This window comes from Bidens hawaiensis, unplaced genomic scaffold, assembly GCF_021521415.1.
Source record: "Bidens hawaiensis isolate Kalapana, Puna unplaced genomic scaffold, B.hawaiensis_p1.1 tig00419374_1, whole genome shotgun sequence".
NCBI lineage: Eukaryota > Viridiplantae > Streptophyta > Magnoliopsida > Asterales > Asteraceae > Bidens > Bidens hawaiensis.
The window spans coordinates 341,365-413,453 of NW_027504839.1; the positions used below are offsets into that span (position 1 = coordinate 341,365).

At 38.6% G+C, this 72,089-nt stretch overlaps 1 long non-coding RNA gene across 1 annotated transcript; it reads left to right on the forward strand.

Annotated features, from left to right (window-relative positions):
• Window positions 1-8,804: 8,804 nt before the first annotated feature.
• LOC143608463 (uncharacterized) lies at window positions 8,805-51,841 on the forward strand. Its single transcript, XR_013149261.1, has 3 exons — window positions 8,805-9,176; window positions 9,312-9,443; window positions 51,317-51,841. It is a non-coding gene; the product is annotated as an uncharacterized LOC143608463 (long non-coding RNA).
• Window positions 51,842-72,089: the final 20,248 nt, after the last annotated feature.

Here is a 72,089-nt window from a genome sequence, read left to right on the forward strand (position 1 = left end):
AACTCACCTACTATTTGTATCATGAAGAACCCTGTGCACCACTCTCAGACGAAACATATCAAAATTCGATATCACTTTATCCGTGACTGTTTTGAAAAGAAATTAATCAATCTAGAGAAGGTGCACACGAATTTTCAGAAAACTGATATGTTTACCAAAGCTTTTGACAAAACTCGCTTTAACTTTTTGCTTGGTTTAAATGGTTTGAAAACTCTTGCTAATATCCATAACCTCGGATAATCAACTTTTAGTTTGTACAAATTTTATTTTATTTTAATTATTTTAGTACTTTGGTTTTGGAGAAAAAAAGGAAAACTACAAAAATATTACGTTTTCTGTTTGTATAGAGAAAAACCAAAAACATCCAAATATTTCAAAAATACAAACACATTAAAAAATGCACCTAAAAATGAGTTTTGAAGTAAAAAATAAAAGATGATAGTACATTGATCATCTAGTCCCATATCCAGAAAGAAATAAGCTAAAAAGACTGTGTGCTTAGCTGTATTAGTGCATTTGTAGGTCTTAAACAAACCATTAGAGTAAATTTTTTGATATAAACATAAAGAATTGCCAATTTGAAAGAGGTGTTAATCTCTTCCAAAAATCTCGGTAATGAAGGCTGAAATGTAATAACTTGTCATACTCAAGCCTTATGTCTGTTTGATCACCAAAAACAAAAAGTTCTTAATAAAAGCATCTGGTTTATGGTTTACACTTCAACGGTGTATGGTCTTATGGCCTCAAATATTGTATCGATGGGATGCATCCGGTTTTTTGACACTTAGAGTCTTTATGCGGTTTATTGTCTGGATATTCATAATCTGAATATTTCAAAAGATTTTAGAGCAAACCTAAAGTCAATAAACTTGAACACTACTATACTTCGTACAAACTCATTACTGACTTGATAAATATCCGCTCCGAGTCATACATTGTTCCTCCCTTGCATGCGTCTTAATACCATTAAGAAACAGACCCCAGGGGATACAACGTTTGTAAGCCTACAGATGAACTCGTGCATACTTAATCATTGTAATGGAAGCTTGGTGTATTGCTTGATAACAGGGGTATACCTTGTAGTGGGGATTATAGGCTTAGATTGCTTATTCAAATTAATATATCATAAATTTTTGACCTTCAGGCATAATGGTTCAAGTCAAGATGGGGTGACATGGTAAAAGTCAAATTAAGCATGAATCGAAATTAGAGGCTGATAGTTTCTAATAATTTGTGTTTTAATAGAACCTAAATCATATCACAAAAATGCTTGAAAGTTTGTTCTAAGATTTAAGTGGACAACAATATCAATGACCGACTTAATGCTAGTCACAATAACACTGAAATATAAAACTGAGATGAAAGGGCGATTTGGTCAATATGATTCTCTTCTCAACTCACAAAAATATATACCGCTTTCATAGAATAGATTTCTAATTGTCTTAGTTTTAATTTTTTTTATGTTGTAAATATACAAAATACAAAAATATTGTGATTTTATTTTGATTTTTGCTTTATTTTTGATTTTCGAGCAAAAGGGTACTATTTTGAAATAGGAAATACCAAAAGATTTTCCCACATTTTTAATTAATTCATTTATTTAGTTATTTTAAGATAATCGGTTTTTTAAGTTAATTCGTTTAACTTATGTGTTTTGAACACAAAATACGTTAAGGTATTTCAATTTACCCAGAGTAGTATGTTCGTAAGGTAAAGTTAATCGGGACACGGGTTTCGATACATTATTTAATTAATGGATATTGAAAATGAAAATTTTCATTTTTAATTGATTATTAAATTCTTATTCGTCATGATTGGTTATAATGAATAGTTTCCATTCGCTTTACACTGATAACGTATGAACTCATTCATCATTGACAGTGATAACGAATGATGAACGAATCTTTGTTGATTCGTTACCGGTTTTAAATTATGATTGATTCGTTAACTTTTGTTAACGAATTTGAACCATTCGCTAAGTTTGAATTAACGAATGGATTTATTCGTTTGTCTAGGGTTGTCTGCAAATCTGTCCTTTATAATGAACAGTGGTTGAACGAATCACTCATTCGTTCACATTCGATTATCACCTTCACCTTAACAAAACTCTACCAAAATTTACTAAAAATTTTTACCTTAACGGGATCACCTTTTGTTGATTAATTAAGATACCTTAGCAATAGCTGATGAGATAATTCAAGTTTTCCCAGTTGTTGATCTACAAACTGATGCACAACAAGAACAACCTCCAGCACAGCAACAACAAGCTCAAGTTGTTCCTGATTTAGAATTTGACAAGAAGCACAATATTTGCTCGTTTGTACAGGATAGCTTTGCCGATGAAGACATTTTTGGAGATATTATGGCATTCTTACGCCGATGTCGGATATACAACGCTATAACCCCTAATGTACCTATACATTTTAGAGTGATCCGTCTTTTATGGGATTCGGCTAAGTATGTGGAGTCGGAAAACCACATCGTTGCGGAGATTAAAAACACGACTATCACGATCACACCTGGTGTGATACGTCGGGTGCTGAGGTTTACTAATAACATGGACTTCCATGTGAATTCGATAAGGCGTTTATCCGTGTATAATTTCAAAGACTATTCTATATGGGATTCATGGATCGTTCCCAATATAACAAGGCGTACTTGTGTGCTCCATACAAGTAATTATTACATTTTTTGATCCATTGCCTTGGGGGATGAAAAGTTGGTTATGATGAATGTCAGATAATGCTTTAATCCGCATTTGTTGCTCTTATATTGAACAAACCGTTCAATTTCTTCGAGCTCATATTCTACCATTTGAAGGATAATCTTCTGGTTAAGAATCGCTGCATCAAGTTTTTGATGTGCCCACGATTCGTGAAGCTATTTATACAACATTTGATTCCTGATATTGTAGGCGATCAAACATTGAAGGATGATATATTGAAGCTTGTTCACATGACGGACGATACAATGAAAAGGATGAAGACTTATCGGCAACAGTCACCTGAGGATCGTCCATGGACCAAACGTCTAATTGGTCATCCGGAATCCTTATTATGTATGTCCTTCTAATGATCGTTGAATCCATGACGATTCGGATCCTGAACGGGAAGTGGTAACATGGGTGGGAACATGATTGGAATGATGGAGATGTTGGAAATGTCAGTGATGGAAGACGTGCTAAAGTTGAGGTTGCTAGCTCATATGCTGCTCAACGAAAACGCAAGGGCAAGGAGAAGCTAATAGACCAACCGCCTAAGGGTCGGATAAGGCATGGTACGGGTGTCGCTTACTGTTAGCACCGCGGAAATCACGCTTACGATGACGACGTCATCAGCTCCGAGATTTGCGTCGATTCCCCAATTGGTGCTATCTCCTCTACCTACACCTCAAGTGATATTAATGGTAACGTCTCCTACTACTAGAACGATACCGATACAACCTTCGGTGTTATCATTTATGAGAATTAGCCGACCACAAAGTCCTGTGCATCTTGTACCATCTTCATTTCATACCTTGTCACCTACACAGTAGATGGATATCCTTATTAGCTTGATTCATTTATACAAGAGTCAGATGGCAACTGATCGTCAACAACATGATTAGAGGTTGATGAATCAACATCGACTGACGAGTTATATCTCGTACTGCCATAAGGAGACGAATGAGCTGCGTGATATTTTTTTGTCTCAGAGTGAGAGGATCAAAGAACAAGAGGACCTTATTCTTCAATTAACTTGTAAATACGTATTTATGAAATTGAAGAATGATGATGAAGATAAGGATCCTGATGCTGCTTGTGCAAGTGGCAGTGAGCCGAAACAAACTCACGGTTCATCTGCTGCAGGTACTAGTAGTGGTAGTGGTGCGGGTGATGATCGAAAAATGGTAGTATATCAATATACTACCAATGTCATGCCAATCGAGTCGATCAAAGCCAACACCATACTATTTATGGATTATAAGGTTGCTATAGTGATGAGTACTCCCAATGCTGATGAGATCAAGCAGGGTGAGTTCGTTGATCATGCTCTATCTCGTAATCAAATTTCTATGTGGTTGGGTTTAAACGATGAAGAAATGGAAGCGATGGAGGTTGAGGAAGATGTTGAAGTAATTAACGATGAGGAAGTCCTGCTTGATACGAATATTCCACATGGGAATACGTCGGTTATTTATGAGGACAAGGATATTGAGATTGAGTATGTGATGGCAGAGGAGTACCCTGATCTTTATACACGCACAAAATGTTGATCAGGGTGTTCCATAATTTACTGAAGAACACGTCAAGGCTGTCGAGGATCATCTTGAGAAGACGACATAGAAGAAAGATAAAGTATTAGCTAAGGGGTCAAGTTCGTTGGATCCTGATGCTGAAGGTTGGTTAGGGGATCACAACAAATTCCTAACTTTGAAGATCATTGAAGATTATAGGTATGTTTATCAAGAGCACAAGCTGGATGTCAGTGCATGCGCCAAAGGAAATCAAAAGACTACGTTCAAGACCGTGCAAACAGTCAAAGGTGACATCGTCTCTTGGTTATATGATTCAGAGTTGACGGTGTGTATTATGAAGTGGTAGAACAACGTTCAGTACTTTCAAAATATTACTGACGTTCCTCTCACTGACGAGGTGGGAAATGCGGACACTCGCCAATCGGCCTTTCATTAATCGTGGTGGAATTTAATTAGCAGGATGGTTTCACTAACATCTTTTCTTTGAGGTCAACCACGGGTTTAAGTTCTTTAAGTTGCGGGTGCCAACCAGGAAATATATTGATGAAATTGATCCTCAATCTGGTTGGAGAAAGCTCGTGTTGATGTTCAAGCCACCAAAGACAATGAAATGAGTACCGATGAAGACCTTTCCGCAAGATCTTCATCTATCATTCAATCGTTGGTACTACGACAACAGAACGGGTGAGGCGATTATTGTTTTGGGAAAAGGAGTGAAGACTAACTTTATACGAGTTATTGACCCTATGTAGCTCGTTAATTTATCTGAGACAGACAATGAGGTGCTTTTCGAGAACAATATTTTGTTTGCAAGACGATAAGACTATGACCCCGCTATGCAATACCAACGTGTTGTTTGTGTTTGTCACGCATTTGGGGTTCATAGTTGTGCTGATTAGAAGTCAAAGTGGTTTAAGTAATGTAAAGACAAAGAGCACGAGACGAGGGGGTGTTTCTTAGTGCACGTTTTGGTCGCTTCGACTCTTTGTAATCGTTTGTAATTTATTATTATTATTATTAATATAATGTAAGGATATTTTGGTAATTACAATCCCATTCGTTAATTAGGTTTGTTCATTCAATAATCATGTTTAACAAATGAGAGTTTAATTTGCTATACATGTCTATTCGTTAAGGATGTTTAACGAATGGACCTTAATCGTTATTGATACGTTTCCATTCGTCATGGAATGTAGACGAATGGGGTATAGCGAATAGTCATTCGCTATAACATTGTGTTATTTATTGTAATGAAGACGAATGCAGGCCATTCATTACGACATGTGTAACGAATGGCATTCGTCTTCTACGTAAATGTTGTTCATGCCTTTATAATTTAAGTGTGTTTAACGTATTTTCTAAAGCCGTTACTCTGCCGGATTGATCACTTGCAGACTTTGTTCTTAATCTATTATATACATACACATATCATATAACTGGATAAAGTTAATATACAAAGGACAACAAAAACGAAAAGGGCGAGAAGGAATCACATCCATTGATCTTATATTTAAATGGTTAAGATTAATTTAACAAATAAAAATTTATGGGAAGGGCATGAAGGTAGTAAGTCACCTGTGTTGACTTTCTCTCCCCATATGCAAGACACATATCAATTATCCCATCATTTTAAAACGTCCATAAATTTTTCATACGACATTTTTTTTAAAAATACCATAATAACAAGCATTTTTTTATCTTTATATGAGTATCATATTGTTATATAAATAAAAAAATAATGGGTTTTTTAATTGTGTTTTTTTATCAAAAAAAAAATTGTGTCTTTTAATTGAATTTTCATATGCATTGTATTATAGATTTTGATCATTGTGTTTTTCAATTGGTACTCATATTAAAGACAAAAAATAAAACAAAGATTAAATCATTGTGTCTTTTTGTTCGTAACTATGTTTTAGTCATTGTGTAATACGTTCATTGTCGTTTATTCGGATTGACATATGGCGTTCACTTAATTTGAGAAAAATAGTATTACGTTCATTGTATATTACGTTCAAGTGATTGTGTAATATGTTGTATCCATTGTGTTTTACGTTTCAAGTAATTGTGTTATATGTATTCATCGTTGTGTCTTACGTTTTAGGTCATTGTGTTATACGCATTCACCATTTTGTTTTACGTTTCAAGTTATTGTGTAACATGTATTCATCCTTGTGTTTTATATATTTGAAAATATTATTTTATTTATCATTATTTTTACATATTATTATTACCCAACGGTGTTATGGTATTTAAAAAAAATCATAATGATGAGTTGAAAGATACAATGATGAAAAAAGACACAATGATAAGGGAAAATAAACAATGACGTGCGAAAATGCACAATGACGTAATTTTTGTTTTAAATTTTATATAACAAAATCATACTCATATTAAAGATAAAAAACGTTTATTATTGTGATGAAATTTTTTTTAAAAAAAATATCATACGAAAAAGTTATAGACGTTCTAATATGATGGGGGTATTAACATGTGACTTGCATGTGGAGAGAGAAAATATGTACTATTACTTTTATATCATTTTTCTTTTAGTCCCCCACTTGACACATGTCAATTATTTATGGTTTCTTACTCTTCTCATTTTTGTTAGCCTTTATAGAATAACTTGACCCTCATATAACTAGATCCGATTGATTAGATCACTATGAATTGATCAATTAATCTATTGAAGCTCAATAGAATCGTGTTTCTACAGACTTAATCACAACTTACATCTAATTATTGTTAGTTTAGTCAAGTCCTTTGTTTTCTTGATCAATGCCACATTCAAATCCCAACTTTGAGAAAGGGAATTCAACAACTTTAGGTTGGCCACAAGAAGGGTTAGCTCAATCTTAGCATATCTCATATTGGTCACGATGTTGGTAAATCTTTGTAGTTGAGCAAAAAGAGATTCACCCAAGACATGGTTGAACATATTGAACTCTAGCTTCAGCAGATGTCGTCTACTCTGCTGTATACCCTCATTCCCGTCAACAGTATCTATTATGGTTTCCCATAGCTCTTTAGACGACTTTGCATCTCGAAGATCAATAGAAATATCATGGGATAGTAATAGAGTGAGAGTAGAAAAGGCTCTCTCATCATCTACTACCAGAGCAAAAGCTTCATCAGTGAATTTATTTTATGGTTTGGGAGCCACAATCCTCTCATCATCGTCCAACGTATAGGTCACCGCAGCTGGACCTCTCATAATGCTTCTTCAACCTTTGGAGTCTTTTACCTTCATGTATCTTTCAAACCTGTACTTCCACTCGTTGTACCCATTAGCAAAATAACAGAAAAGGAACACGAATGGTGGTTACCATCACGGAATCAAGATCCTGATGAATGTTGGTGCCAAATGTGTCATCCTTTGATTCCATCTTAACCGAGAATCCACTTTTTAGCCGAAAACACGCCTTTTAGCTAAAAGCACAGTGAGACGAGAAGATATGGTAGAGAAACCTTAACCGAGAACTAATAACACATAGAAACATTGAATTTAACTGAAAACCCAGACCCAAGACGAAAACACAATGCTAAACCGAGAACTTAATCCGAGATCCTTTGTCGCCGAGAACTATGTTTTACCAAGAACCCAGTTTGACTTGACCAATAATCAAAATTTTGATAAACAAAGGAGTTTGATATCTTTGAATTTTTTGAAAAGATTTGAGCAAATTTTTTTCATAATTCCAATTGAAAATCCTAATAGCACGATGAATTTAGTTCTTCATGTTCTACGGTTTCCAGCATACTTCAACGATCAACCAAGCAAAAACAGCACAAAACTTTGTTTTAACACCTTGAAAAGTCCAAAAATTCGTTTCTTGAATTCGTTGATATCGCAACCGAGCCTAGAATAGGTCTATAGTCTCTGATACCACTTGTAAGTCCCGAATATGGATCACTACAATGCAATATAAAATAAACACATGATTGGGCGAAATCCAAGCACGTGATGACTCAAGAAATAGATGAAAGGAACATAAACAAAAGATTTAAAGCACACGTATATAAACGTCGGGTACTTAATCCCACAATACAAAATCGATTACACTTTAAGAGAGAATAACAAAATAAGTGTTGAACCTAACAAATGATAAAACCTGTTGGGACTTATATTTTAGACCGACGCATCGAATTAATATGTGGGTGAAAAATATATTTTTTGGTCTCAACCCAGGGTGGATGGCTTGAAGACCAAGACATGCTAGACTAGTATTAATAGATGCTTTATTCATTTGTCTAGTATGAGTGAGTGTATTGTGTATGTGTGAGATTTAGGGTTTTATCCCTTTGAGAGAGTCTCCTCCTCCAGGATGAGCTCTCCTGGTGGTGGCTGATATTTCTTAATCGATTGTATGTATGAGTGTATGTATGTATGAGTTATTCATCTTTATGAGAATCATTCGACTAATATTATCATACTACCATTTCTATCTTGTTTGTGTTTTGATTACAATTGTTCATCCTATTATTGATTGTTAATCAAATCAGGCTCTCTCCCAATACACCTCATCCATCCAAACATCTTTCAAGAGTGAATAGTGAATACGATTCGATCCTAGCCCTAGATCCGAGCTCCACCGTTAATACCGATTATTCACGCTTCCGCACCGGGGCTACGGTTTTCACAATTGGTATCAGAGCGGGGTTACCGAATCGTTCAGACTAACCGCTGAACTGATTCATTTCGCTCTTGAATCCACCATGGACGTTAAATGATGAAGTTCGTTGAACTTATTTTTGGAGTTTTTGAAATTATTTGATGATTTGGAGAAAAGTATATGGATTGATGTTTGGGTTGATGACTCGTTTGGAGATCCAACATCAATTTCATGTTTATTTGGTCAGAATGGTCCAGATCTGATGTAACAGTGTTATTTGGCTCGTTTTGGGGCAACTCTGTTCATTTGATGATTTCCAGATCTGAAAAGGTTGTGGATATGATTGAAGATATATTTCTTTTATTTAGTTCGAGATGACCTGGATATTGCTCATCGATTCTTTTCAGATTTCGGAACTACTTTTTCGATCTGAAAGAATTAGGGTTTTGTTTGCTGCACAAACAGGATATGGTATGTTGGAAAACGTTGTTGTTGGTACAAACTGGTATGAAGAAGGTACTAGTCAAGAATGAACATGTACTAAAGGCAATATTATCATTGTTTGTTGTAGCAAATGCAAAGTGAATATTCAAGCAGGTTTGTTTGATCCCGGAATACCAATCAATAACAATAACATATCTTAGATCTGTGAATATCCGATTAGTACTAGATCTAGCTCATGATTACAATTGATTAGGTGTTATGTATGTATATCTATTATCAATATATTAGTAGTAGTGTTTGTATAATATTAGAGTGAAGCTTGAGAGAGAGATTGGACAGCAATTCGTTAATTAATCTCCAAACTTCTCTAAAAAAACGTGAACAGGAGTTCACTATATATAGAAGGTGATCTGGTTCGCTAACATCCCCTAGCGAACCAACCTCTCCTTCGTTTCATACATTAACATAGCAAAACACCCCCTGATTCGTTAACATCCCCTAACGAATCAGGAGGGAATACATTTAATGTCTAGTTCGCTAATATCCCCTAGCGAACTAGACTATAACTTAACGAACTAACTATTAAATAAATTAATTATTACATTAATTAATAAACAAAAACGTTAACGATAAATACAAAGACTCTAGACGCAAAACCGTGCACTAACAGACACCCCCTCGTCTTGAGCTCTTTGTCTTTAACTTATTTGAAGCACTTTGACTACCAGTCTCTGCAACTATGAATTCCATGTTCATGACACACACGAACGACTCGTTGGAATTGCATAGGCAGGTCGTAATCTTCTTGGCGCTCGACCAAAATCTGCTTCCTGTGTAGCACATCATTGTCTGTCTCTGATAAATTAACCAACCACATCGGGTCGATTATCTTAATGAGTTCAGTCTTCAGTCCACTTCCAAGAACAATGACGGCCTCGCCAGTACGATTGTCATAGTACCAGCGGTTGAAAGAGAGATGCATATGTTGAGGCATCGTCTTCATAGGAACCTTTTTCATCATCTTTGGCGGCTTCACATTCAAGACAAGTTTCTTCCAGCCGGTCCTTGGATCAATCTCGTTAATGCGCTTATGTCTTGGGACCTGGGGCTTGAAGAATTTGAAGCCATGATTGACCTCGAACAGTAAGTGTTGGTGAAACCACTCAGCTGTTCGGTAACCCCCACGATTGATAAATGGACGTCTCGCGAGGGTACGAACATCCCACCGCGGCAATGATAGAACATCCATTATCTTCTCATAATACTGGACATCCTTTTCCCACTTGACTATACATACTTCAAGGTCAGAATCATAGAGCCAGGAGACAATATCACCATGTACCTTAGAAACGGTCTTGAAGGTAGTCACCTGATTAGCCTTAACCCAAGCAGCAGCAGTATATTTTCTTTCTTGATCTACATAACAATAAGCACTGATAATTTTACCCACTTTATGATGTTTGAACCATCTTTCTACGTCCTCATCAGTCACTTCTTTGAGTGAGGGTACTGTTCGCTGCATAACCTTTTCCAATTCATCCTCAGTCTTTTTAAATACTTCTACATGAAATACCGGAGCACCTTGATCAACGTTCGTGTGTTGATACAAGTCCGGGAACTCATCAGCAGTCACATCCTCCATTTCTACATCCTCGTTCTCATAAATAAAGTCCGTATTCATCTGAAGTGACGGATCAACCTCCAAACCTTCCTCATTCTCCACCTCAACATCGGGCTCAGCTTCTAAAGCATTTAGCTGATCATCATTCAGCCCAAGTAGTATTGAAATCTGCTCCCGTGTCAAGGATCTTTCTATAAACTCACCAACCTGTATCTCGTCCGTATTCACCACACTCTTCACCACCCCAGATCCATCAACAAATATCACTGTGTTAGCTGCAATCATTTCAATTGGCTTGGCAGCTGTTGGATCTTGATAAATAATAATTTGTTTGCTCGAATCATCACCGCCACTAACACCTGCACCAGAGGATGAACCATGCGATTTTTTAGGCTCACCTCCTGCACCAGATTCGTCAGGATCATCGTCGTCATTCTTGAGTTTCTTGAGGGCATCTTCTTTACAAGTTAATTGTAAAATCAACTCTTCTTATTCTTTTAACTTCACCCCCTAAGACTCAACAATCGCACGCAACGATTTAGTCTTCTTCTGACAGAAAGAAATATAACTCATCATTCGGCGTTGATTCTCCATGAGTTGTTCTTGATTTTGACGGTCAACTGCTGTAGGACCGATTCGGGACTCGTTTTCCCAACGATTCACGGGGCAACGTGTTAGAGTGCGGAATCCTCTAACACGGCGATTCGGTGGTGATCAACGGGCACGTAGGTACGATTCCTAAAGGGGTTTGACGCCTAGGATTGGAGGAAATGACCAAGAACACGAAGACCAATAGAGAGTTTCTGTAGGCTGCTGGTTCGTGAGTGTGTATTATGTTCTCGCTACATGTGAAATTCCCCAAGTAACGTTTATATATCGAAGACTCATTCGATCGAATGAGATACTCATTCGATCTAATGAGATCTGGTTCGATCGAATGAGATCTGGTTCGATCGAATCAGTCACTGATTCGATCGAATCAGCTTCGTTTGACATTTTCAGTACGTTAACTTGGTTTCACGATCGTTGGTTTCATGTTCAACCAACCTGATAGAACTGGGGACATACATGTGACATTTCATGTCCTAACAAACTCCCCCTTGGAGCCAGTTCTATTTGCTTGAACCAATCGAGTTCTCTTGCTCGACCGTAACTCCCCCTTGGAGTTATCTCACTCTCTCTTTTGTCAAAACTAGTGGTGCATACGTTGCATCCACAAACTCCTTTCTTCATGGAGTTCTCTCTTGATCAAATGGTACAGTCAGTCAGACTTTCCATAGGTTCCGCATATCCCGAGACGCTGTCAATTGGAATTTTGGATTAACATTTAAGCACAATTGTATTAGATTTGTAAAATTGACATTAAAGCATAATCTATCACAATATTCCAAATCATATTTCATTCAATTCAAAACAATTACAACCAGAAGATTTAACTTTGAATTACAACAAGAAACAAGATAAACGATAAACATGACAATTAATCTTCAGTTTCTTGGGCATACTTCTTCTGTTGTTCTTTCCAATTTGATCCTGCATGTATGTCATAGGCAAAGAAAATCCTAATGACATTTCTGTACGTTAACGCTTGCTCTATATCTTCGGGAGCGTAAAGAATCTCTGTCTTGTACAACGTATAGACATCCTCCCGTGACAAATTTGTGAGCCACATTGGATCAAAGATACGAATTGTGCTCCAATTTCCATAGTCATTGAGCACAATAACTGCCTCATGCAGTCTTCCATCATAGTACCAATGCCTGAATGATTTGTAGAAGTCCTGCTTCATCTTTCTAAGAGGAATCTTCTTCATTGTGAGTGGTGGCATGTACTTCAAAATAACTTTTGGCCTGTTGGTGATCGGATCGATCTCCTTTTTGCTTAGATATCTTTTCGGCCTTTGTGGTGTGATCATCTTCCATTTTGTGTTGTACTCTTTTCGCAACACATTCTGATAATACGTGGCAAATGGAGATGAGTTGGCGTATAGCAGATCAAGATAATTCAGACGGTTCAGGTCATGAGTAGGAAGGGTCTTCAAATCAGTAATACGTTGAAAGTATTCAACCCCCCCTTTCTCTCTTGACAGCTACGCAGTTAAGATCCTTCAGACATGCCCAAGCGATAATTTCTCCTGAAGTTCTGCGACCCTTCATCTTATATGAAGTTGTATGAGGAATGGTCGGCTTCGCTTGTCGTCTGGATCTTATCTTCTCAAGAATAGCATTGAATGCTTTCTTGCATTCCTCGGTTTTCTCTAAAAATTCGGCTTGATCTGCTTCAGAAGGCTGTTCCATATTGTTTGACCTTTCTTCAGCCTTTTTCTGTATTTCCTCCTCTGTTACATTTTGGAAGAAACTTGCAGAGTTAGGAAGATCGTCATTTTGAGACGTATAGTATTCAGGATACTCTTCCTTTGACAAGTCTTCCATTTCAACGTCATCAAATTGAGAGGGATCGACGTGTGAGGGATCAGTGGCCGTAGATGATGATGAATCAGGTGTAGCAGCAGAAGAAGACGTTTGTTCTGTTGGAGGCAAAGCCAGATACTTGCCTGTTTCTACGTTGGATAACTCAAACATTTGTTCCAATTCTTCTTCTGTGAAGTTATGAGAAATTTCACCTTCTTCCAATTGTCCACTTGCAAAGTTTCGCTGCTCATTTGGATTCTCCAGTAGAAACGTGAAAAATTCTGCTGCTGTTTTTGATTGCAGCGCTTGGACATTAAACGGATCATCATCACCTGTTTGATTAAACAAACACAATGTAACAACAATGTTAAGTAAACATATGTAATATCATAAACATTAAATACAATATCATTACATATGAAACTGAGTTTATACAAAAATCATCATTTAACAAGATTTAACATTTAAATCCTCACTACATTCACTAAACTCACTCTTTAGTACCTTCACCTCCATCATCTGAAGAGTCAAGTTCGTCTGTGTCCACATCAACATTTGTTGGACATTCCAAACGTAGAACATCTCCTTTCAATTCTGTTACTTTCGCCTCAAGGCTTAGATTCGACTCTCGTAGTTCCTTGATAGAAGAGCCCTGTTCGGCGACAATCGCATTCAGCTGAGTGTTTTCAATTCTGTGCATGTCGTTTTCGGCTTGAAGTTTGGCAATCTGCTCATCTTTCAGTCGATTTTGTTCTTCTTGCCGTCTATTCAGCTCTTCTTGCTCAGTCTTGAACATGAACATCTTCATCATAGCCTTGTGAAGATCAGCTAATTCTGTTGCAACCTGAGGAGGTATTGACATTTCTGGTTGAGGTTGAGTAGTCGGTTGTGGTGCTGATTGCGGTGTTGGTTGCTGTGTTGGTGGCGGTGCTTGTTGAACGGGAGGAGCAGCAGACGAAGTCCCAACTGATTGTAACGTTGGAGGTCGTGGGAGATCAGAAAATAAACTCCGATACTTCCTAGTAACCTTCTTCTTTTGCCTCTTCGCAGGCCTTTCTTCGCCCGCAACATCCTCGGCCCTAACCTCACCAGCAAAGTGCACATCTGATGCACTTGCTTCATCACCAGCATCCAGAACCTCAACGTTAAAGAATGAATCAGCCTCTTTTTCGGCATCTGTTCTGGTGTCTGCCGGTACCTCTTCCTCCTCAGTGTCAGATTCGTCGCTGGTTTTCTGATAAGGTAAGTTCTCGACGTCTGAATCACTGGCGGCATTCCTCCACTTCCTCTTCGGAGGAGCCTTGTAAGACGGATTTGCCACGTGCCCAAAACACCGTTTGTGTGGTGGTCTTGTGGGGCGGTCCTTGTAAGATTTTAAACGGTTGAGGGTTTCGTTCTTCATGTGGTCCAGTTTCACCACATCACCCTCATTTTCTTTCAGTAGACCCGGAGCTTGACTATCGACGATCATTTGCACAAATCTCGGGTACTGTAGAAACTTCTCGCCCGCCCCTTGTTTTATTGTCAGATTTTCCAGCATATGGCTGAAGGTCATCTGCGAGAAGTTGTAGGGGCGGTTCATCACTAATGCAGCCATTGTGAACTGCATGCTTTCCCTCAATTTGTCAAAACTTGTTCTTTGAGGCCCTAAGCAGTGCATCACCACGTGTGCCAGATATTTGAACTCTGGACATAGATTGGCTTTATGGAGTAGACCGGCATTCAGGTCACCGTCGTACTTCATTCTTGCAAAACATCCTCTGGTTCCAGCAGGATGTAACCCAGTAGGATCTGAATCAGCATCAACAAACCCACAGACTTCCCTGAGGATTTGGGCAGATACAATAATTTCGTGCCCTCTAACCGTGGAGCGAATTACCGACGGCACAACAGTTTTGTCGTGCGAGGCATTCCTCCAGAATTCCTGTTGAACTGACATGATGGGTTCTACTACCCTTGAGATAGGTCCGTGAATCCTGGACCGTTTCAGGAATTTGATCATTGTTGCAAAGTCTTTCCCATGGCTTAATTTTTCGTCGAGAAAGGCTACAATGTTGTGCTTGATTGATGTTTTGAAGGGAACGAAAACTTCTGCAACTTCAGCCATTTTATCTGCAAACATAAACGTGTTAGAACGAACAGATATCGAAAAGACTGAATGCGTTTAACATTTTCAAACTTTCTGGACTGGTTCAATCGAATGAGCAATGATTCGATCGAATGAGCTACTCATTCGATCGAGTGAGCTACTCATTCGATCGAGTGAGATCTAGTTCGATCACAGACAGTCGAATGAGATAGATATCATCTTTGACCTCTGATTCGATCGAACTACTGATCGAATAAGTCTCATTCGATCGAACAAGAGACTCGTTCGACCGAATAGACTGATTCGACTCATTCAAACATCAGCCCAGAATGTGCAGAATCCAGATCGACCTTTTCGATCGTTTAAAGATACCCAACATATAGATAAAATCGGTTGAGGTTTATGAACATGTATCAACATAAAACTACAAGACTTAAACGGTTAAAAACAGTTTAATATGTGTTTCGTTATAATTTCCGATTCCGAGAACAAAAACGACCAAAAACTTGATCAAAACACGGTTAAAATCCAAAAAATCTTACATTTTAGTGATGTACGTGAAAAATCGAATAAGATGAATGGATCAAAACGAGGGGTTCGCGAAAACAATTTTGAGAGAAAATTTCTGTAAAATTTTTCGAATAATTCTGACCGATCGAATGAGTCTGAGTATTTATACTATTTCTGGATTCATTCGATCGAATGGACTTGTTCGATTGGACCAATCGATCGAATGAGAGTCTATTCGATCGAATAAGTCGCTCGCAACACCTCTCATTCTCACAACAACTGACTCGATCGAATCGGCTCATTCGATCGACTTACTCGATCGAATAGCCACATATTCGATCGAATGAGGGAAAAACATTGAAAAAAATAAACTTTTAAACTTTTTATTCCCTGCCATCGATCGTGGTGCCTTTGAACCTGCAAGAAAACATAAACTTTTGATACTTGGTTAGTTTTCTTAGACATTTTCCGATAATGAGAGCTTAGTTCCTACAGAACATATAGATCATAAGACATTAGTAAACACACGGAAAAATATCAGGCACAACCATCTTTGGGTTTTCTTGTCACTTCTTCTTTCTTTCATGCACAGTCGGTTGCGCAGATAAGCATTTAGCAACCTGCATGAAGTTTTCTTTCATTCCTACACACTGGATAAACATTTAGTAGGAATAGACAGGGATCAGACTACCTGTCACGATGATTTCTCATCGATTTTCAAACAAACAGAACTAAATAAAATGAAAAAATAAATAGAAATAAAATCCTTTTTTTTTTTTTTTTTTTTTTTTTTTTAAGTATTTACAGGGAGGGACAGGGATCAGACTACCTGTCACCGGATGATTTCTCATCAACAATAAAGCAGAATAAAAATAAAAATAACTCAGAATAAAAATCTTTTTTTTTTTTTTTTTTTATAATATTCAAACTGAAATAAGCAACTGTACAAAATTTAAAGTACAATATTTTTGGTTGAGAAGGATCTATAATAAGAAATCATACAGACTTATTTGACTATCCACTGAGACTTTTCGAGATTTTTCACATGTTTTTGATTTTTCTTAATAAGAGAGTATATAATATTAAACTTGACATAATGAGCATTCCTTTTGTGAGAAAGATCCGAACATGGGATCAGTACTGACATTGTAGCACTCAGTAAGTTCAATATAATTTCTTTTTGGTCGATACATATTACCGATGCGATTATGGGTATATTTGTCCATTTAAACTTAAACAAACATCCTCTCGTCTGTCAATGACCATTTGATAATTGCTTGTGATCACAGCTATGTATCCCACCATATTTTGGTTGACTCATGTAGGACCTCACAACATATTGAACAGTCAAATCGGCGCATCTTATTTTTGACAAACGACCATAAGCTTATAGGATCCCTTTTGTTCGCTTTTCATCAAATATTGTTGCTTTTCACATTCTTGCGAATTTAATTAGCAACTTGATGATTTTATCATGTTTTCACATACGTGTTCGGTATTCATCTACTTGTCCCAAAATCATTTATTTTATTTTTTTTTCAGGAGATATCCAAGTTATCAGCGCTGTCCAGGTCGATACTTACGTATCACAGAGGGAGATAATAACTTTAGATATACCAGTATGGAAGAGCGCTGTCCAGGTCGATACTTACGTATCACAGAGGGAGATCAATCCAAAACCGGTGGAGCATAAGATATTTAATACAGATATCCAAGTTATCAGCGCTGTCCAGGTCGATACTTACGTATCACAGAGGGAGATAATAACTTTAGATATCACAGCATGGAAGAGCGCTGTCCAGGTCGATACTTACGTATCACAGAGGGAGATCATTCCAAAGCCGGTGAAGTATAAAATATTTAATACTCCTCCTTAATCAACGTTTAAAGCATATGATTTAGAAGGGACTTTCGATGAAAGCAGACCTGCAACACGAAGATCTAACATTCTTTAAGAATTTAGCTTTTGGGGGAACCAATTTGTGCCGATGGTAATTCGTGTACGCGTGATAAGACATATCCTCAATTGATATTGGTCTTTAGACAGTGACGTCCGTCAATTTATCTTAGATGTACACCCATAGCTGACAATCTAAATGATTTAGATAGGTCAAATCCAGACTCAATTCAGTAAGATAAGCCTACCAATATATCACATTAGTACTATGCATGACCAATTTTTCACTTTATATCTTTTTAACATCATGCTACTGTCAGTGTGCCATCACTTCCCAACGGTTGGATACCATTTCTCATTTTCTGAATATATGAATGTTTTTGGATAAAAAAAAATTTAAATTATTTCGCCCCGATCAAGTCAAAGTCTTCAGGTAAACGGCTATCCTGACGATCCAATGGATCAGCTGGACCGACCACATACGAGTATGTGTCCTTCTAACTAAGTATGAACGACTATTTTTCAGCGAAAGAATAAAAACCCATCATAAACCGCCCCGGTCACTTTCAGTCATCTGGTTAATGGCTATCCTCATACTATACAGGTAAAAATGAGGACCAAAACATATCCGAAGATATGTCCTTCAAACTGAAGCAACCGACATAATTCTAAGCGATAGTGACGGTTTTTTTTTTTTTTTTTTTTTATTAATATAAGGAAAATGAGAATAAGCTATACAGAAATAAAAATCTTTTTGATGTCTCAGTATGATAGCGTCTGTGTACAATCATCTTTCTTGTAACAAGATCAACTTCTCAAAATTTTAAAATTTTTGATGTTTTTGGGTTTTTGTATTTTATATTGTTTTTGGTTTTTCTTGAAACCTTTCTCCCCCTAAAAATTATAAAAACAAAATCTTTTTGGATTTTTCAAATTTTTAAGAAAAGAACAAATGAAAAACAATTTAAATGATATCTTCAGGAACATCATCTTATTGACGTTTAACGCCGTTGATCTCTAGCAAATATAAAAACCGTGGTTTGTCAAATGCTTTAGTGAAGAGATCAGCGCGTTGTTCCTGAGTGGGGATTTTTACCACATCGATTAACTTCTTTTCGTAACAGTCACGAAGGAAGTGATATCGAATTTCGATGTGCTTCGTTTTGCTAAATTGGACAGGATTTTTGGTAATTGAAATAGCAGCAGAATTATCAAGATATATAGGAGTAGTAGAACATTCAATATCGTAGTCACGCATCTGTTGCTGAATCCAAATAACTTGAGAACAGCAACTGGCAGCCGCAATATATTCCGCCTCAGCTGTTGAAGTGGAAACTGATGTCTGCTTTTTGCATTGCCACGTTACTAAACGACTTCCAAAGAACTGACATCCTGCTGTTGTTGATTTGTAATCGAGTTTACAACCACCATAGTCCGAATCACTATACGCATGTAGATCAAAGTTATCATCGTGAGGATACCAAAGACCCCAATCTGGAGTACCCTTCAAATACCGCAAAATTCTTTTGACTGCAATAAGATGGGAGACCTTCGGCTTTGACTGGTAACGTGCACAGAGACACGTAGCAAACATTATGTCCGGCCGAGAAGCAGTCAGGTACATTAGAGATCCGATGATCCCTCTATAGTGAGTTGGATTGATCAATTCACCCTTCTCGTCAGGATTAATCCCGTGATTAACCACTAACGGAGTTCCCTGAGAAGAGGAACTCAACATCTCGAACCGTTTCAAGATGTCATTGACGTATTTAGTCTGGTGAATGAAGACACCGGAGTCTGTTTGATCAACCTGAAGTCCTAAGAAGAACTTCATCTCACCCATGGAGCTCATTCCAAATTTTTCTTGCATCACTTGTTCAAACTCCTTGCATAGTGTTTTATTCGTGGACCCGAAGATGATGTCGTCCACGTACACTTGTACCATAATGAGATCTCCTTCTTTCTCCTTTGTAAATAACGTGCAGTCGATCGTTCCTCTTCTAAACCCGTTGTTCAGAAGGTGTTTGGATAGTTCCTTGTACCAAGCTCTCGGGGCTTGGTGAAGACCGTATAAAGCTTTGTTGAGCAGGAAGGCATTATCCTTGTGATTTGGGTCTTCAAAACCTGGAGGTTGTGCCACATATACGGTCTCTTCGATGTGACCGTACAAAAAGGCACTCTTGACGTCCATCTGATATACTTTGAATCTCTTGAAAGACGCATACGCCAAGAACATCCGGATTGCCTCCAAACGCGCAACCGGAGCATACACCTCATTGTAGTCTAGGCCTTCGATTTGCCTAAACCCTTGGACCACCAGGCGGGCTTTGTTGCGAACAATCACTCCACGATCGTCGCGTTTACATTTGAGTACCCACTTAGTGCCAATTTTCTTCTGTCCTTTGGGGAGATCCACCAGCTTCCATACACCAAGTCTCATGTACTGCAATAATTCTTCTTGCATGGCTGAGACCCAGTTAGCGTCTTTCAGCGCATCGGTGATGCTGCGTGGTTCTTCTTGTGCTAAGAAACATTCATGGGCATTTAGCGCAACTGATCCTGACTCCATCATTTCAGTATAGAGGCCAAAATTCAGCTGTCGACGTGTTTTGACACCCTGTTGAATGTCCCCTATAATGTTGTCTTGTGGATGATCACGTTCAGTCCTAACCACCGGATTGTCAGGAACGACAACATTTTGTTCCAAGTTAGTTAAGTTCGGCTCAGGAACTGGAGCGAATGGTGCCTCTGAAGTAGAGGTTAGAGGCTGATCTGCATTTGGCGCTTCTTGATTTGACGATGAAGGTTGCGGAGTAACCTGTGTCGGTGCCGATTGTACATCATCTGCTGGAGATTCATCTTCAGATTCAGATTCGGATGACTCTTGAACTTGCTCGCTAGACTCTGTGGAGGAAGACGATGATGGACCAGGATGAGGTGAAGATTGCTGTGATTCATCAGGAGGTGCATTTTGCGCCTCATACATCATTTGAATAGCAACCTCATACAGATTGAATGACTTGAACAATTTGTCAAAATCAAACAACCAGTCTTCTCCTGACCCCTTGGCTGGTTCTGTGTAGCGTTGAACGTCGACATGGTACCATTCTTCAACTAATTTTGTTGATCTGTTGAAGACCCTTTTGAGAGGTACGCTGTAACCCAGAAAATAGCCGTTGATGATCTTCTCCTCGAACTTATTATCGACTTGCCTTTTAAGTAACGTGCAAAGAGCTCCAAATGGTTCCAGGTGCTCTAAGTTAGGCCTCCGTCGTTGAAGAAGCTCGAAGCTTGTCTTGCCGTGGCGCTTGACAATGCCTACCCGATTCAATGTGAAACAGGCGTTGGCAATTGCCTCACTCCAAAACGTGACAGGCAACACTGAGTCTGCTAACATTGTTCTAGCTGTCTCGATTAACGTTCGATTTTTCCTTTCAGCAACCCCGTTCATTTGTGGAACGTACGGGGCACTGAACTCCTGAACAATACCTCTTTCTTTGCAGAAGTTTTCAACATTCGCATTCTTAAACTCTGTCCCGTTATCTGAACGCATTCTCCGAACCTTCAGATTGTACTGTGCCTCAATAGTTGTAACCAGCAGATTTATACACCCAAATGTCTCAGACTTTGCTTTTAAGAAAAATACCCAAGAGAATCTCGAATATTCATCAGTAACCACTAGACAGTATGAGTGCCCAGAGATACTTTTGACGCTTATTGGGCCAAAAAGATCCATATGAAGGAGTTCCAATGGAATATCAATCGAGTGGAAACTCTTAGACTTGTGGGACCTTTTTACTTGCTTTCCCGCTTTGCACTGCACACACGAATCAGGGAGACGGAAACTTCTCAGATTAACTCCCTCAACTAGCCTGTTGTGCACAAGCTTGTTCATGTTCCTGACATTAATGTGTCCCATCCGTTTATGCCATATGACAGTATCACGTTCGGATGCCTTGGACACAAAACATGTCGCCGTTGGAGACGATGACCCTGCCTTAGCCATATCCAGAATGTAGAGATCACTCTGGCGTGCGGCTGACATTAAAACCTTGTCTTCAGGAATGGTGAATTCCATCGCCAAGATGTGGCAGTCTCGGTCATCAAACATAACTTTGAAACCCTTGTCGCAGATTTGACTTATCGACAACAGGTTGTTCTCCAACTCCTTGATGAAATTAACCTTATCAAACGAAATTCGCCCATTTGAAACTATTCCTTGGGCCGTGATGTAACCACCTTGAGTTCCTGCAAAGGAAACTGCACCTCCTTTTATCTGTCTGACACTGGATAGGAGATTCATGTTTCCAGTCATGTGCCTGGAAGCTCCTGAGTCGATGATCCACATGTTGAATCTTGGATCATAAAGAGCAACCTGCACACAAAAAGCAAAAGGTTTAAATATCATTGGAAACCCAAGCCTTAATGGTCTTGGGTTTTCCATTATCATCACGAATTAACAGTTCAATCCATTTACCCTCATTAACACTGTTTTCTGGTTTGACATTGTTATCAACAGTGTTGTTTTTCTTTTGTTTCCAACTGTCAGTCTTCTTCTCAACATGTTTGACATAGCTGGTTGAAGACTGACTTTCACTTGTTGAAGTGGAAACACTTGGGTTTGAGGGATTCGGTGATCTGTGTGGTGAGGTTGGCTGAGGTTTCCTAGGAGAAACCGACCGCGGGGTGTGAGACCGAGTTTGACTTTGAATGTCAACGGTCGGTCGCCTCATAGGAGATGACTTGACATATCTAGGATCCGGATACTTGTAGCAAAATCTTGCTATATGGCTAACCTCTCCACATGAGAAACAGTAGTTTCTCCCCCTTTGACGTGGTGGAGAGTAATGACTTTAGTGTTGTTTGTTACCATAGTACCCCTTGGATTTGACATTTTGGGGTGACGTTTGTCTGGGAGGTGGTTTTGGAAAATTATGTTTTTCATTAAAGTTACCCTCCTTGACAAACTGGGTACTATGTTCCATGCACTTTCTCAGATTTGACATTAGTTGTTGTTGCCTTTGATTTAGATGTGGATGGGCCTGACTTAGTTGTGGAACCTAAGTCTGTGGCAACAACATTTGGTTTTGGCTTGGTCTCAGGAGCCGGGTCAATGACTTCTTTACTCTTGGACTTTGAAATTTGTTCTGTGTCCTCGGGTGTTTTAACATTTGAGTCATCGTCTGGCACAGCTCCTGGTGTGCTCACAAATTGGTTCAGCACTGGGGGTGGGACATTGTGATATCCCACACCTCTTTCCTTTTTGCACCGGAACTCGGGGATAATGTGTTCTAGCAAATAAGAGGAATTGGAGTAACTTTTTAACTTGAAAGTCAATGATTCCAGATCAGTTTTTGTGTTCTCCATTTCCTTTTTCAAGACATTATTTTTATTGATATGAAAATTGATAGAGTCTTGTTGATTTAGAACACATATCTCCAATTCCTTGTTCTGACGCTTAAGGCTATCAACTTTTTCTTTAAAAGCAGACTATTTCTGCTTCCAAGCCTTGTTTTGAGCAAGAGCGTCAGTCAGTTCAATTAAAGATCTTGAGGCTGCTTGTTTATAAGCCTCGAGATCTTCAATTCTCTCTTTCAGAGACTGAATTTCTTGTTCAGACATTTCACATTTTAAACATTTGGTATTTTCTGGTTTGGGAGTAGTAGGGTTAGAACTTACCTTGGCATCATTTGACGTCTCTGCCATGAACGCAAAGTAAAGATTCCCTGCTCTTTCCAGAAAAGATGCAGACTTTGCTTTTGACAGTACCTTGTTGACTTCTTCAACAGTAGCAGCTTCTGCAGGAATTATTGAACTTGGAGATGATTGAGGAACATTTGACTCTTTTTCTTGATCCTCCATAATCTCCACTGATGACACTTCAGCTTCATGCTCTCCTTCATTTACTTCAGTAGCTGGCTCCTCGACAATGTATTCTTCATCAGTTGAGGAATTATCAGACCCAGATTCTGAGTCTTGATCCACAATGGTGATGTCAGCCATGTTAATGCTGAAGTTCCAGGACTCGCCTTCATCACTTTGAACAGCAAGAGCAGTTTCATTGTTGATGTTGGCATTGTTCGCTGCTGTTTGATTCTGAGGGACCAGTTGTCTCTCATTGTTGACATTTGCAGCGGCTGCAGCAGGAGTAGATGAAGTTGAAGTAGTTCGGAAGGGATATTGGTGACCTTCCCTCTTTGGTTTAGAGCACTCCTTGGCAAAATGACCAAGTTCGCCACAGTTGTAGCATTTAACTTTTGTTTTATCAAAACCAAACTTGGATTTATTGTTGATTGAAAGAGCTTGGCCTGTTTTCTTATCCCACTTTCTAGCCCTACGGAACGCGCTGCCAAGTGCCCACATTATGTCGATGCGTTCCATATCGTCTTCATCTAGCTGTTCATAGTCATCGCTGTCCAGATGACTGTTGCCAAGTTTACCAGCCACCATTAAGCTGTATGATTCAATTATTGTGCCTAACGTTGCCATATGTTCTTTGGCAACTTCCACCGTTACCTTTCCCAAGCCTTCAGTGTTTAACGTTGCCTTTTCAGTTGACTTGGGTTCGGAGTTAGAACTTGAATTTCCGGAATTTGATGTTGGTGGTGCAGAAGATCTCGTTTCGGTCCCCTTTGATTGATTTGACATTGAGGAGACAAACGCAGTCTTTATTGGAGCATGGCCATTTGAATCTGACATTGGTGATTTTGACATGTACAGCGACTTGTCAGATGTTGCTCTGGGTTTCCTGGAGGATGCTCTTAATTCAGCGTCTTCCTGTCTGATTTCTTTTATAAAGTCAGAAAGAAGAATCGTCTCCAATTGATGACTTCTTCTCATCACAGTCAGGAAGGTGTTCCAGCTTGTTGGGAGTCCTTGAGCGAGACATCTAACCTTTTCAGTCCCTGTTGTTTTGACATTATAGGACTTTAGCTCTGACATAAGATGATAGAATCTTGACAGCAACGATTCAATGTCTTCTCCGGATTCTGGACTAAACAAATCAAATTCACGCTTTAGCTCCCGTGCATGAATTTCTTTAAGTGACTCAGATCCTTCGCATCGTTCTACCAGTGCGTTCCAAAGAGTTGATGCTGTTGTGAACTGGTTAAACTGATGGAAGAGATCGCTGGAGAGAGCTTGAGACAGTAAGGAGAAGGTTTTCTTCTCAGCATCAAAGGCTATCTTTTGTTCTTCTGACAGCCTAAAGTAGCTCAGACTTTCACCATCATCGTTTGTAGGATGCACCCACGTTGTCTGAACCGCTTCCCATAATCCAGGATTCACACCTGTGATATGAATCTGGAATCTTGTCTTCCAGGTAGTAAACTCATTGAGTGCCATCAACTTTGGAGGCTTGTTGAAACTTCCAGATTCTGAATCACTCTCAAGGATTGATTGGATCCTTTTGTTTGTACTTGAACTGGCAGACATGTTTGCTTCTTTGCTTTAATCTTTGATCTTTTAATCGAATGTGTTCTGAGTCGATCGAATGTATTCTTTATTCGATCGAATGCGTGTTGATTCAATCGAATGTCTGACTGATTCTCTGTTTTTGTCTTCTGAAGCTTATCCGATCGAATACGATCTTGTTCGATCGAATGAGGTGACAGGTTCGATCGAATGGGATCTGGTTCGATCGAAAGGGTTCTGGCAGTCGAATAAGAAAGAGATCGAATGGGTGGATCGAATCTGAGACTTGTTCGATCGACTGGAAGCAGGTTCGATCGAAAGGATGAACTTATTCGATCGAATGGACTTGGCGCAAATCACGGCGGGAAAAACTGATTCGGTCAAAATTCAAACTGGTTCGATCGAATAGAGAGCTTATTCGATCGAATGAGTTCCAAAATTACGACTAGTTCGATCGGGATTTATGGAATTTCCAAACTTAGAAGATTTGACCAGATTTTCGGTTGTAAATTCACTAACACGAATCCAAGTTGATTTGGAAGCAAAATATGACTCTTTTAAGTGTATTAACACTTAAACAATTAACCAACCAAACAAAAATGGATCAAACGATTAAAAACGAAGAACACGATGAATGTTCTTGATAAAACCCGGAATTTTAACACCAAATCTTGAGATCAAAAACCAAAATATATGACTTTTATGAGTTTTTGATAAGAACACCAAGAACAAAAACACTAGTTTTCGAAAATTTTTCAAGCAAAATATATGATTTTCACGAGAAAAACACGAATATCACCACGAATCTTTCGTGAATCAAGAACCTTAAGCTCTGATGCCACTTTGTAGGACCGATTCGGGACTCGGTTTCCCAACGATTCACGGGGCAACGTGTTAGAGTGCGGAATCCTCTAACACGGCGATTCGGTGGTGATCAACGGGCACGTAGGTACGATTCCTAAAGGGGTTTGACGCCTAGGATTGGAGGAAACGACCAAGAACACGAAGAACAATCGAGAGAGTTTCTGTAGGCTGCTGGTTCGTGAGTGTGTATTATGTTCTCGCTACATGTGAAATTCCCCAAGTAACGTTTATATATCGAAGACTCATTCGATCGAATGAGATACTCATTCGATCGAATGAGATCTGGTTCGATCGAATGAGATCTGGTTCGACCGAATCAGTCACTGATTCGATCGAATCAGCTTCGTTTGACATTTTCAGTACGTTAACTTGGTTTCACGATCGTTGGTTTCATGTTCAACCAACCTGATAGAACTGGGGACATACATGTGACATTTCATGTCCTAACAACTGCCATTTGATTTTCATAAAGATGTAGCAGATTTAGCAGCATTTCAGTTTGACGACCTGGTGGCAAGTTGTATACGGATGGGTGAACAGGTCCTTGAGGCCGAGTAATTCTCATAAATGAGATATCACTTGGCGGAGGTGGAGGAGGAGGAGAAGTTGTTGGCGGAGGAGGAGGTCTCATTGATGTAGTAGGAGATACTGTAGACACACGGGGCTTCTTTGATGGTTCACCAGTAGCTACAGCTTTACCCTTTCTTTTTCTTTCCAGCTGAGCTTTCATGGTGGCAGCTAGAGCAGCATCGACTGCATCTTGTTGTTCTTTAAGAGCTCGTTCACCAGCTCCACCATCACCATCATTCCTATCATTATCACCATCATCATCTCCACCATCACCTTTCCCACCTTCTCCCCCTTCACGCTCGCAATCCGAATCGTCGTGGATCCAGCGCTCATTAGGAGGACATACATAATCCGGATTGATTATATGACAAATCATCCGTTTATCCAGTGGCTTCTCCTTTCTATAAATTAACATACGATGAATGGTATCTGCTGTCATATGTTCCTGATGAAGTACATCATTCACCAACGTCCGATCAATCACCAAATTCGGAATCAAATCTTGAATAATTAGCTGTAAAAAGCGAGGGTACATCAAGAATTTCTTTGACTGAAGAGTTTGCTGAACCTGTTCCTTCAAATGATCAAATACTAATTCTTAATAATTATACGGCTTGTTCAGAATCAAGGCAACAAAGGCCGACTGCAAACTCAGTCTACACTCATCAAAACCACCCCGACGACCACTCATACAATGAAGTAAAACGTGTAGCAGATACTTGTATGGTGCACACACCCCATTCTTATTCAACATGGACTTAAGAATATTTCCATTATAGTGCAAACCGGTGAATAGTCCTCTAACTAATGACCTGTCAAATTCACTCGGGTAATCGTCATTATCATCGAAGTGAAGTACTTGGCAAATCACTGCAACATCAATTGTAATTGGAGTTTGATTGATTGTAGCCCTGATGATCTGATTTTCTTCAACATATGCAGCCGTGTTCCAAAATTGTCTAATAATACTTAGATACACCTTTGGTCTAGCAGTGATAGCATAGTGTATCTTTGATCGTCGTAAGAAAGTCAACAAATCTCCAAATGTTTCCAAATCAGGTACATCATGATCAACATAAGCACAAAGTTGTGCTTTTTATCAAACGGCAATAAGATCACTTCAGCTTGTTGATCTTGTTGATCCTGTGGAGGTTGTTCTGGTGGTGGTTGATTTTGTTGTTCTTGATCAGCCATGTTTTACTGCATAAAGAAAATCGAATATGAGAAGAGATATCAAAATATATCAACATATCTATAGATGGTGTATATACGTAATCAAAGGATATGTATAATTAATATATTTACGCGTATTAGACGTTTTAAATTATTTAATTAAATTAATTGAATATTGAAATTAAGTTAATTAATAAATGTCATTCGTTGGGAATCACACTGATTCGTTACAATAAGATAACGAATCAGGTGATTCGCTATCAAGTAAATACTTTAACGAACTGAACATTGCGAATTACTATTTAATTTTGACGAACTAAACTCTAGTTCGTTATATTTTAAGAGAATCCATATCTGATTCGTGTCCCAATTCGCTAAGATTAACGAATGGTCAAGATAATTAAGACTTGTTCTCTGACTTCACAAAGTCAAGGTCAAAATTAGGATGAACATAGATAGTCACCAATATGAACCCGGGGATGATTAGACCATAACTATCGTCGAATCATCATAAAAATGTGCTCATTGTACTCTTAATCACTCTAATACACTAAGATTGATGAGATTGAGACTCAACATCTTGAAATATCAAGGTTAGACGAACCCACTGTAACCACCGATGACAAGTAATCATAATTAACCCAGCAAACAACAATCAAATGATGATTGAAGTCCACCAAGGGTATCAAAATCACATTCCGTTCACAATGACAGCTAAATCATCAAATTATTAACATAAATTATACATAAATAGGTTTAAAGACTCGGAAACCCTTAAACCCTTAAAAAATCAATAATTTTGCTATCAAATCACAACCATTTTTGACGAAAATTAGATCGCAATAATCGTCTATACCTAAGAAACTCAAATATATCCTTGAAATGTCAAAACGAGAAGGTCGAATTTCAAAGAAAATTTGAACAGAGTTTCTATAAGGTGAAGGGAGATGAAGAACATTGTAGAAAACTGCTGGGTTTCTTGTCCTTTTATATAATTGCACGCCTCCCAAGGTGCAACTTGCACGAATCAAACGATTTGTTTAAATTAAAGTTAGCGAATTAGCTAATTCGCCTGAATTAAGTTAACGAATCACTATGTGATTCGTTACTTTAGTTTAGCGAATCGCTATGTGATTCGTTACATAAGGTTAGCGAATTACTTCATGATTTGTTGTTTGATTCGTTAAATATACATAACGAAAGGGATAGTTCGTTACAGAGTGCGGAAGCAAATTAGGTGAGCGAACCAGAAGCTAGTTCGCTAAAGAATCACCTAGTTCGTTATCCATAAATAACGAATTAGATTCTAATTAAAAAATCTTTTATTTAATTTTAAATTAAATAATTAAATGAATTAAATAATTAAATAAAATATAGAAATTAGGTTATCGAGAATCTTTTTATCCCGACAATCAAATACCTTAAAAACGTTTCAGTTTTACGAAACATAACTTACAATTATTTTGAAAAGAAAGAAAGAAAAATCTTTTTGGGATTTTGTAAAAAATAAAGAATAAAGAATGTATTTACAAAAAAAAAATATCCGAATCATAAAAATAGACAATATTTTTTTTGTGTTTTTCAATGATTTATCAAACTAAATATATTTTTGTATTTTTGTCGAGTTTGAGCAGAGAATCATATTGACCAAATTGCCCTTCCATCACAGTTTTATATTTCAGTGATATTATGACTGCGATAAGTCGGTCATTGGTATTGTTATCCGCATAAATCTAGTAACACACATTCAAGTATTTTTGTGATATGATTAATTTGTTCAATTAAAGCACAGAATATCAGAAACTATCAATCCCTAATCTCGGTTCAAGCTTAATTTGATTTTTGCCAAATCACCCCCACTTGACTTAAACCATTATAATGTTGATCAAAATTTTTGATACCAATTTTGAAATTTTGAGCAATGCATCAAGTTTCCTTTACTGTGAGTGAGTATGCACGAGTCCATCTGTCGGCTTACATACATTGTATCCCCTGGGGTCCGTTTCTTATTGGTATTAAGACGCACGCAAGGGAGGAACAATTGTATGACTAACAACGGATTTTGATCAAGTCAGTAATTTAGATTGTACAAAGTACAGCGGTGATCAAGTTTAATGACTTTGGGTTTGCTTATTGAAAGCGAGTGAAATACTCATGCTTTCCAGATGATTAAGCTGCATAAAGACTCACAGTGTCCAGAATCCTAACGCTTGTTATTTGCTTTATTTTATTTTTGGGTGATCAACAAATATAAGGCTTGAGTATGACTGGTTATTACATTTCTGCCATCCTCACCGATACTTTTGCTAGAAACTAACACCTCTTTCAATTTGGCGTTTCTTTATGTTTATGTAGGTTCCTGGTAGGATCGTACACGGGATGTCGCTATCTGCGCAGGTGCGGAATCCCTGCGTAGTTAGATACGAGCGTAGAATACGTATAAATCAAGCACACGAGCAATAACCGAAACACGTTATATTGATAACACGAACACGTGACACGAGGTCACTATAACAGACTGACTTGTAAAACACGTAACTCGCTAACCCTCGAACTCACGAACTCTTGAACTCACACAAACTGTTACAGTGAACAGTTTATATAAGCACGACAACTTCGCCTCAGGCGAAGTTGTCCACAACTTCGCTTGTTCAACAAGTTCGCCTGAGCGAACTTGTTGACAATTTCGCTCGTTACATAAACATAAACATAATCAAAAACATAAATACATTACAGACTCGATTACAAACGTTAGACTATGAACTACTGACATACATGTACCATCAGACTCCCCCTTGGCAGTAGCTTCATATCTTGATCTTCAAAGCTTGAGTCTTGTAATCTTGTAGCTTTACGCGTGCGCTCCTTCTCTAACACATACCGACACCACCCTTTGATATTTCCTTGCTTGATCCTTCCAGGCAGGAATGTAGAAGATCTTCTTTTCGTTGAGCATTTTCAGATCAGCTTGCGATAGATTAACAAGATGCATCGGGTCGTAAACCCTAAGCACTTCTTGTTCATCCTCATCTTCCATTACCGCCTCCGCTGTTTCACAATCCACGAACCACCATTTTAGGTCTTTGAGCACGTCCTTGGGCATAAGCTTCATCGGTACTTCTTTAAGGCACCGGATCGGTCTATACTTCATAACCATCCAAGGCTTTCCATCAGCTCTCAAACCTCTATCCTTGTCTTCGACAAGTTTCCCCTTTTGTGGTTTCAGTAGCTCAAACTTCTTCTCCTTAATGCTCTCTTTCCATACGATCTTTCCGATGACTCTAGCCATGTTATTGTCACTTCGATTTATCAACCCCAATCTGGCTAAGTCTTTAACCTCACATTCAGGCAGTGTGTTTAACGATCTCAAAGTTCTCCTGAAGTACTGAATCCCATCATATCTTTTGATCACGAAGAGCCGCAGCTGCTCATCATATATCCAGCAGATAATACCTTTCTTTGCTTCAGCGTATCCCTTAATATTGTAACTCTTTTTGAACATTTTAGGGACCGCCGGTTTCTTCGTCTTTACGAACCATTGAGCACAACCTTCCTTCCAATTCGGCTGCTCTTCCCATTCAGTATCTTCCACAATCGTCTCATCACCCATATCGGGCACCTCAACCTCTGGAATCTCGTGTTCAATATCTTCATCTACTATCTCCCCTTCTTCTATCACACTTTCAACAATAATTTGCTCACCGATCTTCTCAATCTCATCACTCGGCAGCACATCTTCTTCAAGCATAAAATCATCATCATCATCTAGCTCTTTCAACGCGTCGATTACATCATCAACATCATCACCAGCATCCATATCTACCACATCATCACCAGCTGCGCTTGTAGACTCCCCCTCAGCTGTGGAAGTACCAAGAGCTATGGAAGTTCTTGGCAGCTCAACACCTGCACCTTCCGGTGCATTGGGATCATCGTCATGATCTTCTCTCCGTTTTGTCCTCAACTCATCTCCCCTACAGCTCATCTCCCCCTGAGATGCCAAGAACGCTTTCATAGCGTCTATGATCTTCCCATGCTCGACCAGGAGGGAGGCATGTAGTTGGTTTGCTTCCACTAGGCTTTGAATGGTCTTGGACTGCTCAGCTACAATCCTCTCTAGTGAAGCTATCCTTTCGGAGTCTGAAGTAGGCGTTGGAGTTGGCGGGACATCAGCAGCAGAAGTGACCGCAGGTGGTACACTTGGTAACCCTGCAGTAGTAGTGACTGTTGACTCAACAAATCGTGCTACTACCACCGATGGAGTAAGCGATTGAGGTGGTAGAGACACAATTGTTGGAGTCGATGTCTGGACGGCAGTAACCTGTGCTGTAGAAGGAATAAGAGACATACCAGACAAGGCAGGTGGAGCAAAACGTACCAGCCTTGAAGTTTCTCCAGCTCCCGAACCCATACCTGTCCGTTCTCTTCTTGAACGTCTGAGCACTAGCTGAACTGCTTCTTCTTCATCACCTTCCTCATCATCGTCGTCAACAGTTCTCGTCCTCTTCCCAAGCGTTCTCTCCCTAGACACCAGCAAACGTCTAGCTTCAGCAAATGTCTCATCAAGATCGAAGTCAGCTACCGAAGTAACTGCTCTAGTAACATCCATGGCCTGAGAACCCGAGACATCCATATCAAACAATCCTTGGCCGCTAAAAGCAGCATCAAGGTCAACTTCTTCAGCAGCAGGCACAGCAGGCGCAGCTGATACAGCATGAGGTGCTGCCGCCTGTTGTGGTCTTGGGTCTCTGAACTCGTCCCCACCTGCAGGAACATACTCCGGGTTGACAAGATACCCGAACAGTGGAGTATGCCTGGGACGCAGCTCAGGCTTGCTTCGTGCGCTAGAAGTGCGACACTGAGCAAAGATACGCTTCGTCACACATTCAACGTATCTAATAGGGCGTCTCTGAGGTAGCAACGGAGCCACATGATTGAGAATCATTTGTAAGAATCGAGGATACATAATAAATCGCTCGCGCGCCACAGCCCTCCTCTGACGATCAATCTCGTAAAATATCAGCTGACTAAATGAATATCTTCTGTTGTAAGTCAGGGCAGTCATGGCAGACTGCATCGTCGCGCCGATACCATCAGTTCCTGCCTTCCTCCCAGACATGCACACGATCAAGACGTGCATTAGGAAGCGCCACTGATCTAGCAAAAATCCTTTTCTCCTCTGCGTGTCCCCCAACGGACCTGAATAACCCATCCTGAGATATGCCCCATCACGAAAAGGAGCGACGAACTCCATTGGGTCATCCCTAGTTTCTTCTCCAAACTGCAAAGCCAACCGTATATCTTCTGAAGAGAACTGCACAACATGACCATTTACGGTTGCTCGCATCACCGGTGGATCAACCCGGCAATCATACTCTACCGACTGCCAAAAGTCTTCAATGTTAGGTAGTGATATAGGCAGGGTATTCGTGATCGCATGGAAGATCCTTGAGCGCAGGAGAAATGTGATTATTTCCCTGTAGTCCTCCACGCCCCTTGCGTCTAGGTCTAACATGATGTACTGGTTATGCGCTGGAAAGAACTGTCTTTGATCATTACCGTCATCACCACCAGTACCGCCAACAGCAGCCATATCTGCACTAAACGAACCAAATTAAATAACGGTAAAGCAATTCACAAGTTCGCGTTATACCATGAGCGAAGTTGTGATTAAAACTGTATAGGCGAACTTAAAGGTGAGGCGAAGTTGGGAACAACTTCGCTTCATCTGTAAGTTCGTCTAAATAACTGTTAAACAAATTGCTTTAGGCGAAGTTGAAGATAACTTCGCCTGATCACAACATCGCCTCAGGCGAAGATAAGTGTTAGGCGAAATTAAGCTTCAGGCGAAGTTGTGGATAACTTCGCCTCAAGCGAAATTAAGCACCAGACGAAGTTGCGGATAACTTCGCCAAAACCCTAACTTCGCCTAAACCCTAACGGCGACTGTTAGAATTCCAACATCGGAATTCCGGTGTTGTCGGCTAAATCCGACGATCAAGAACATCAATACACATGATTTTAAGGATGTGAAGTTGAAAAGGACGTCCATGCACACGTTAACACAAGTTTTTAAGATTTCGGTTTTGAAGGTCCGACGACCCGAGGTCTCGAACCGGGTAAAAACGATAAAGAAACGAACAAGTTTGTGAGAGATATCGACAACACATACCCTCACTGATAATAAAAACAAGAATCAAAGATCGAAATCGGAGATAAAAATCAAGTTCGCCGGAGCTCTCGCAAGTTCGCCGGAAAAACTCAAAAGTTCGCTGATATATAATGAAAGGTTACTGTTTAAAAATCAACTTATATAGGGTCAGAGTTGGTCAGGCGAAGTTAAGGATAACTTCGCCTAGGCGAAGTTAAGCACAAGTTCGCCTGATTCAACAACTTCGCCTATATTTTCAGAATCAACCCTTTAAGTTTGAACATTTTGCAATTAACATTTGAAAGTTTCATAAAGAGTTAAACAAAAATGATCAAGTCTAAGTAACCAGTTATAAAATAATACAACTACAAAAATAGAAAAAAAAAAAAAACTTATAAAAATTTAACGAAATAAGGGATCAAATTTCAGTCTAGTCAGGGACCACTATGTTTTTAGAAAAGATCCTAACAGGAATCATACTCACTACGTGACTGTCATATAGATCCGTGTTTGGCCGTATTATGACATAGAGAAACAGGTTGTAAGCATGTAAATAACTTAAATGGTTTTCATCGTTTCTGTGATACGGATTAAGGTTCAATTTAGCTCAAGATTTAAGTGGGCAACAACTCAGAGATAATGAAGCCTTCTATCTATTCTCAAAGCGTATTTGGCTATGCCCAAGTCACCCCGAATTGACTTCGACCCATAGTGTCTGATTAACTTGTAGATACTCGTTGTCTGCTTCCCGTTCTCTTCTTACTCCAGAATTGAGAAGTCTTGATTGTTACAATAACTCATAAGTACTTAAATTTTTTTTTTTTTTTTTTTTTTTTTTTTTTTTTTTTTTAACCACACATACTTATAGACTTCGGAGTACTAAACCACTGCAAGTCCCGAATCTGGATCACTGCAGTGTCTTGAAATGCTTTCTTCACGGGAATCAGAACACTTACGGGCTCGTGTATGACTGGGTAGTCGCTTTTCTGCCTATCATTCGGAAAGAAATGCATGAAGACATTCAAAACTCTTAAGGAGTTTCCACGTAAAATCGAGTAATTTAAGTTAGTATCACATACACTTTTACGCACCATAAAAATTACCATGACATACAATGGCTGTCCTATAGTCTTTTAAGCCTAATAACTTCACTAGTTAAGCACACATAATCAGTATATATATCATTTTCCAAGGTTGGATCAACTTTCTGTTAAATATAGCACATTTACTTCATACGAAGTAATAGACTTGAAAAGTAATTTCATTTCCCATAAAAAATTTTGACTTCAGTCACCCCGATCAAGTCAAAGTCTTCAGGTAAACGGCAATCCTGAAGATCCAATGGATCAACTGGACCGACCACATACAAGTATGTGTCCTTCTAACTATGTATGACCGACTAATTTTCAGCGACAGAAAGAAAACACATCATAACTGCCCCGGTCACTTTCAGTCATCTGGTTAATGGCGACCCGCATTTTCTAAGTAGAAACGAGGACCAAAACATATCCGTGGATATGTCCATCAAACTGAGGTAACCAACTAATTTTAAGCAATAGTGACGTTTTTTTTTTTTTTTTTTTTTTTTTTTAAATAAACACAAAAATATGGTTACTCGGGATTGATCATCCCGTTCAGCTCAATTAGGTTTTGAAATCTGGATTTATCAAACGCTTTTGTAAATAAATCAGCGAAATTTTCGAGCGTATCAACTTTTTCGATCTTAATCAGTTTCTTCTCAGCACAATCCCGTATGAAGTGATGACGAATGTCAATATGTTTAGTTATGCTTCACGGAATTGTTAATTACTGAGATGGCAGCAGTGTTATCAATTAAAATAGGAGTGAGTAAGAAATTCAGACCATAGTCGCGCAATTGTTGCTGAATCCACAAAACCTGTGAATAGCAGTTGGATGCTGCCATATATTCAGCTTTACATGTTGAGATTGCAACTGACGTCTGTTTCTTGCACTGCCAAGAAACTAATCTTCCACCGAGAAACTGACAACCTCCAGTTGTTGACTTCCGACTCTGATTGCAGCCTCCATAATCAGAATCAGTATAAGCAACTAGTTCCACGTCTCCTCCCTTCGGGTACCACAACCCTAGCTTCGGCTTGCCCTTGAGATACCGTAGTATCCTCTTTGCACCTTTCAAGTGAGATTCTTTCGGATTTGCCTGAAAACGTGCACAAAGACAAACAGCAAACATTATATCAGGCCTAGAAGCAGTTAAATACATTAATGAACCTATTATCGCCCGATACAGAGTTGGGTCCACATCTGCGTCAGCATCTGATTCAGCGCCCAATTTGTGATTGACGCAGATTGGAGTGTCATATGGAGAACTGTCCTCCATCTTGAATCGCTTGAGCACATCATGAACGTACTTCGTCTGATGAATGAACATCCCGTCCTTCTTCTGATCAACCTGCAATCCTAGAAAGAAAGTTAGTTCACCTATAGCACTCATTTCGAACCTTTTCTTCATGACATCCTCAAAATCTTGACACATGGAGACTCTTGATGCAGCAAATATGATGTCATCCACGTAGACTTGAACTAGTAGGAAGTCGCTTCCTTCTCTCTTCACGAACAGTGTGCTGTCAATTAAACCCCTTTCAAAACCATTCTCGAGCAAGTAGTCCGATAACGTTGAATAACAGGCACGAGGTGCCTGATGTAATCCATATAGCGCCTTGCTCAACTTGTATACGTGATCTGGGAAATCTGGGTCAGGAAAACCCGGAGGTTGCTCAACATACACAACCTCATCCACTTTCCCATTGAGGAACGCACTCTTCACGTCCAACTGAAACACCTTCATCTTTTTAAACGCAGCAAACGCCAAAAACAATCTTATCGCTTCCAACCGGGCGACAGGAGCGAACACCTCATTGTAATCAATACCCTCTTGCTGATTAAAACCTTTAACAACCAGCCTTGCCTTGTTTCTAATGATAATACCCTTTTCATCCCTCTTGCACTTAAACACCCATTTTGTGCCTATAGCATGCACATTCCTTGGTTTTTCAACCAAAGTCCAGACTTCCATCTTCTCGAATTGAGCAAACTCTTCTTGCATGGCCTCGACCCACGAGCTGTCCTTAAGATCCATTTGATAATTTTTCGGTTCAATCTGGCTAATAAAGCAGGAGTACAAACATTCGTTCATTATACCCGTTTCTTTAATGCTTGTATAAACACATGTGTGCTCATTCAAGCTACTTCTGGTTTGTACACTGGAGGACACATCACCTATAATATTCTCCAATGGGTGATCTCTGTGAATTCTCGTGGTCGGAACAGCACCGACATGCAAATTGTCATCCAAATTTGAAGAGATCTCATCAATGGTTGTTTCTGGCTGAGAGTGAAATGGATTGATAAACTCATCTTCAGGTAAGGCAGCAGGGGTATCAATAGTGTTTGATGTGGAAGGTTGACTTTTCTCAATAAGCTGTCGTTGCAATAGATTCTCTTCCTCATCAAGTATCATCTTCGACGCAATTTTTTCTTCTTCTTCAGAAATTTCCAAATAAGGGATGTTAAATGACTTAAACAGCTTAACATAGTCGAAAAGCTCAGCAGGTCCATTGCTTGGTTTTGGCGATTGGTAACTAGTAATGTCAGTGTTACACACCACCTCCACGTTGCAAGTCGATGTATTGAAGACCCGTCTGTTGGGAGTCCCAACAACATAACCGACTAAGATTCCTTCATCGGCTACTTCACCAAATTTCGAATTAGTCTTCAAAATCGAACAAGGAGACCCGAATGGTTCAAGACCGTTCAAGTTGGGCTTCCTTCCATGCATAAGCTCGTAACATGTTTTTCCAAGTCTCTTAACGGTTAACACCCTATTCAGAACATAGCAGGCTGTAGCAACTGCTTCAGCCCAGAATATCACAGGAAGTTTTGAATCCGCCAGCATAGTTCTGGCTCCTTCAATTAAAGTACGGTTCTTCCTTTCAGCCACTCCATTCTGTTGCGGAGTATACGGAGCGCTGTATTGATGTTCAATTCCTTTCTGAAGACAGAAGATTTCCATTTCAAAGTTCTTGAATTCTGTTCCATTGTCACTTCTGATGTATTTAACTGATTTACTCATGACGTTCTCAACTTTTGTAATTAGATTCTTCACTATTTGAGCCGTCTCATCTTTCGATTTCAGAAAATATACCCACGAATATCGCGAGTAGTCATCAGTGATCACCAAGCAGTAAGAGGTACCTCCTAGACTTTTTACATTCACGGGACCGAAGAGATCCATGTGAAGTAGTTCTAGAGTACCGGCAATAGAGTTGACCTTCTTGGTGAGATGGGATTTCTTGTGTTGCTTTCCCTTCTTGCATGCTATACATTTGTCTTCAAAGTTAAAACTTTTTAAGGGAACGCCCATCACAAGCCCATTCTTGACAATGAAGTTCATCTTCCAAAGATGAATGTGCCCCATTCTCCTGTGCCACAACTCAGATTCTGATTCGCTTGCTTTCGTCATTAAACAAGATTCTCCCGTGGCCATTTCAGTTGACCTCATATCCATCACATATGTATTTGTTTCACGTGGAGCTTTCATTACTATCCATTCGTCTGGTATCTGGAAACCAGGCTTCAACACGATCGCTTCATTCTTCGTAAAATGGACAGTGTAATCTTTATCACAAATCTGCGACACACTCAGCAGATTGTGCTTCAATTCCTCCACAAAATTCACATTCTCAAGTGTCATCCTTCCATTTGACACTGTTCCTCTACCAGTAATCCTTCCTCCGCTTTCACTAGCAAAACTAACTCTCGCTCCCTGAACAGGTTTTAAATCTTGCAACAAGTGTTTGTTGCCCGTCATGTGCCGGGAACAGCCGCTATCTACAATTCAAAGACTGTGGGCAGCCCTGTTCAACTGTTCCTGCACAATAAAACAGAGAATTAGAATCTTGGGACCCAAGACCAATTGGTCTTGGATCGATACGTCCCGTACCCTGGCTTTCCAAAGTTAGCATCAGGATAATTCCTGTAAGTCCTGTTAGGAAATCTCCTTGAAGATTGAGTGTGATGCCTTCCAAACCTATGTGAATTGAAAGTGTTATATCTTGTGGTTTGGTTGAAAAACTGAGGTTTGTTTTTATGAAAACTTGGATTAGTTACATTTTGGCATTTTGAAAAGTTTTCATTTTTAGCAGTATCAAATTGATGCTTATTCTCAGTTTTATTTGGCCTCACACCTCTGTATCTCGGTGTCAGAGGGCAATCTGCAACAAGATGTCCTAATTTATTACATCTAAAGCAACACCTACTCTCCATTTTCTTTTCAAATGTTGGTTTGGATGTAGAGGCAGTGTTACCAGCCGTTCGTCTCACATAAGGTGGGACATACGGGTTGAGTGGAGCACTCTTTTTAGAAGATTTATCTTTATCTCCACCAATGGGTAACACCACCTTCTCTTTCGTCTTACCTGATTCGGACAATTTATCCGAATCCGATGAGACTGGACTCATAACAGAAATATTTACACTAGAAACAGGCGAACCCGTTTCGCCATTACTAACAGTTGGTTCTTTACATGTAACCTTGATGGGAACTGTCTGAGGAACTTCAAACTCAGCAGATTTCTGTACACTAGGGTTGAAAGTGTAGTTGTGGTTATAAGGTGGTGGCACCTCGTGATAACCAATTCCTCCTCTCTTTGGAGAGGTACCTTGATCACTAACAAGGTGATCAAGAATAGCTGAGGAATTTCGGAACTGCTCGAGTTTTCGGTTCAGTTCCACCACTTTCACCTGGTGGTCAGCAATCTGCTTTTCACGTTCAGCAATAAGTTTAGTCTTTTCTTTTAAAACCTCATAACTTAGGTCAATTACATCAATTTTTTCAGCAAGTTTAGTTTTTAAGCTTTTGACATCTTTTTCACATGCTTTTATTTTAACTTTAAAACTGTTTTCTCTTGCCTTAGTAAAATGATGATCTTCTTTAAGATTTTTAAATTCAGCATCTAAACGAACATACTGATCAGTTATGGTCGCAAGTTGCTCAGACAAATTCTCACATTTTTTACAAACAGGTTTAGGACTTACCTCGGAGGGTTGACCATCGTTATCTGCCATGAAAGCTTTCTCCTCACCAGCAGCTTTCTCCTCTCCAGTCATCTTCTCACAATCTTCATTTTCTACCTTAGCCATATTCGCCTGCTCACCAGTTTCATTCGCATGCAGGTTCCAGTTGTATTCACCGGCTTCTCTAGATAGCATGGCATTGACTTCTCTACTAATCCCAGTAGGCTGTGCAGACCGGCCTTGACCCCGTTCAACTCTCTCGTTTCTGCATTCTTTAGCAAAGTGCCCATACTGTTGACAGTTATAGCACCTCACTTTAGACTTGTCGAATCCGGGCCTACCACCAACAAACTTTCTCCCCGTCTTATTCATGAAACGCTTGACTCGCCTCACTATCATGGCCATTTGCCATTGCAAATCCATCTCCTCCAGATCATCAGCATCGATCTGGTCATAATCCTCATCCAAAACAGCAGGGTCCGCTATCTTCCCTTGTATGTAGTTCTCATATGAAGCAATAAAAGATGCATAGAATGCAAACTGCTCTTCAGCAGATTTGACACTCATTGGCATCTTGGAATAGTTATTGCTTGAGGCACTGGGTGAGAAACTACTGTTGGATGTTTGAGGTTTTGAAGCACTTGAACCTCCAGCAACGAAGCAAACATCACCGTTCATGTTTACTGAAACGTTTCCTTCCTGAGAAGAGTTAGAACCTGACTCACCTTTGGAGTAGTAAGCAGCAGATTCAGGCTTCGAACTTGAGCCTGAGTTAAGTTTGGCACCATACATACCAGGGTCTTGAATCTGATCTGTTGGTGTCTCTTTACGTACCATATTAAGCTCAAAGGTTCTGAGCTTGTTAACTGCAGTCTCCAAATCACAATTAGGAAAGTCTCTGTCTTCCCTCATCAGAACTGTGTACATTTCCCACTTCGGTGGGAGAGCATCGAGAAGCTTTTCAACTATCTCCTCTTCTCTGTAAGCAATCGAGTAGTTGTTTAGCTCTGTCATTAGATGATAATATCGAGTGATAATATCATCCAGAGATTCGTTCTTCAAACATTTGAAGACAGAGAACTGAGTCTTCAACAGTTTAATCTTCGAGGCACGAATGCCTACGTTCCCTTCGAATCTATTTTCAAGAGCATCCCAAAGCTCTCGAGCCGATGTATACTTTCTGAAAGTATGTAGGATCTCCTGTGGGAGAGCCATAGTGATAGCTGCGTGAGCCTTGCTTTCGGCTTCGTACATCTTCTTCTCCTCTTCATCCATCTTGCTGTACTTCTTAACTACATCACGACCTTCATACACCATGGTCGGTGGGATATATCCATCCTGGATGCACACCCACATCTTTGCATCCTGGTATTTAATATACTGGATAAACCGATCCTTCCATGCAACAAAGTCGGTTCCTTTTAACAGCCTTGGGGCCTTAGTGGCTGACCCCGCTTCGACTTCCATTTTTACCAATTCAGAGATGTTAATTTGCGACATCTTCTCAAAAACCAAAAAAAAATTCAAAAATTTGTCCAAACAGTACTAAAGGCGAAGTTAAGAATAACTTCGCTTAAGTGTTAACTTCGCTGGAAAAATTCTTAAATTCCTGTGACTCGGCGAAGTTGAGAATAACTTCGCTTAAGGCAAGCGAACTTAGCAGGTCAGCGAAGTTGAGGATAACTTCGCTGAGGCGAACTTATGAGGCAGGCGAAGTTGTGAATAACTTCGCTTAACCTTATATCTTCGCCGAAACCCTACTTTCAGTGACGGCAACTTCGCCTGAAGAACAGTAACTTCGCCCGATGAACACTGAAAATATTCAGATCTGATATCGACGATTCTGCAGTTTCCGGTCGTTGTAAAGGCTTGAAAATGACTGTATATAGTGATTAGAACTCAATACGAACAAAAACTCGTCCCGTGATTAGGTCAAACGAGACGTTTTCTACACCCGCGTGAAATCCCGAACCTCACAATCGAGCCGATGGCTCTGATACCAATTGTAGGTTCCTGGTAGGATCGTACACGGGATGTCGCTATCTGCGCAGGTGCGGAATCCCTGCGTAGTTAGATACGAGCGTAGAATACGTATAAATCAAGCACACGAGCAATAACCGAAACACGTTATATTGATAACACGAACACGTGACACGAGGTCACTATAACAGACTGACTTGTAAAACACGTAACTCGCTAACCCTCGAACTCACGAACTCTTGAACTCACACAAACTGTTACAGTGAACAGTTTATATAAGCACGACAACTTCGCCTCAGGCGAAGTTGTCCACAACTTCGCTTGTTCAACAAGTTCGCCTGAGCGAACTTGTTGACAATTTCGCTCGTTACATAAACATAAACATAATCAAAAACATAATTACATTACAGACTCGATTACAAACGTTAGACTATGAACTACTGACATACATGTACCAACAGTTTATATCACATACTTTACTCTACTGGGTTGTTTTAAGACCTACCAATGCACCAATGCAATTAAGCACAGTCATTTAGGCTTACTTTTTTGCTGGATTTGGGGTCAAGATAATCAATGTACTATCATGTTCTCTTTTTGCTTCAAAAACTCAAAATTTTGAGGAGCATAAAAATAAAGAAAAGATAAATTTAATCGCCCCAGTTAACTTAAGTTTATAAATAAATGGCTAACCATCAATTCACAAGTGAATAATAGGACCAAGATATACAAGCATACTTCACAAACTTAAATAACCGACAAAATTTTCAGCAAGAAAAAATCTAAAACGCCTGCAAAAATCTTTTTGGTTTTTCTCAATATAAACTATAAAAACACAATATTTTTGTCTTTTCGGATTTTTCTTAACAAAAACGAAATTCACATTCTTTTTGACTTTGTCAGAAATTTTTCTGTACAAACACAAATCACAATATTTTTGAGATTTTCTAATTTTTAAAATGTTTTTGGTTTTTCAGATTAAAAACAGGAAAGAAAGATTTTTGATTTTTCTATGTTTTCTAATGTTTTTGGGTTTTATCTATAAAAACTCAAAGCACAATCTTTTTGAATTTTCTAAAATTTCCCCCCTAAAACCTAAAAACATAAAGAAGTTAAGTTAAAACAATAAAGCAATTTAAAGATAATTATCCTAATTTTAGGATCTCAGCAAGGGTTTTCAATCCATTTAAGCCAAGCAAAAAGTTAAAACGTGTTTTATCAAACGCTTTGGTAAATAGATCGGCTTTTTGAAAATCTGTGTGCACTTTCTCAAGATCAATTAATTTCTTTTCATAGCAATCCTGTATAAAATGATATCGAATTTCGATATGTTTCGTTTTAGAATGTTGTATGGGATTCTTGGTGATACTAATAGCGGCAGAAATCAATTTAAATGGGAGTAGTAAGAAACTTCAAACCGTAGTCGCGAAGATGTTGTTGTATCCACAAAACCTGGGAACAGCAACTCGAGGCTGCAACATACTCAGCTTCGGCGGTTGAAGTGGAGACCGTTGTCTGCTTCTTACACTGCCAGGAAACAAGCCGGTTTCCTAAAAATTGACATCCTGCAGTCGTTGATTTGAAGTTGATCTTGCATCCTCCATAATCTGAGTCTGAGTAGGCAGTAAGATCGAAAGTATCATCCTTGGGGTACCACAACCCGATGTCTGGATTCCCCCTTAAATACTGAAGAATTCTCTTGACTGCAGCTAGGTGAGTCACTCGTGGACTTGCTTGATACCTAGCACAAAGACAAACAACAAACATAATATCAGGGCGAGAAGGTGTTAAATACATTAAAGAAACGATCATGGCACGATAGAGGTAGGATCAACGGAATCCTTCAATTCATCCGGTGATAAATTGTGCCCTACTGGAAGAGAAGTAGAAGGGATTTTTCCGGCAGAAATCTTTAATCGGCTCAAGACGTCGTTCACATACTTAGTCTGGTGAATAAAAATTCCGTGAGCAGACTGGTGAATCTGCAACCCTAAAAAGAAATTCATCTCTCCCATCGAGCTCATCTCGAACTTGGTCTGCATAGACTTCTCGAACTCCTTACATAATTTGTCGTTTGTAGACCCAAAAATAATATCGTCGACATAAATCTGGACTATGAGAAGATCGTCACCAACAGTTTTATGAAATAAAGTGCAGTCGACAGTCCCTCGTTTGAAGCCATTATCAGTCAGATGGTCGGCGAGCGTGCCATACCAAGCTCTCGGGGCTTGATGTAGACCATACAGGGCCTTGTTTAATCGGTAAACACGGTCCGGATAATCAGGATCTTCAAAACCAGGAGGCTGTTAAACAAACACTTCCTCGTGTAATTCACCATTGAGAAAAACACTCTTAACGTCCATTTTATAGACTTTGATATTCTTATAAGCAGCATAAGCCAGGAAGATTCGAATCGACTCTAATCTTGCCACTGGCGCATAAACCTCAGTGTAATCAATACCCTCTTGCTGCTGAAATCCCTGCACCACTAAACGTGCCTTGTTTCTCACAATTACCCCACGATCATCCTTCTTACACTTATATACCCACTTAGTCGGAATTGCCTTCTTGACTCTAGCAGGTTTGTCTATTAAGTCCCAAACACCCAAACATGCAAATTGCTGTAATTCTTCTTGCATAGCTTCTACCCAAGAAGGATCTTCAAGTGCCTTACGAGCTGTCGTTGGCTCAACTTGAGATAGAAAGCAAGAGAATTTAGCAAGATTTACAATTCCTGAAGAAAGTAAGTTAGTGTAAGCACACAATATGTTATTATCACTTGACGAAGCAACTTGATGACGTGTACGAACGCCCACATCAAGTTCTCCAATGATGTTTTCCTGTGGATGATATCCATGAATCCGAAGAGTGGGATTCTCATGAACAACAACATTATCAAATAAGTTAGTGTAATGTTCACCTAACTCGGGAGATGAAACATTACCACTATCAAGATCAATAACTTGATCTTCAGCTTGATCATCATCAGAAGAAGTTGAAACATTATCAATAGCAACTGGAGAAACAACTTGAGGTTCTTCAGTTGGAGCATCTAGTTGAGCTTCAACATCATTAGAACTTGAAAATCTTGGAATGGTCAAATGATCTTCAAAGTACGCACGAACCAGATCTTCGTCAATGTGTTCAGTCGAAGGAGTAAATGAATTAAATAAACTATCGTAGTCAAACATCCAGTCTGGACCTTTCCCTTGAGGAGGAGTTGTGTACTTTTGACAGTCCACATGGTACCATTCTTCAACACAACCAGATGTGAAATTAAAAATCTTTTTCTTTGGTGATGCATATCCCAAAAAATACCCTTCGATAGCCTTTTCTTCAAATTTACCCGAATCCTTCTTCAACATTGTACACGGACACTCAAATGGTTCCAGGTACTTTAAATTAGGTTTTCTATTATTTAAGAGCTCGTAGCTTGTCTTCTTGAGTCGTTTCACAGTTAGAACTCGATTAAGCGTATAACAAGCTTTATTCACTGCCTCATTCCAGAAATGGACAGGAAGCTTAAAATCAGCGAGCATTGTGTGTGCAGCTTCAATCAGAGTTCTATTTTTCCGTTCAGCAACACCGTTTTGTTGAGGTACATAAGGTGCACTATATTCTCGGTGAATTCCCTTTTGAATACAAAAGAAATCCAATATAGTGTTTTTGAATTCAGTACCATTATCACTTCGGATTCTCCTCACCTTTTGTTTATACAGTGATTCGATCTTTGTAATAAGGTTTTGTACCAAAATCGGTGTTTGATCCTTCGAACTCATAAATAATACCCAAGAGTATCTTGAATAATCATCAGTCACTACAAGACAATACCAATCCCCTGAAATACTCGCACGATTCACAGGACCAAACAAATCCATATGAAGTCGTTCAAGAGGAGTATCAATGGAATTCAATAACTTAGAGGGATGTGTCTTCTTCTTCTTCTGCTTGCCCTTTTTGCATGCAACGTAGTGATCGGATAACTTAAAATTCTTTAACGAGACACCCTCAACTAAGTCATTCGCCATTAAATAATTCATCTTTCTAACGTGTATGTGACCCATTCTTCGATGCCAAAGTATGGAGTCTTTCTCGGTTGCTTTCGAGACAAAACATGTTTTGATCGATGTGGATACCTTAGAACTCATATTTAAGACATAAATATCGTTTGATCGTGGCGATCGCATGACAACCATGTCCTCGGGAATAACATAACCCAGTTTCAAGATAAGACATTCTTTGTCAGTTAATATCGTAGTGTACTTTTTATCACAAATCTGCGATACACTCAATAAGGTATGATCAACTTTGTCGCAATAATTCACTTTCTCAAACGTAATGTGAGCATTTGAAACTTCACCCTCTTGTGTGATCATGCCCCCCCAGAATACCCAGCAAATGCTACTTAACCCCCTTCAGTATTTCTTACGTTGGTTAATAAGTCGAGATTCCCAGTGATATGACGAGAACATCCGCTATTCATGATCCAGTTTTCACCAAAGATGGTCTTGGATGAACCCTACACACAAATGAAAGTGATTAGCTCAAAAAGGCAGCCCATGCCTCGGTCTTAGGCACCTCTTGGTTTTCTTGGGAAAAATTAACTTTACTTGCATTCTTTTGTTGTTCAGCAACTTGTGAATAAGTTGCAGGTTTCTTTGACTTTCATCTTAGATACGCTGCCTGAACCACATTTGAATTTTCATTCTTACACAAAGGAGCAGTTGGAACAAACTTGGGTTTAACTTGACCATGAGTATCATCAGCATATGACACAGGTCGTTTCAAAATCTCCTTTACCACAGGAATTGGTTTGGATTTGTCCTTGATAAAATGATGAAGATTCTGATAGTTCTGCTGACTACAATTCCTCACAACATGACCCTGTTGATCGCATAAGAAACAACTTTGCATGTCTACACGATGTTGTTGCGAGGTATTTGGAATGAATGACCCAGAAGTTTGATGATGACTCACATTTTTAGTCATGCTCTTAGCAAACTCATCAGATAATTCGGACTTCTTCTTTAAGTAAAAATCTAAATAAGAACAGTTCGAAAAACTTTTTAGTGTATCTGTCCCATTTGACTTCACAAATTTATTTTTTTTAGCTTGTTTTAAAAGTTTCTTTGCCTTAGTCAATGGGTCAGATTGAACTGATGTTTTTGTTTGAGCATACACACGTTCAAGTTGTTGAATTTTTGAAGTTTCATTGACAAAAACACTCTCAATAAGTTCAGGTTTGATGATACTTATTGGAATATCTTTTTCTGTGAACATCGTGTCCATTCCTTTTAACTTAAAAACTCTAGCCGATGAAGACTTAAAATTCGGAGGATTAATGAAACGCATTAAGTCCTTGTCAGAAATCTTTGGTTTAACTTACTTCTTTGCCCTCACTGGTTTGGTTTTCACAGTTTCTTCCTTGTTCACTTGAGATTTGAATGAACCATACACAACTTCCTCAAACTCTTGAGGTTCGCAAAGAATATGATTAGAACTATAAATTTTCTTATTCTTGTGTATTATCTCAGGTTCAAACACATCTTCAATTATCACTTTGTCAACATTTTCAACAAAGACCTTTTTACTTTCCACATGAGGTTTTTGAGGAGCAACTTGGGGTTTGACAATTTCAGGTTTAACCAATTTAGGTTTTTCAGAAATCACAGATTCCTTTTGAATAAAATCCTCTTCTTTTCTTGCAAAAGGATTAATTTTATAATCATTATGGAAATGTGGTGGAATTTCAACAAAACCAATACCTTTCTTGGAATCCTTTTGTTTTCCAGATACCTCAATGATTTCATTCAACAGAAAAGATGAATTTCTAAATTTCCCCAATTTGTTCTTCAACTCAAGAACCTCATTCTCAAGCTCAGTTATCTTTGAACGATGTTTCAAAATCTCTTGAAATTTTTGTTCATTAATTGTCATCTTCACAGATAACTCAGCCTTGAGATCGTGGTTACTTGTCGAAAATGCATCAATCTTTTCTCGAGATCTCATTTGAGATTCAAGAGATTGTCGATAAGTATCCTTAAGAGAAGCAATTTCTCTTATTAGACTATCATTTTGATTTTTCAATGCTTCTAACTTAGATTTGTTAGATTCACAGTCAACACATGATGCTTTAACAGATGAAGTAGCAGAAATAGAATTACTAACCTCGTTAATCTTGGCCATGCAAGCAAACATTGATTTGGAAGGCTTGTCGCAAGAGTCGTCAGAATCAGATCCAGAATCATTATCGGAAGACATCTCACTACCAGTTGCATCTTGACAATCTTTATGCAACCCAAACATAGCCAAATTTGCTTGAACATCATTGCATAGTAACCGTTGTGACCAGTCATTTCCATCTGCTAACATTGCTTGTGTTGTAGAAGAAGATGATTTCTTTTCAGCATCACTTCCTCGTGGTATAGAAGCATTTTGACTTTGACCATGAGGACTAGTGTATTCTTTCCTTGGGTTGTCACATTCCTTTGCAAAATGCCCAAATTCTTGACAATTATAACACTTTACTTTTAATTTGTCAAAACCCAACTTCTTGTTTAAAGCTGGAAGATCTTTTCCAGTTCTTTGCATGAATATTTTAACTTTACGGACGATCATAGCCATGTTCCATTTTAAATCCATGATTTCTAGATCATCTGGATCTATCTGATCATAGTCCTCATCTGTTAAATCACTTGTGGCAATCTTACTACTTACAAATTTTCATATGAAGACATAAAAGCTGTCAGAAAAGCAAAGTTTTGCTCAGCTTCCTTCATATTAACACTAGGTGGTGTAGCAAATGGATTTGTATTAGTTGAACTTCCAGAACCACCCGAATTACCAGCAGAGTAGAAACAGACTTTTGGATCATTAAACATAGTTGATTCTTTTTCACTTGCAGCTTGAGTAAGAAAAGCTGTGATTGGAGAGATCGTTGAACTAAGAGGCATACTTTCACCATAGAAAGCTGGATCTTGATTTTCTTTGGAGGATTTTTGACACTTAAGATCGTATTCTCAGGCTTCGATCTTTTGTAAAAATTCAAGTGCCGTCAAGTCTTCATTCAAGAAATAGTCATTCTCTTTCAAAACCATTAGAAATGTTGAGTAAGAACTTGGTAGCACACTTTTAATAGTGTCAATTTTATCCCTTTCAGAAATTTCCATTTTCATCTTGTCCATTTCAGCAATTAAATGACTAAATCTTGTAGTCATCTCTTCAACTGTTTCTCCCTTAAATAGATTAAAGTTTCGAAACTGAAACTTGAGCATCACTTTCTTACTCTCAGCTGTGTTTCACATACTTCTCATGCGCAGATGTTGAAATAAAGACGCACATCTCTTGATACTACCAACTTGATGAAAGATATTTTCTGGTAATGCCATAGACAGAGTAGAATAGGCTTCTATCTCGATTTCTAAAGCTTTCTTCTCTTCTTGTAAGTATTGAGAAACATCTTTAGGAGTATACCCAATAGTATCATCACCAATCATTGGTGCCACATAAACTTCATCAAGACAGTAAGAGAAATCAGGATGAACAGATCCCAAATGTGCACGAAACCGAGGTTCCCACTTGGCAAAGTCACTGAACTTCATCAATCTTGGACATTTAGAATGCGAACCTATCTCGGTATCAAGTTGCAACACCTATTGCATCAACATGTTTTGAGAAGCTAATGCATACATACCGGCCATCTTTGAAAATTTAAGTGTTTAACGAATCAAATAGTGAAATAGCTTAACGAATCTGGGAACAGTTATAGCGAACTGTGAATAGTTATAGCGACCTGTGAACAGTTATAGCGAATTGTGAACAGTGTTTAACGAATCAATTCTTAACACAGTTAAGATTGACCAAATAGCGAAACAGATAACGAATGAGATGAAGGTTTAACGAATCACAAGTCAACTTAACGAATTGACCAAACAAATCACAAAGGATTAGTTTAGCGAATCACAAAGAATTAGTTTAGCGAATTAGATGATAATCAGTAACGAATCACTAACGAATGCTTAGCGAATTAAGATAACGAATCAGCTACAGTGGATTAGCGAATCACACTATAGCGAATCAGGTTGTTACAACCGTTTGTAACAAACTCTGACACCTTATGCCACGTGGCAAAGGTTGGTAGGACACAAATTCCAAGAAGAACACGTGTCACACGAATCGGTTAATCTAGATAGCGAACTAGATAACACGAACCAATAACTCACACGAACTGGCTAACGAACACGGTAACGAAGTAACAAATTTGATAACGAATCACGAATAATCACGAATAAACATATAGCGAATCACCAGGATGATGATAGCGAATTACGTTCATCTTCAAATCTTCAAACAAGTTTTCCAGAAAGTTTGAAGATTAAACCCAGAAACCTAACAATAACAAATTCGTAATACAACCCCGTTACTCAATCAAATTGTACAATCAACCTACCAAAATCCTCGTAACCCAATTCCGAATCCAGTAAACTATACCAATAAGCCAATTAACATCAATTACCAATCCAATTTGACCAATAACAATTCCCTGTTTCGGACTTAAACCGAAACCAAAACTAAATCACACAAATCCAATCCAAACCTCAATTCCACTAAACCACACCTATCCAATACCTTAACCAACACAAACTCAATCCAATTCGTCCATAATTCAACCAAATCAAATACAAATTGATTCAAAACCAAACAAAACAGAAAACTAATAAAAACGAAACCAATAAAACACCAAATCAAGTGTAAATTGAGCACCAACAGCTCTGATACCACTTGTTTGATCCCGGAATACCAATCAATAACAATAACAGATCTTAGATCTGTGAATATCCGATTAGTACTTGATCTAGCTCATGATTACAATTGATTAGGTGTTATGTATGTATATCTATTATCAATATATTAGTAGCAGTGTTTGTATAATATTTGAGTGAAGCTTGAGAGAGAGATTGGACAGCAATTCGTTAATTAATCTCCAAACCTCTCTAAAAAAACGTGAACAGGAGTTCACTATATATAGAAGGTGATCTGGTTCGCTAACATCCCCTAGCGAACCAGCCTCTCCTTCGTTACATACATTAACATAGCGAAACACCCCCTGATTCGTTAAAATCCCCTAACGAATCAGGAGGGAATACATTTAATGTCTAGTTCGCTAACATCCCCTAGAGAACTAGACTATAACTTAACAAACTAACTATTAAATAAATTAATTATTATATTAATTAATAAACAAAAACGTTAACGATAAATACAAAGACTCTAGACGCAAAACCACTAACAAGGTTCTGCAAGGGCAAATCAGTGATTGATGATGCAGAAATGAATTTTTGATGTACAGGGCATACAATGAACATATAATATTGTTCTCGAGTAATGATAATGGTTAAGTGGTGCTTCGGGCACAGTTTGTGTTTTGCCCAAGCACAAATTTTTGGTTCGGGCACACTTTATCTCGGGCACATCTTATCTCGGGCACATCAAGTTCCAGTGTCGAGTAACCCCTTGCATATCCTTGGTCTTCTCAAGAAAACTATCTTTAAGTCCCAAGCACACTTTGTGCTAGTGAAGTGCTTTCGGGCACACTTTGTGCTAGTGAAAAAATAAAAAAATCACAAGTGTTTTGCTTTCCGGGCACACTTTATGCTAGGAAAGGGCTTCCGAGCACACTTTGTGCTAGTGAAAAAATGAAAAAATCACAAGTGTTTTGCTTTCCGGGCACACTTTGTGCTAGGAAAGTGCTTCCAAGCACACTTTGTGCTAGTGAAAAACTAAAAAAAATCACAAGTGTTTTGCTTTCCGGGCACACTTTGTGCTAGGAAAGTGCTTCCGAGCACACTTTTTGCTAGTCAAAAAATGAAAAATCACAAGTGTTGCTTTCCGGGCACACTTTGTGTAAGAAAGTGTTGGTGCATGATGTCAGTAGTTCAGTATCTAGTGTCTGTAATCGTGTTAGTTTGAATTGTATTAAGGTTTTAGTTAACTTGTCTCACAAGTTCGCCTGATATAAGCGAACTTGTGGACAAGCGAAGTTATCAACAACTTCGCCTAGTCTGTTAGGCGAAGTTGTCGATAATCATATAAGCTAGGTTACGGCTTGTATTGTTAAGTTAAGAGTTTAGTACGTGTAATTGTGATCGGTGAATCACGTGTTAAGGTTGCAATACAACGTGTCTTTTGAGTATTGTAACGTGTGCTTGTGCTTGGTATTAACGTATATCGTCTCCTACGCTCGTATCGTCTTACGTAGGGATTCCGTACCTATGTACTACGAGATATTTCCGTATAGATCCGGCTGGGAACCTACAGAAAGTGCTCCCAAGCACACTTTGTGCTAGGAAAGGGCTCCCAAGCACACTGCCTTGCTAGTAAAGTGCTCCCAAGCACACTGTGTGCTAGGAAACAGCGTTTGTGAAACATTTCAAGGTTTTGAAGAAACTTTTGAGATTTTTGGTGCCGTTGACCGTTTGACCAAGCTGTTCTCTACGGTAGATATATACTAAGGGGTATTTTGGTAATTTTTCTCCAATCATCAACAAGCTTATGGAATTCAAACCTCATCCAATTTCATGACTTCATCAAAAGCTTTACAAGAACAAGTGTTGACCAAGCTTAAGGATTTAATCACCTTTAGTGCCAACCAACATTTGAATATGTTTATTTTCTGATTTTTACAATCTTGATAAGGATGGTCAAGATTGCTTCACCCACACTTGATTTGAAGACACATTTATTAAAGACAATTGCAACGAAATAGGGGGAGAAAAAATCTTTGAATTTCATTGCAAATGGCAAGCTTAAAATCAAGTAAAAGACTCAAGTTAAGGAAAAGTTGATCAAGATCAATAATCCAAGGGTTTTCAAAGATGTTTCATTGTTTGTAAGTTTTCAGATTTTCTAGTACGGATAAGAAGATAGAGTCATCTCAAGAAACAATGTTGAAAGGATGATTAGTAGAGTTTAACCTCCTATTAAATAGTCACTTGAACAGTCAAGAACGGGTTATGGTTGGCTTGAATGCTATCTTAATTCAGGGAATGATTTGAAGATGATTTACAAGGGAAGAAACAGATTTGAAGAATGGAAGATTATTCGATGATCACATTGAGTTTATTTCTTTTTGTGATGACCTTGTTACTAGAAGTTGATATTTGAAGTTCAAAGCCTCATTCATATGACCATACAACTATATCCAAAAATGATATAAGAAGTGATGATTTGAAATGAACAACGGGAAAAGCTTAACATGAGGGGGAGAATTTCAACGAAAGACAACGAGTTATGAGGTGATCATGGAAGAAATTTGATAGCATCGGTCTAAGGGGGAGACTGTTGGGACTTTTATTTTAGACCGACGCATTGAATTAATATGTGGCTGAAAAATATATTGTTTGGTCTCAACCAAGGGTGGATGGCTTGAAGACCAAAACATGCTAGACTAGTATAAATAGATGCCTTTATTCATTTGTCTAGTATGAGTGAGTGTATTGGGTATGTGTGAGATTTAGGGTTTATCAATTTGAGAGAGTCTCCGCCTTCAAGATGAGCTCTCCTGGTGGCGGCTGATATTCCTTAATCGATTGTATGTATGAATGTACAATGAGTGGTTCATCTTTATGAGAATCATTCGAGTAATATTATCATACTACCATTTCTATCTTGTTTGTGTTTTGATTACAATTGTTCATCCTATTATCAATTGTTAATCAAATCAGGCTCTCTCCCAATACACCTCATCCATCTAAACATCTTTCAAGAGTGAATAGCGAATACCATTCGATCCTAGCCCTAGATGTAACACCCCGTAACCGCAGCGGAAACGTAAACGGGATGCAACAGACACGTCTGATATCAACAGCATTGCTTATAAAGAAAACACCACTACATTAATTTACACCATATTACATTGTTCCGAGTTTATTTACCGTCTTGGCGTTAACACATAAGTTTTACCAACAGTACATTAACATATTTAATACAAAAAGATCCTTTAGCTTCCACAAAAAGCACGCATCGTCAAGCATGTAGCAATTATTCCAGTTTGGGGGTACCTAGAAAGCATGTAAAGAAAACGGGTCAACTACGAATAGTTGGTGAGTTTCACTAATTTAAATAAACAGTGACAAATCATTATAATAATCATATATTAGCGACGTAATTATGCTGAGCCCACAAGTGAAACCTCTGACTATCCACATACAACCTCGTGGCATACTCCGCCCACGAACCTGCCCCAAACCGCTATGCCTAACATTACATAGCAAAAATAAATAACAACAAAATAGACATGTGCAACTGGCTGGGAAACATCAGCAAATCCATGCCGGACCAGTTGTGTTTGTCAGACCAATAGTGCTATTCACACTCTACCGGCTTTTAGCTAATCACTCGTGTTACGGGGCCTTACAATGTTAGCAACTCAGACAATTACCATCTTCGTACATTTCCGTACGATTCCCGTACAATAAGATATATATAAATACACGCAAATCCATGCGTTCAGTATGTACTTAAACATTTTAATAGTAACATGCTTCCCGCCCCGAGAAAATATCTAAAAACAATTCAGAAAATGGGGCTCGTGAAACTCACCTTTCGCAAGCAAGTAGGTAACACAGTACGCAGCTACTAATCCGGATCTGTAATACGATCCCTAAGTTTGTTACTATACAATCACTATTAATATAACTTTAACCGTGTTAACCGGTACATCTGGGACACTGTTAATCCAGTACTGTACCCGTTCCGGGGGCAATGTTAACCCAGAAACACTTCTCCGGACTCAGATTGTGATATCATTTAGAGTTCAATAGTTAAAATTACTATTAGTTCGTTTTCCCCGTTTTGCGTGCCTAGCACGGTTATCCGTTTTTACGTTTCAAAAATGAGTTTGGTCACACACGACCCAAAAATAGTTGTTGACTGATAATTTAATTAAAGTTGTGAAATTAGAGCTCGGTTTAGACGCCCCGATTGGCCGCGTGACCCGTTTCCGTCTTTAGTGTACTGGAAACTGTTAAATCGGATAAAATTACCCAAATCATCCGAATTATTTTCGGATGATTTATTTTTACCTGTTTAACTCAGTTATATAAAAATAGTTCATTTTTAGGGTTTTTATACACCAGTCAGCTCGTTTAGGCGAACTTTACCGGTTTACGCGTTTTAGACTTTAAAAGTTTGTTTTGCACAAATAATTATCCGTTTAATCTCGGATCTTGAAATTTTGCACAAATCACTTTTTGACGGTGGGGAATTTTATAAAAATATTTCCAGAATTAATTTTTATATTTAAAATTTATTTATCTATTTTTAAACACCATTTAAACACTAAATATGTCGTAAATACCAAACGACCTTAGAAAAATCCCAAATTTTTCCTGGATGACCCCAGACATCCACATAGTCCCCTGTAATTTTTCCAGAACCAAAATCTCTTTTTACATTCCATTTTCACTAAAACCGAGCTAGAAAACCCTAGAACTCGTTTAACCGAAAAGCCTACTTAGACTTCTCCAACTGACCTAAAATTTTGTGTGTGACTTTTACATGTTATAAAAAACTTATCTGGAATTTTCCAGAATTTATCATGATATTTAAGTATTTTTCAGCATTTTTAGCCAAAACCGAGCATTAAACTCACCAAATATTCATCCTTTGTCCAAAAATTACCAAATTTTCACAGATCTCATATTTTCATGTGTAGATCATCTCGGTGAAATTTTGTAGCCTAACTCTAAATGTACCACAATCTGTCCAAAACACTCATAACCGAACATAAACCGAATATACCTTTTGTTTTCCGCCACTACAAGCTACAAACTCGTCTTTCCTCCTTATTTACCACTAAATACAGAACCTACAACCAACATACCACAATACCAAGCAAGTTACACTCACCATCAAGCCTCTTACACTATAGTTTCGTTTATTGTTTCAAAACTAAAGTTTAAACCGTAAAAATTCGTTTTTGGTTTGTTTAACTCCTTTCTTGGACCAAGATCCCTTGTATAACCCGTATACATCACTTGATCATGCAAGAATCGGTTTTCATCTCGGGTTTTCACCCTTTTTGACTTGAAACCTCATTTTCTTGCAAATAAACTCAAGAAAAGAAGATGGAAACGTAAATAACTCGATTTTTACCTTGCTTTTCTTGCTAAAATTCTGGATTGTAGATCATAAAATGGAGAGGAAGAAGGATGATGCTAATGTTGTTCTAAAAAAAAATAACAAAAGGCTAGGGGTTTATCCCCTATGCCGATCTAACCAAGGGGGGAGGTGGGGTGGGACCCACCTTTCCATTTTTAGCCACTCATTTGGATTTCGGAAATCCGGATAACGTTTTTGATAATCTGGTTCAGTTCGTTTTTCAGTTAAATGTTTAATTCAGCTTAAAACGAGGCTAAAACGGTCGTTTTCGACTTAAAATGAAATTTATATAAAACCAATTTAAAACTTAAAAAAACTTAAACAATGACATTTATTAACTTAAAACATCATATTATTAATAATTGCGCATCTTTTTCGGCTTGATCGATCGTCTCTTGCTCGGTTTGGTATTAAAGGTTTCGTTTAACGTACCGACGTACCATTAAATCGAAAATTCTTTTTCTGTGCTTTAATTCACTTATCCCGAAGCTTTAATACTTCGTAAACATCACTAAATATCATATATCTCGTCTATAATGTAATCCACGATTCGTTCGGGCTACAATAACCGTTAATCGGTTAATCGTATTTTCAGTACGATTAACTGCATAATCGAGTATAGTCCGTACTGTGAATCATACATACTCGTATAAACGCATTATAATTCATATATTCATTACTAAATAACACATAAATAGTATATACCGGTTCGGGTATACCTGGTTTTGCCAGAATCGTTACATTCTCCCCTCGTAAAAAAAAAATTTCGTCCTCGAAATTTACGCGTCGACTACTTCCTTTTGAGGGAATAGGTATGGGTATTTCTTCCGGAATTCGTCCTTTCGTTCCCATGTATATTCTGGGCCTCGTTGCGAATTCCATCTAACTTTGACCAACGAAATCTTATTGTGTCTAAGTTGCTTGATTTTCCCGTCTACTATTTCTATGGGTTCCTCTACGAAATTGAGCTTATCACTTATTTGGACACCCTCTAAAGGTAACACCGATGTCTCATCCGCCAGACATCTTTTCAAGTTCGATACGTGAAACACGTTGTGAACTGCACTCAGTTCATCGGGTAGTTCTAATCGGTATGCTACGGGACCGATTTTTGCAGTAATATTGAATGGTCCAATATATCTCGGGGCTAACTTCCCCGCCTTTCCAAATCTAACTACACCCTTCCAAGGTGATACCTTCAAATACACTTTATCACCTTTCTCAAACGACAACGGTTTTCTACGGGTATCGGCATAACTCTTCTGCCGATCCCGCGCGGCCTTCAGATTGTTCCTAATTTCAAGGATTTTGCTGGTCGTTTCCTGGACCAGGTCTGATCTAATAACCTGAGTGTCGCCCACTTCAGTCCAGCAGAGTGGTGATCGGCACTTCCGACCATACAATGCTTCGTAAGGCGCTGCCTTTATACTGCTATGGTAACTGTTATTATAGGAAAATTCAACGAGTGGGAGATGTTGATCCCAATTTCCCTTAAAATCCAGTACGCATGCACGAAGCAAATCCTCCAGGGTTTGGATGGTCCTCTCAGACTGACTATCGGTCTGAGGGTGGTAAGCTGTGCTTAGATCAATACACGTTCCCAGCGCTTCTTGCACAGCTTGCCAAAGATTGGAGGTGAAATGGCTATCCCGATCGGAGATGATTGAGATGGGTATCCCATGACGAGACACAATTTCATTTATATAAATCTGCGCAAGTCTCTCAGTGTTATAATTATTCCTAATCGGGATAAAATGTGCCGATTTGGTTAATCGATCCACGATTACCCAAATTGCATCATGTCCTCGGGACGTCTTAGGGAGATGTGTCACAAAATCCATCGTGATTTGCTCCCATTTCCATTCCGGAATTTCCGGTTGTTGTAACATCCCCGAGGGTTTCTGGTGCTCCGCCTTAACTCTCGCACAAGTCGCACACTTACCGACATACGTTGCTATATCCTTTTTCATACCCGGCCACCAATAGAACTCCTTCACATCCTTGTATATCTTATCCGATCTCGGATGTATGGAATATTTCGATCTATGCGCTTCGTCCATGATTAATTCACGACGGTCATGGAGGGTCGGGATCCAAACCCGATTTTTGAAATAGAGAATTTCGTCCACGCGCTGTTCGAAATTCTTCTCATCGCCGTAAAGTCCCTCCTTTTCCAATTGTTCCTCTTTCAACGCCTCACGTTGAGCGACTCGAATCAGGTCCGAAAGATTCGACTGGACTATCATCGCCAGTGCTCGCACTCGCAATGGCTTAACCCGATCTTTCCTACTCAAGGCATCGGCTACGACGTTAGCCTTGCCGGGTTGATAACGGATGTCACAGTCATAATCGCTTAACAACTCGACCCATCTTCGTTGCCTCATATTCAGTTCTTTCTGATCGAATATGTGCTGCAAACTTTTATGATCGGTGAAGATGGTGCACTTCGTACCGTAGAGATAATGTCTCCAGATTTTAAGTTCGAAGATAACCGCTCCCAGTTCTAAGTCGTGAGTAGTGTAATTTTTCTCGTGTACTTTTAACTGTCGGGAAGCATAGGCTATAACCTTATTATTCTGCATTAACACGCATCCTAACCCTCTACGCGATGCGTCACAATACACGACAAAACCATCGTCTCCATCGGGGAGACTTAAAATCGGCGCTTGGCACAATTTTTGCTTTAACGTTTGAAACGCCGTCTCCTGCTCTTCTCCCCATTCATACTTTCGATCCTTTTGAGTCAGGAGAGTTAAAGGTTGGGCGATGCTGGAAAAGTTCTCTATAAATCGACGATAATATCCAGCTAAGCCTAAGAATTGGCGGATTTCCTTTGGCGATTTAGGCGCTTGCCAATTCTTAATTGCTTCAACCTTACTCGGATCAACGTGTATCCCTTGATGGTTTACAACGTGACCAAGGAATTGTACTTCTTGTAACAAGAAGTTACACTTGGAGAATTTTGCATACAACTTTTCCTGATTCAGAAGCTCTAAAATTATTCTTAGGTGTTGCTCGTGCTCTTCTTTACTTTTCGAGTAGATCAAAATATCGTCAATAAACACGATGACGAATTTGTCGAGGTAGGGTTTACAGACTCGATTCATGAGGTCCATGAACACTGCCGGCGCATTTGTTAGTCCGAAAGGCATAACTAAGAACTCGTAATGGCCGTAGCGAGTCCGGAATGCGGTTTTTGGGATATCTTCTTCCTGAATTCTAACCTGATGGTATCCCGATCAAAGATCGATTTTTGAGAAATAGCTCGCACCTTGCAGCTGGTCAAACAGATCATCAATTCGGGGAAGAGGGTACCTATTTTTAATTGTTAACTTGTTCAACTCCCTGTAATCAATGCACATTCTAAGGCTCCCGTCCTTCTTTTTCACGAATAATACAGGTGCACCCCACGGGGAATGACTAGGACGTATAAATCCTTTATCCAACAATTCTTGCAACTGATTGGATAATTCTTGCATCTCGGACGGTGCAAGTCAGTAGGGTGCTTTAGCAACAGGGCCAGCTTGAGGTATTAAATCGATTCTGAATTCGACCTGTCGGGTTGGCGGTAATCCAGGAAGTTCTTCTGGGAAAACTTGTGGAAATTCGCGTACCACCGGGATATCATCCACCCGTTTCTCCTCAGAATCTGTGGCCGTCAAGCTCGCTAGATACGCCCCGCATCCCTGGCGTATATATTTTAACACCTTGAGGTGGGATATAAATGGTATCATTGTGCCCGACTTCTCTCCTTGCACTAACACCTCTTCCTCATCCGAAACCCGGATCTTGACGATTTTCTTTTCACAGTTTATTTCCACTGTGTTACGTGCTAACCAATCCATTCCCACTATTACGTCAAAACTACCTAATTCTACCGGTAATAAGTCAATCAGGAAGGATTGGTCGTTCAGAATAAAAGGGCAATTCCGAACTATCTGATTAACTATCATGGTTTTACCGTTAGCGACTTCTACGGTATAAGGTTCTATGGTTTCACTAATCGGAAGGTTTGCTATCGATAGGAACTTAACGGAGACAAAACTTCTATCGGCGCCCGTATCAAATAATACAGAAGCGTAATGATCAGAGACGAGGAATGTACCTGTCACTACGCTGGGGTCCTGGCGTGCTTCGTTCGCCCCCATCAAAAATGCCCGGCCTCTCGCCGGATTGGACGACGATGCCTGACCCACGGTTTGCCTCCCATTTCCTCCCTGGTTCAGTTTCGGACAGTATCTCTTGAAGTGATCTGTGCTGCCGCATTCAAAGCAAGCACGGCTGGTGGTCATCATTTGGTTTCCTTGTGGGTTTTGTTGTCGGGCTGGTTGGGTCCTAGGTGGCTGTGCACGGATAGGTTGCGGTTGTCGGTTCAGATTGTTTAAGTTTGTCCTACAACTCGGTGCGTAGTGCCCATTCCTGCCACACCGGTGGCACACTACCCCCTTGCACTCGCCACCATGCTGGTAACCACATTTCCCACACTTAGGGAACGTCCCTTTCTGCGATTCCTGCCTTCTGCCTGAACTAGTCATGGCGTAGTTCTGGGCAGCGGGCCTAGCACGTTTATTTTGCTGCTTCTCCTGGATCCTATTGTCATACGTACCCCGCTTTCCCACAGCGGACTCTCCTGCCACCTTCAGTGACCCACTCCTCACGAAATCGTATGTGACGATACCAGCTTGCGTCACCGCACCCTCAAACGTCTTGTGTCCCCCATAGTTGACTATACTCCTTACTACTGGAGTTAGTCCCCATATATAACGCTCAACCCTCTTTGACTCTGGGGTGACCAACCATGGCACCAATCGCGAAAACTCATTAAATCGGTTCGTATAACCCAAGTGGTCTGCCCCCTGCATCTCCAAGTTCCACAATTCATTTTCTAACTTCTGCAGTTTGTTTTTCGGGCAGAAATGTTCCAGTACAAGGGCCTTGAGCTCTGCCCAGGTCATGCGGTTTGTCGCTGCCTGACCGCGAGTTTGCACTATTGTGTTCCACCATGTCAAGGCATGGTCCGTGAACGTGCAGGTAGCATACTTAACAACGTAATCCTCAGGGCAGTTGCTGATGTTCACAACAGACTCTATTTTCTCATTCCATTTAACAAACCCATTTGGTCCTTCAGACCCGCTAAATTCTAGGGGCTTGCACAACATAAAATCTTTGATTGAACATCCCTTTGTTGCAGGAGTCGTTTCAGTGCGGTTCGTTTCTACACTAGGTATAGGGCCATTACTGTCTGTAACGACCACCCTAGGCGGTGCGTCATTACTCGGAATCGGGTTACCGTTCGGTGGAGGGTTAACATTTTGTTCCCCATCATTATTGGTGGTCGTTTGATTGCTCGCAGGGTCTGGATTGGTCGTATTGTTAATACTGGCGGCGATGCGCGATACTATATCCGGTATCGCCGCCTCTAACTGTCGAGCAATCAGACGATCCACATCCACTTCTGACATTCGAGCTGACCGTTTTGGTGCCATTCTACACAACATTAAGAAAAATACATATAATTAATACTAATTTCAATCTCGATACACAACACAAATTCCATTCATTAATAAACATCAGTACATATTACATAATCATCATCACATAGATTGAGTTTTCATACATCAGTCCTACATCGGCATCATTTCGACATAACCCGCTATGGGTCAGTGCTTGAATGATACACCAAAAGTATCTACAATGATATCCCCAAATGAGACCCCCTATGGGCTAGTGGCTGTACTATAACTACCCAAGATTCACTCTATGTTAGCATCGCCACTAACTGCTTACACAGAGTATCAAAAAGCGGACCCTGACTACTCCCACCCTAACATAACTAAGCATGGTGGTATACCAACCACACCAACACTGCCACCATCACCACCAACACCGCCAGCAAAACCCGGATCCGTGTCTCCATCTGGTCAATCATCCACTGGGAGTAATCGCCCTCCCTTCTCAGCTGGCCAATCGCGTACTGGTTGTCCAGTACGCAGTCCGCCAAGTGTCTCCTCCTCTGGATCCCCACCGTCAAGGCGATGGTGTGCTCAACCACCTTTTCGGTGAGCACTCGGAGCCATGCAGCCTCGGAGGAGGGACACTCATCCCTCTCCAGCCTAGGGGTACCCCACATGGGTGGAGGCACAGGCTCGGGCTGGGGGCGGGAGGACTCGCCCCTGTGGAAAGTAGGTCTGGGTGGGGTAGAGGTAGGTAGGACATAGGGGACACTGATCCGCGCCGTGAGGCGGGATCCGGGTCTGGGAGGGGTAGGGGTGGCCTGTGGTGCGGGTGGGGTGGGGGATCTGGCAACCCTAGTAGGGGAGGACATGCTAGTACTCCTACGGCTAGTCTCACTAAGCTCAGTGCTGGATGCTAGGCGTAAGCTCCTAGAGTTCCCGGAACTGGCCTCCTCCGGGTCCTCCTCCACTGACAGTCTTCGTGATCTCGACATCCTTACCTGTACACAAGTTAGCAAACATATAGTTCATTCCATAATGTAAATCATAATTAATATACACATACTTATACAACTTTGTCACATAAAAATATTATCATATACTTACACATATGTTGCCAATTTTACCTATTAATGTTCCCCGTGACTTCCCCTGAATTCCCTCGTGCGGACAAGTCTGTTATTAAGTTACGGACCATAATAACTCACTTGTCCATCCAAGTTCATCCAGATCTCGTCACTATAAATTATTAGTTGATATTCAGATCCTATAATACTTGAGCTACTGGTTATATTTTAGGTATCTTTTAAAGACATCCTAATTCTTTATAACCAATGGCTCTGATACCAAGTTCTGTAACACCCCGTAACCGCAGCGGAAACGTAAACGGGATGCAACAGACACGTCTGATATCAACAGCATTGCTTATAAAGAAAACACCACTACATTAATTTACACCATATTACATTGTTCCGAGTTTAGTTACCGTCTAGGCGTTAACACATAAGTTTTACCAACAGTACATTAACATATTTAATACAAAAAGATCATTTAGCTTCCACAAAAAGCACGCATCGTCAAGCATGTAGCAATTATTCCAGTTTGGGGGTACCTAGAAACCATGTAAAGAAAACGGGTCAACTACGAATAGTTGGTGAGTTTCACTAATTTAAATAAACAGTGACAAATCATTATAATAATCATATATTAGCGATGTAATTATGCTGAGCCCACAAGTGAAACCTCTGACTATCCACATACAACCTCGTGGCATACTCCGCCCACGAACCTGCCCCTAACCGCTATGCCTAACATTACATAGCTAACATTACATAGCAAAAATAAATAACAACAAAATAGACATGTGCAACTGGCTGGGAAACATCAGCAAATCCATGCCGGACCAGTTGGGTTTGTCACACCAATAGTACTATTCACACTCTATCGGCTTTTATCTAATCACTCGTGTTACGGGGCCTTACAATGTTAGCAACTCAGACAATTACCATCTTAGTAAATTTCCGTACGATTCTCGTACAATAAGATATATATAAATACACGCAAATCCATGCGTTCAGTATGTACTTAAACATTTTAATAGTAACATGCTTCCCGCCCCGAGAAAATATTTAAAAACAATTCAGAAAAAGGGGCTCATGAAACTCACCTTTCGCAAGCAAGTAGGTAACACAGTACGCAGCTACTAATCCGGATCTGTAATACGATTCCTAAGTTCGTTACTATACAATTACTATTAATATAACTTTAACCGTGTTAACCGGTACATCTGGGGACACTTTTAACCCAGTACTGTACCCGTTCCGGGGGCAATGTTAACCCAGAAACACTTCTCCGGACTCAGATTGTGATATCATTTAGAGTTCAATAGTTAAAATTACTATTAGTTCGTTTTCCCCGTTTTGCGTGCCTAGCACGATTATCCGTTTTTACGTTTCAAAAATGAGTTTGGTCACACACGACCCGAAAATAGTTGTTGACTGATAATTTAATTAAAGTTATGAAATTAGAGCTCGGTTTAGACGCCCCGATTGGCCGTGGGACCCGTTTCCGTCTTTAGTCTACCGGAAACTGTTAAATCGGATAAAATTACCCAAATCATCCGAATTATTTTTCAGATGATTTATTTTTACCTGTTTAACTCAGTTATATGAAAATAGTTCATTTTTAGGGTTTTTATACACCAGTCAGCTCGTTTAGGCGAACTTTACCGGTTTACGCGTTTTAGACTTTAAAAGTTTGTTTTGCACAAATAATTATCCGTTTAATCTCGGATCTTGAAATTTTGCACAAATCACTTTTTGACAGTGGGGAATTTAATAAAAATATTTTCAGAATTAATTTTAATATTTAAAATTTATTTATTTATTTTTAAACACCATTTAAACAATAAATATGTCGTAAATACCAAACGACCTTAGACAAATCCCAAATTTTTCCTGGATGACCCCTGCCATCCACATAGTCCCTTGTAATTTTTACAGAACCAAAATCTCTTTTTACATGCCATTTTCACTAAAACCGAGCTAGAAAACCCTAGAACTCGTTTATCCAAAAAGCCTACTTAGACTTCTCCAACTGACCTAAAATTTTGTGTGTGACTTTTACATATTATAAAAAGCTTATCTGGAAATTTCCATAATTTATCATGATATTTAAGTATTTTTCACCATTTTTAGCCAAAACCGAGCATTAAATTCACCAAATATTCATCCTTTGTCCAAAAATTACCAAATTTTCACAGATCTCATATTTTCATGTGTAGATCATCTCTGTGAAATTTCGTAGCCTAACTCTAAATGTACCACAATCTGTCCAAAACACTCATAACCGAACATAAACCGAATATACCTTTTGTTTTCCGCCACTACAAGCTACAAACTCGTCTTTCCTCCTTATTTACCACTAAATACAGAACCTGCAACCAACATACCACAATACCAAGCAAGTTACACTCACCATAAAGCCTCTTACACTATAGTTTCGGTTATTGTTTTAAAACTAATGTTTAAACCGTAAAAATTCGTTTTTGGTTCGTTTAACTCCTTTCTTGGACCAAGATCCCTTGTATAACCCGTATACATCACTTGATCATGCAAGAATCGGTTTTCATCTCGGGTTTTCACCCTTTTTCACTTGAAACCTCATTTTCTTGCAAAAATAAACTCAAGAAAAGAAGATGGAAACATAAATAACTCGATTTTTACCTTGCTTTTCTTGCTAAAATTCTGGATTTTTAGATCATAAAATGAAGAGGAAGAAGGATGATGCAAATGTTGTTCTAAAAAAAATAACAAAAGGCTAGGGGTTTATCCCCTATGCCGATCGGACCAAGGGGGGAGGTGGGGTGGGACCCACCTTTCCATTTTTAGCCACTCATTTGGACTTCGGAAATCGGGATAACGTTTTGGATAATCTGGTTCAGTTTGTTTTTCGGTTAAATGTTTAATTCAGCTTGAAACGAGGCTAAAACGGTCGTTTTCGACTTAAAAATGAAATTTATATAAAACCGATTTAAAACTTAAAAAAACTTAAACCATGACATTTATTAACTTAAAACATCATATTATTAATAATTTCGCATCTTTTTCGGCTTGATCGATCGTCTCTTGCTCGGTTTGGTATTAAAGGTTTCGTTTAACGTACCGACGTACCATTAAATCGAAAATTCTTTTTCTGTGCTTTAATTCACTTATCCCGAAGTTTTAATACTTCGTAAACATCACTAAATATCATATATCTCGTCTATAATGTAATCCTCGATTCGTTCGGGCTACAATAACCGTTAATCGGTTAATCGTATTTTCAATACGATTAACTGCATAATCGAGTATAGTCCGTACTGTGAATCATACATACTCGTATAAACGCATTATAATTCATATATTCATTACTAAATAACACATAAATAGTATATACCGGTTCGGGTATACCTGGTTTTGCCAGAATCGTTACACTAGATCCGAGCACCACCGTTAATACCGATTATTCACGCTTCCGCACCAGGGCTCCGGTTTTCACAAAACCATAACTTATATAGGTTAGTACAAGCCACACATGCGAAGCCCAATCTAAACCCAACATTCATCAAGCCCACCGAAATCCAACAAGGGATTTTGGTTAATACTAAAAAAATATATAACCGTTATACAAAGCATAAACCACAAAATAAGTCCCAAGAGGCAACAAAAGGCTTTGAAAAAGGATATTAATGGTTGTTTTCTCATGTCTTTGATTTATTAAAATACTGTTTTGAAAATATCATGCGGTGTTAACTATTTCAGACCAAAAATATAAAGGTCTTGATCTTTTCCGTCGTCTCATCCTTTATGTGCAAGAAGAATGTCCGAGTGAATCTTGAGTAATCATCTACAATCACAAGAAAATACCTTTTTATCCAAGACTTAGTCTTTTAAGTGGTCCCAAAAGGTCCATGTGCAAGAGATTAAAACAAGTAGTAGTTTTGGATTCTTCTATGGTTTTATATGAGACATTGTGTTGTTTGCCTTTTAAACAAGCAACACTGTTTTTTACGAATACATATTCTTTGACAGGTAGGCCTCTAACCAATTGTTTCCTAGTTAGATTGTTAATTAGTTGTAGTTTAACATGACCTAGTCTCCTGTGCCATATGTCTGTCTCTTTGGTTGATGATCTACTAACAAAGCATGTTGCAATAGGAATGTTATTATCCTTATGCATGTCTACATCATAGACATTGCCACTCCCGTATGTACTTAAATGTGTTTTCTGTAATCAGTTTTTCAATTTGTATAGCATAACTGGAGTTGATAATTTTGCATGCTCTCTTGGTAAGAAAACACCTTATCCTTTATCACACATTTAATATACATTTAAAAAATTGAACTTTAATTTGTCAACTAAATTGACATTATCAAAATTTAGCTTACCTGCTTCGACCTTACCTGAGATAAGAACACTTCCTTTCTCATCATTTCTAAAGGGCACAACTCCTCCTCCATGTGTTTTGAATTCAGAAAGGAGAGACTTGTTCCATGCCATGTTCTTAGAGCCTTCACAATCCATAGACTCTCCATTCATGTGAAAGCTCTCTTCACATAAAAAGAAATTTAGTTAGCAGGTTTAACCCAAGCCCTGTTGGTCTTGGGTTGCTCATTTGAGAAAGACAAGTCAAATTTTAGTTGAAGATTCTTTATCATATTCATCAACTATTTCTGATTTTCCATCAACAATTTGATCTCAACATTTTGTGAAACTGCTGATGGATTACTTGGAACAACAGTTTTGTGTACTAAGATACTTGTTGGTTGAGCATTTGTTACTTGAACAATTCTTGAACTATGAATGTTCTTTAGAGTCATAGTTACATGTGTTTCAACTGTCTCAAACTGAAGTTTCTTCTCGGGTGTGGGACTTTGATATTTAATGAAGACATCAGGTGATTCGACAATTTTCTTGTGGTGAACAACTTTCAAAAATTTACAATCCTCAGTTAAATGATTGTTTCTTTTTTGCATACATCACATGGTTTTGGAAACAAAGATTTCTTTTGAATAATTTTTTATTTCTTCTTTTTAGTAACACCCTATCTGCCAATAACTACGGTTCCTGGTGATTTGTATCCAGGTACCGAATTTGGATGAATTTAAATTTGTATGGACTCTGAATCATTTTATTAACTTGAGTAACAACTGATCTAGGAACAAATGCAAGTGCAGTTGCAACTAGTCTATTTGATTCAGTTCTCTTTTAAAAAACTAATGGAACATCAACTGTTTGAGATAAAACAACTGTTGAGGTATTCATAACAATTGTTTTGATTGACTCATAAGTTGTTCCTGATATTATCAACTCATTGTGATCATCTTTTGACCTTATACAATAAAAACCAACGATAGTAATTTTTTTGATTCCATTGAGTGAATTAGTTGTTTGATTCTAATTTCCAATTCCATCTTGAAACATGAGTTTGGCAGAGTCATCCAAGCCTTGAGAACCTTGTGATGAGTTTTTATCAACACTGATCTAAAATTACTCAATTCAGCAAATAAAATTGGTTTCAACCACTGTAATGCATCGGTTGTTTGATACCAGTTTCCCATTTCATCTTGACTAGCAAGTTTAATTGGAACAACATTTGGCAAAACAACTGATGAAACTTGGTTATGAAATATTGCTTCTTCCTCAAGTTCATCAACACAATTTTGAGGGTTAACGGGAGCATAATCTTGAGGTGGCTGAGTATGATTATATCATATACCAAACTTCACATTACTGCTTGATTGCTTACTTGACATCATTTGAAATACTTTGCTGGATTCAATCCATTTACCATAATTTACTTGAGTTTGCTCTAAAGTTTTGTTGCATTCATTGTACTTTTTCAAAAAACATTGTTGCATATGCATTTTTGTCTAACAAAGCATGTTTTAATTTCAAAATCTCCTTATCTTTTTCATTAAATTTAATCTTAAAATCATTTGTGGATTTTGAAACTGTTGATTCAAGTTCAACAACTTGTTTTATCTGTTTCACATATGCAAGTTTCGTATTTGTAAATGCAATAATGAAGTCATTAGAGCATACCTTTTGGCAAATCTCAGATGTTACCTCATTAGCATCAGATTGAAGTACTTTCACATAAGCGGTTTGTGAATCAGCTGAAACATTACTTGTCATATGCACTTGAATGATTTCATTGTTGAAATCATCTTTCATCTCCTTTTCTTCACTTGATGATGCATCAATAACCACAAGAGCTAGATCTTTTGTAGTCATTTCGTTAGGTAGAGTCCTCCAATTAACAATTGTATGAATAAACTTGTTTTGGTGTTATCATGAATGGATGAAGATGATCCAGGTGTGGTAGTTGAAGCAGGTTGAACATGTCTGTTAATTGGTTGCATGAAAGGTGGTTAAACAAACTACATTTGCTGCATTGGTTTAGGCATGGGTGAATACTGATACTGAGGACAACTATTACGTATTGAAGAGATTTGAGAAAAGTGAGTTATGGAATGTTTATTGAATGATTTTTGTTGTTGAGCATGAGGTTGGAGAGGTAAACTTGAATAGGCTATTAAAGGCTTAAAGTGATTGGGACTTGACTTTGCCACACTTATGCATGCCAATTTCGCATTATCATAGCCTACTTTTGTCCTGTTATTGATTCTAGGAAATTTCCTTCATGTCATTTTATAGAACTTGTTTGTATTAACTGTCACTAAAGCCAAGGAGTTCAAAAATCTCCATTTCCTATAGATTTATTGGATCTGTGAGTTGCAAATCTTCCAAAATGAATGAGAGATTGTCAGGAACATGTGGATTGTTCTCTTTAACAACAAATGCTTGATTATCAACTGCTGAATCAATACCATTGTTATGTCTATGTGATAGTCATAACTTTGATCAACAATTTGGATAGATTAAGTTTATTGACATAAAACTTTTAATCCTATGGTATAATCATTAGTTGATTTACCAGTAGTGACCAACTTCTTCTTTTAACATATTTCCCATTCAAAAATAAGTAACATACCATGAAGATTAGTTAGACTCAGATCTTGAAAATTTTGTAAAGTTCTTAGTATAATAGCATGAGTATCCCAATTTTCTGGAATTGATCTTAGAAATCTGTTGTTAAGAGCAGAGTTTGTAAAATTAACATCAACCATTGTCAATTCACTAATCAAAGTTGTGAATCGTTCGTATTGTTAAACTCTCTTCTCTTAAATGATAGAATGCTTCATACTATACCTGAGAATTTCAAGAGTATTATCAAGGACTTGTGGGGTACCACCATATTGTTCTCTCAATGCATCCCACAAAGCCTTAATAGACTTGTGATGAATCAATCCACCGTAAATTTAATTTGGAATTGTCATGGCTAATATATCATGAGCTTTGGCCTCCGATTCAAATTTTTGAAAATCCTTATCAGAATAATCCTTAGGATCCTTCTTAATCGTTTTGATTCCATCCAGTGGATAAACAATTTTAGGGAATGAAGCCCACGAACTACAGATCTCCAACATCTAGTGTTTTGACTACATAGATGGTGGAGCATTCTTTGCACCCATATGTTATATTAACCTTGAACCAACATGGGTGGTTTGGAGATAGAACCGATGTTATGAGGATCTTGTACAAACGACATGATTCTCAATTGAACGGCTTTCTCAATAATAACAAAGGTGATATAGCAGCATGTTTGAAATGAATTCCACCTTTCTGCTTAAAACCAAACTAAGAATCAATAATTCCCCCCACTATGTTAGAAGCAATCTCAAATTTATCAACATTAATTTTATTATCATGTTGTTCTAACTTTAGTGCATCTAATTTTTTGCTAAGTTCATCTTTTCATGTTCTTATAGAAATTTCGACTAGCAGTTGTAACAATTCTAATTGTTCGTTATTGTTTTTTTATCCGTTACCCGACCAATTTCTATGATCGGGTAATTAAATCAATAAAATATCGCATTTATCGAGTATTATTATTATTTTTATTAAATTTATTTAATTTTCCAATATAACTTTGTATGAAATACAAAATACATCCTAAACTTAAGTTCTAACTCATTTTGTATCCACCCATGAACTTCAGGGACCTTTTGAAAATCTGTCCAAATATTATATTATAATCATTAACCCAAACCCGTAACCCTTATCCAAATCTGTATCTGGTTCTTAACCATAACCCATTGATTTCTTGAACCTTAATTCTTGTATTATACTTAGAATTGATTATTGCAAATCGTTCACAATGCCTAAACGAAATTACATCGATGTTTTAATTTAGGAATTAGATCAAAATCGATGTTGTTCAAAATAAACAAACCATCATTACTAACTTGGCATTATACTGTTTAGAAAATCCTATAATTCAATTAAACTCACATATTCGTTCTTGCATATCTCGCGAAAAGAAACCCTATAGTTAATTACAACAAATAGCCTGCCATTATCGTTTCTTGATCACGTTTATGCCGTTCGTTGTTCTAGTAATTAAACACTCAATTAATTATCGTTTAAGGATTTTCCTTTGGTAATTCTCGAAGAGCGTGACATCTTATTTTCTAATCAAACCATTTCTCTTTTTGCTTATTTGGTAAGGCGAGTAACTCATTCCTCTATGTTACTTATTTTCAATGCTTTTGGGGACATGTGAGTATCATATTCTATTACATATTATTTAGTATTCGCATTAGCAAACTTTTAATCTTGTATGTATATTCATTAATTGTCTAGTTTGCTACATGTCGAATTGTTTATTTGATCGCATTCGGAGAGATTCATCACACTCACATTATTAGTATGATCACAGGACCGCCGTAATGGCCAAAGCCCTCTTCGCAAGGCACTGGTTTTACCGACACTCATTAATTGCTCAAGGCTTTATTATTTATCTCACAAAGGAAGTTTCATATTTTTATATTATATTGTATTTAAATTGCTGATATTTTAGTCATTCAACCTTGTGTTGACAAACCTACTTTATTTTATACGCATATGTAGGTTTTCGTTAGAATTGATTGCAAGTTGGTGAAAAACTAGTGGTGACTTAAGTTAGAAGAATTTAGCAAGACTTTTTTTAAATTTGAATTTATATTTTACTTTTTTTTTAAATATTATGCACTTTGTTTGTTTTGGATTATTTGGATTATTCAAATTAAATAATAGATATTGTCACCTTTATTATTGCATAATAGTAACTTGTGAGCTGTGAACAATCAGTTCGCGCCCCGACGTTTCTGCCCTAGGTTGGGTTGTGACAGCAGTGGCTTCAAACAATTGAAGGTTCAAAGCTGCTACATCATTTTTGTGAGGCTTAGTTCTAGCATCAAACATTTTCTTACATTTAGTAAAGTTATTCCTACAGTATTGAAGTTAATCAATTCGTGTCAGTAAATTATCACTTTCTCTTCTAAACGTTTCTATTTTATCAATACAA